Genomic DNA, 72,089 nt, shown 5'->3' on the forward strand with positions numbered 1-72,089 from the left:
CTGAACATGCCCACCAATAATCTTTTCTTTTCGTGTTTCTTTCGTTTTTCTCTCCCCCAGGATGAAAATGCTGCGGGACACTAGGCTTCGTCATTCTTAAGAAACCACACTGAGACAAGGAGCATGGATCCTTTGTACTTCTCCACCGCTTTCCTCAAAGAAGCCATTCCTCCAGATGATAACTTCTCCTTTTTGGCTAACACAACAAGCAACACGACTCTCGGAGGGTTTTCCATTCCTACCAGCATCCGGTCTGTCCTCATTCCAATCATTTACCTCATGGTTTGTGCCGTTGGGCTGAGCGGGAACACCTTGGTCATTTACGTGGTCCTGCGTTATGCCAAGATGAAGACCGTCACCAACATTTACATTTTAAACTTGGCAATCGCTGACGTACTCTTCATGCTCGGCTTGCCATTCCTGGCTACCCAGAATGCCATCTCCTACTGGCCATTTGGGACTTTCATGTGCAGGCTAGTGACAGCTTTTGATGGCATTAACCAATTCACCAGTATCTTCTGCTTGACAGTCATGAGTCTGGACCGCTACCTTGCTGTGGTTCACCCCATCAAGTCTACCAAGTGGCGTCACCCAAGGTTCGCCAGACTGATCAGCCTGGCAGTCTGGACTTTCTCCTTCCTAGTGGTGCTCCCAATGATCATATTCGCTGATGTCCAGGAAACCTTTGACACCTGCAACATGAGCTGGCCTGACCCGGTGCAGATCTGGTCTGCGGTGTTCATCATTTACACCTCTGTCTTGGGGTTCTTTGGACCTCTGCTGGTGATCTGCCTCTGCTACCTGCTGATCATCATCAAAGTCAAGTCCTCGGGAATCCGAGTGGGCTCTACAAGGCGCCGAAGGTCGGAGAGGAAAGTGACCAAGATGGTGGTCATCATTGTGGTTGTTTTTGTTTTCTGTTGGCTTCCCTTCTACATTGTCAACATCATCAACCTGATCTTCATCTTGCCGGAGGAGCCTGTCTTGGTTGGCATCTTCTGTTTCGTGGTGGTTCTCTCCTACGCCAACAGCTGTGCCAACCCCATCCTGTATGGATTTCTTTCCGAAAACTTCAAGCAGAGCTTTCAGAAGGTCCTGTGCCTCCGCAAAGGAAATGGCATTGAAGACGGTGACCCAACCGAACATCGGCAAGAGAAGAGCAGCCGCCTGCAGGAGGCAATGCTACTCCAGAGAAGTGTGGAGTCCAATGGGCACATGCAGACTAGCAAGCTGTAGAAGGGACCTCCATTGCCTTCAAGAGAACTGGAACTTGCTTGGAGCACATTGTGGTGGCAAATGCCATGGGCATGATAAGAATGGACTTTGCCAAATCCTGTTTCCAGGGTGTACAAATATTTGCTTTCTTTCTGCCTTGCACAGAAATGCTCTCTTCTTCAACATTACACCACACAAGCAAGACCAGGAAACAGGGGTGGGGCTATGCAGATCAAGGGGGTGGGGCATGCAGATAGCAGGAGGCTTGATTCTCAATGGGGAACACTGTTGCTCCACCTCAACCATTGGCTTCATAAATAGGTGGAAGGGTAAGAAGACCTGGATCTCTCTACCTCACCCCAGCCCATCCAACATGGTAGATATATCTCCATCATGCTTCATGGGCAAGGGAGACATATGCCAGTTCCCAATGTTCTACACTGTGGGCTGATGGGAGTTGTAGTCCAAGAAGCTGGAGGACACCAGGTTGACAATGGATACACTAGTGCAATCCATAAACGAAAACCATAACAGGATTGGACAGACTTGATTCTCCGTGGCTAAGTTAAGCTGGTATAAAAGGGATGGAAATTTGTAGTATTGATACATAGAATGCATTGTAAATCCTGCCAACCCTAACACACCATGCGACACTGTCCCCAGATATTTTTCCATCTCTGTTGAGCATGCTACAATCCACCTAGCCATTCCTGGTAAAGCAAAGCATTCTCACATCTTACTTACATGCTTCTAGTGGCCTGCTGTTTTGCAGATTGCTCCCACAGGGGCAGAAGCAACACCACCCACCTCAGCAGCAAACCTGAGCAAAGCCAATATGAAGAAAAATGTTCCATTTTGTGCCCTGCTTTCCCAAGGGTTTTTGTCCTGCCATTTCCCCTAAATCTAGCAACACCCTTTATCAGCACCACTAGAAAACCATTTGAATTAGGAAGCAGACTTTAAGTGTTGCACACCAATGCTAATTGGGATAATTTGGGTGGTGATTTGGGGAGAGGAGTAAATTAATTAAAGCCAAACCAGAAATATAGAGTTGGAAGGGACCCAAGGGTCATCTAGTCTAACCCCCTGCAATGCAGGAACCTCAGCTAAAACCTCTGTGATAGATGGCCACCCAACCTCTGCTTCAAAACCTCTAAGGAAGGAGAGTCCAAAACCTCCCGAGGAAGTCCGCTCCACTGTTAAACAGTTCTTACTGTCAGACAGTTTTTCTGAATGCTTAGTCAGAATCTCCTTTCTTGTAACTTGAAACCATTAGTTCAAGTCCTACCCTACCCTCCAGAGCAAGAGAAAACAAGCTTGCTCCCTTCTCTATGTGGCAGCCCTTAAGTTATTTGAAGATGGCTATCATAACTTCTCTCAAGTCTCCACTTCTCCAGGGTAAACATACCCAGCTCCTTCAAGGCTTAGTTTCCACAACCTTGATCATCTTGGTTGCCTCCTCTGCACACGTTCCAGCTTGTCAACATCTTTCTTAAACTGTGGTGCCCAGAATTGGACACAGTATTCCAGGTGGGGTGTGACCAAGTCTGCAGACCCATGAGTGACAGTGGGGTGCACGGAATCCGAATCAACAAGTATTGCACCAGCTCCTGCAAGTGGCAGTTAAAGCATGGACCAGCAGGGGTGCTGTCCAATAGCGTCAGCAAGCCAGTGTGGTGTAGTGGTTAAGGGCGGTAGATTCATAATCTGGGGAACTGGGTTCGTGTCTCCGCTCCTCCACATGCAGCTGCTAGGTGACCTTGGGTCAGTCACACTTCTCTGAAGTCTCTCGGCCCCACTCACCTCACAGAGTGTTTGTTGTGGGGGAGGAAGGGAAAGGAGAATGTTAGCCGCTTTGAGACTCCTTCGGATAGTGATAAAGCAGGATATCAAATCCAAACTGTTCTAATGAAGAGCCATAAACCCTACTTCTGAGCAAGAAGAAGCTGCCCTGCAGGCTGCTGGAACTGGGACCTGGTCCTTGGAGCAGGTTCCCCAGCAGCATCCTGGCCACAACTGCCTCACCTTTCCTAGCGCACGTATCAGGGACCTGATTCAGACCATAGTTGGGGTACCGATACTGAGTAAAGCTCTGACCATCGGACTGGTGTATCAATTCAAGCTTGCTGCTGCCTCTGCTTGTGAGGGCTGAGGGGTTAGCATGGTGAGTCCATCGCTGGAAAATGTGAGTCCCTTCAATTCTGCAGGGTGGCACAAATTCCTTGCAGTATAGCCTCCGGGCTTCTGTCAGGGTGCCCAGTTTCCCACGATCCTGACTCTGTGACAGAGTTCTCTAATGAGAATGTTTCATCTGAATCTCACTCTGGGAACTGGCAGATTCCCCTTCCCATCCTCAAAAGCACAAGAACAGGTGTAGGGAGAAGGTCTGGCAGTGGTCACATGTAAGCCATACACTTAAAATGCTATTATGCCATTTTAACAGTCTCAGCTTCCCCCAAATAATACTGGGAGCTGTCATTCATCAAAAGTGCTGAGAGTTGTTAGGAGACACTTGTATTCCCTTCCCAGAACTACAGTTCCCAGAGTTATCTGGGCAGGGGGATTGTTAAAACACTCTGGGAATTGTAGTTCTAGGAGGAGGAAAGGGGTCACCTAACAACTCTCTACACCCTGAACAAACAACAATTCTGGGGGTTCTTTGGGGAAAGGCACAGCTGCTTAAAGTAATATCAAAGCACTTTAAACGTAAGGTGTGGATGTAGTCAGTGTGGCAATTTGCTCTTTTTTTGCAGCTAATTCTGCATCTGCTAAGGTCTGTCCTTAACAACTTGGTACTCCGAAGCACCAAACTTTTTCTCACTCGTGCCCAGAGTGCACAGCTAGATGTGGTCCAATGCAATCTTGCCTTGTTGACAAGAGGATTTTTAAATGCACACACCTATAATGTGTTCCTTTGCAGTGTTATCTTTTTTTAAAAAGTCATGTCATCTCTCAGCACTTGTTTTCTTGCTTCTGAAAGTGTGTGTCGTCTGCTGCTGTTTTGAAATGCCAGGAACCAGATTTGCTGTAAATAAGGGTCAGGCTGTAGCATCCCGATGTCCTTCAAAATGCTTTAAGAATAAATATACAAGGTGGTTCCAAACAAGGTGTGATGGGGGCGGGCGGCGGTGTTGTGCCACCAACCTCCATCTCTGTTTTATGTCTCCCTGGTAACATCTAGCAAAAGAAGATGGGAGATGAGATCCTCATTGCATCGAACATTTCGCTGCTTCAACTTCTCTCACTGTCTGCTGCTCTTGGAGGGGGAAGAAATGTCAAGTGTGATGGAAGTGTGTCATGCATTATATTTTTATGGAGAGATGCGGGTAAGAGAAAGGTGACAACCACATCCCCCCCCCCCGGCATTTTTTTCTAGGGCTGCAGTTTATATTAGGGTAATCTAATTTTTCTTTAGACTTGATTGTGTTATATATAACCCATTAAAATGAATGCATCTAAATTAGTCGTGCCCATCAATTTCAAAAGGTCTGTGCTTAAGACAAACATTGAACACTACCTATCAAAATGTAAAAGCCTTGGATCTATTCCAAAGGCACTCCACAACTGGGAAGCGCTGTGTGTGTGTGTGTGTGTGTGTGTGTGTGTGTGTGTGTGTGTGTTTCTACTGTCACCCTGAGGGCCACATTAGTTCACAAGGAACCCTCCAGGGGCCATATACTAACCTAGGCAAATGAACCATCTCCAAATTTCCCACATCACACCTTATTTGTGAGGATCTGACTTTGCGCAGAAGTAGCCCAGGAAATCCTCTGGGCTCTTGGTTCACTCTGTACATTTCACCTTTCATACGAAGCTGTTTGTTGAATGTGACCTCACTGTTTTTACATCTGAGAATGATTGTGTTGTCCTGGCAAGGTTTTGTGAATTCATGTGCTGGTTTGCTGTCCAAAATATGGCTGAAAATTTAAATACTATTTTCAGATATTAAAATGTGAGCTAAATGATGTTCTTGCAAAGTGGTCGTGGAGTTATTTATTTTCTTTCTTCCCCCACCTTTGCATGCTTCCTTCGGTCACAGAAACCCTGCAAAATCAACATGGTATCTCTGGGCTTGTTATCCCAAAGGGAGCGGTGGGAGGACTAACAGGCATTAAGGTTGTAGCAGTGTGCAAGGGGGAAACAATGTCTAGTTACTCCATTCATTTTTGTTATTGAAACTTCCATTCATTTCCGGTGCAATTCCATGCAAACCTACTCAGAAATAAGTCCCCTTAAGTTCAATAGGACCTACACCCAGATAAGTGAGCATAGGATCACAGCCTTTGTGGTTTATTAGTTAGAACTGCATTAATCTCATTGCTGAATCAAAACTAGTTCATTCCTGAAAGCTAGTTCATTTCATCCCATCCATTTGTGTTTGCCGTCAATTTCAATGGGAGTACCTGACAGCCTTCTACTGCCCATAACTTTGGTGTTATCTATCCTATCATACAATTTTCAAGTGTCCTCCTCCTCCTCAAAGGTATCAGACCTGCAAAAAGCATGCAATGTTTATCTATCTATCTATCTATCTATCTATCATCTATCTATCTATCTATCTATCATCTATCTATCTATCTATCTATCTATCTATCTATCTATCTATCATCTATCTCCCTTCCTCCCTGTTGGACCAGTAACATACTGATGGGAAACAATCCTACATTTTTTATTGCAAAGAAAAGATTACCAGAGACTATCCTCACCCATATTTAAACAGTCTGCTTCATTACTTATACAAATATCACACTGACATTTACTTGTTGAATAAGGATTTAACCAATTTCCCCGAAAGGAAATACGGGAAAACCCAAGGTGGGGGAGGGAGAGTTGCAGAAGTCCTAGGCAACAAATGGTCAGAAAGAGAGAGTTATATGAGTTGTCTTCACCAAATGAGTCCGGAGGAAGTGGAGGGTGTTCTGTATCACATTTTAAGTAGAGGATGTCTTCAAATCCTGCCATACCAGAGGGGCAGGATTCGGAACTGGGGAGAGCAGGAATAGAACCTATATTTTCATATCGCTCAATTGACACTAGTTCCTTTCCCAGCATTTTGATCCTACTTATCCTCACTGAGGAGGAATCCCCCACTGACTTCATGCAGAATCCATTCACAATGAGCCTTGATTTGCAGAACGAAACCAGTTTTGCAAAAAGCACTTTTCAGGCACAAAAAATATGTAATAGTAGATCCAGCCTGTGTGTGTGGACTACATAGAAAAAAACAAGCACACGGTCTCCGTTAACGCTAGAATAAAATGTCCTGGGTAGACAGCCTTGATAATAATAATAATAATAATAAATAGCACTTCGAAAAACAAAACAAACAAATTCACCTCCTGAACTGTTTGTGGTAAGGAAAGTGATGGGAAATGTATGGAAAGTGTCAGATAATGGTTATTCCCTGGAACCTCTGCAGAAACAATCAGAATGAATGCTCAGTAAACATAACAACCATGGAAAGTCTGTGCAAACAAATCAGGAGGAATGCTCTGGAAACAGGTTGCCTGGAGGAGCCTGGAGTCATGGTTATGGCCTCATCCGTTGATGTTGGGCGGGTTTTTTGGTTTTGCAAAATTGCTCCTCCTAGTTGGTTCTGTTAAAGCAGGAGTGCGGAAGCTTTTTCAGCCCAGGGGCCACATTCCCTCCTGGAAAACCTTCTGAAAACCTTATGAAAAGCAGATTAGATAATTGATGGATGAAAATTCCATCCTTAGACCTGGCATGGTTCAGGAATTCTAAAAAACAAAAAAAACCCAGTGTGATTTAGAAATCAGTGGTTAAAATTAGAGCAGTTTTGAAGGGTTCAGTCTGCAATCTTGCTTCAAGATGATGTACCATGGCATCCAAACATAGGCAAAAACCTGATCTCAGGAACCATTATGCAAAATTTGGTGGTGATAGCTTAAGAGGTATCAAAATGCAGACTGAGCAAACAACTTTCTAAAATATATAGTGGAGTCTCCAGCTACAAAAACACCACCACTCCAAATAGTAGATATTGGAGACCAACAAAAAGGATTAAAAGCAGGAGGAGATTCATAGCTCAGTGGCAGAACATCTTCTTTGCATGCAGAAGGTCCATAGTTCATTCTCCTGCATCTCTAGGTAGGGCTGGTAGAGACTTCTGTCTGGAGCCCTGAAGAACCACTGCCAATCAGTGCAGAGAACACTAAGTCGGTTGGGCCAATGTTCTGCATGTTAGATATTCCCTGTAATGAGGAGCCAGAGATGCAAAGGTGGGATGGAGGTCTAATAAGCAAACAGCTCCTATAGGACTCAAAACATTTGGCACAAGCTCTCTATGGATTTCCCAAACAGCTTGTTAAATAGACCTAGAGCAAATCAGGTTGCAGCTCCAACAGCTGGGAGGTCTAAGACCTCAAAACAAACTGAGCCAGAAAGATCCCCAATAGACTATTCATCCTGTTATGAGAATTATAAGGCCTAAGATATAAAATAAATGTTCATAAATGTACCAGGCAAACACATACATAAATATATAAACCACATGTCTGAAACAATACAGGAAAACAGTCCTAAAGCCATTTTGACTCTTTCAGTGACCTCAAGTATTCCTCTGGAGTTTGGATGGAAATCGGAAAAACCTCCCCATTCTCTCTGTGCTCAAAAATGTGCCTTAAGGGCACGTTTGTGTATGAATAGGGTGAGCCTGTGAAATAGGGTAAGCCTGTAAACCCATTAACGGGTCTCCTGCTAGACAGGATTCTGCTGTAGACCACCCCTTCTGTGATGTATGTATGATGTATTGGGGGGTGGTCTTGAGCTACAGGGCTCTATGTAAGAGCTTGCACACCATTGTTCTGGGTTCCTCCTCCCTCCTGCATGTGGTGAGTGAGGACCCTGTTGCAACAGTTTAATGAAGATCATGCTTACTAGCTGCTTTGCTTCTCAATATTCTCTGGTTGGCCTCTGTTATTTTCTCCTACAGATGAAGAACCTACAGAAGGACTCCATGCGGGCTCTTGGGTACCCCTTAAGGGAAAAGGAGCAGTTTTTTCTTATAACAATTCTGACAAGTCCCTGCTCCTTCGGCCAAGCTCAGGCCCTGCTCCTTGTCCCTCTCAGCCCTCCCAGAGTTTCAAAACGGGAGCACATCGGACACTGCACATTTAGAGCACCCCGCTGCTACCATATGATTAGCAGGCATCCTCCCACCAGCTGTTTAATTAAGAATGAAAATGACACCAACAAATAAGCAGGGAAGGAACTGTGCAAATAATTAATTGCCTAATAAAAGAATGCCCTTTGGGTAAGCAAATGTTTGTGCACTGCATTGCAAATATACACTACCTGACCTTGCAATTCAATGTCATCTGTGCCACTGGGATGAAATACCAACTTCTCCTAGACCAAAGGTGAGGAACCTTTGGCCCTCCAGATGCTGTTGGACTGTTGGCCAAGCTGGATGGAGATGATGGGAGTTGGTTGGATACCATTTTGAATCAAGATGGAGGATTGCACCTTTCCAAAATTGCCCTGATTTTAACTACTGGTTTTAAAACCACACCAGTTTTGTTTGTTTGTTTCTTAGAATTCCTGAGCCACTCTGCATACAAGGATAATATTACATTAGTAAACCTGTGGAGGTAAATTACAGTTCTTTGGGATGGAGAATAATGTGCTTTAAAGGTATGGTTGCTAAACTGTTTTAATTATTTACTTATTTTTTATCCTGTATTTTATTCTGTAAACTGACCTGAGATCTTATAATGAAGGGCATATTATTATTATTATTATTATTATTATTATTATTATTATTATTATTATTTTACATGATCCAGCATCTTGATCATTTTGAAAATGGGCCTTGTATTTTCCCCCTATTGATGCTTCATCTTCCCTTTGCCCAATCCATTTTGTTGTCCAGAGACAACTCTCTGGCGCAACAGCTCTCACAATGCACAAAATCAATACACAAAATGCAGGTTGTGCGGGGTGGAGGCAGCTTATGAAAACAGCATCTGTTGTGGTTATCTTGATGGCTAAGCTTGGAGCCAAGAAGAGTCAAGTAACACAGACTCCATCAATGGCTTTTAGATAGTTGGTTTCTTATCAGATCCCATGGGCTGATTTTATTGGCTGCAGCCTGGTAATGATTAGCGAATAAATGACACAAAGAGGGAACTTTTAATGCAACAATCTGGTCTGTGAGACATAAAGATAGCCATTTTATAAAATTATGCAAGGAAAGAAGAATCATCTGAGACAGGCATTTATTCAATGCTGCTTGCAAAGATGTATGTGTGCAAACATATACAAACAGTTCATAGCATTAAAGAACCGGGAGAAATTAGGCAGCGTAGCTACAAAAGATGCATAAATTGGATCTGCTGATAGAGGCACTGACTCATGACTGAAACCATGACCTGGATCCTCATGGTACCTACCCATGTGGTGCTGACACAAAAGCTATGCTCATATATTACGGGGGGGAAATAAAAAAAAATGTTCCTCACCATGGCTGTTTCCTCCCCTCTGTCTACCCACTTCCCTTCCCCTCCACCCCCAAACTGCACATAACAAAAATGTCTCAAACTGAATGTAACTGACCTGCATGAAGGACTCTATGATTTCAAAACAGAGAAACTGAATGTACTAAACTGTTACTCATGAAAATCTTTTTTAAAAAAACATTTTTAAAAAAAAACTAGGAGAAGGGGTAAAACACAGCTGAAAAGAGGAAAACAGTAGGAGGGGACCAGATAATGTGCATAAATTAAATATATGAGGCGGAAATTAATGGAAGCCAATTGAAACAACTGCAGGCTTCTTGTTTTGCCTGGAGGCTGTTTATAGCTTCCTTTCTCCCAGACTGCTAAATGTTGGGGAAAGCTTCATTGGGTTCATCTAGGCTGATATTGTGTGTTCTGATTCACAACAGCTCCCCAGTGGTGCTGTGGCTTAGAAGCAGTGAAGAGCTTCTGTTTGACATCAACTTCAATTTGTCTCAGCCACAGGGCCGGCCTGCCCATGAGGAAGGCTGAGGCAGCTGCCTTGGGTGCAGAAGCCCAACAGGCAGCCCCCGGTGGATGAACTGAAGAAGGAGCAGGAAGGAAATAATATACGAAGAAGCACACTCTGCATGACAACAAGTATTTACTGAAGAAGGAATCTGCAAAGGAAGAACAGCTTGCCTTCCTGTTGCCCCTCGCACTGGTTCAAGTAACTTATTACAAGCATGGCTGCTTGACTCCCAATAATCCTTGCTAGGCCTTTAAGAAAATAAAGTTGGTCAAGAGGCTGTGCTTACACTTAAATGGGGGCAGTGGGTCATTGTAAGAGCTGGGTAACACAATCAGATGTTTATTAAAGACAATTGGCCATTACGCAAAATGCAGCCTGTAAAGTAGTATGTAACATTACAGCTTCAGTAGGAACCATTATTCAATGTGACAAGCTAGCATCTAATAATCCTAGCAGGTCTCAGAGATGTTACAGCATCCAGATATATCGCCACCTGTTCAGTAATAGATTTATTAGACTCCTCAAGGAAGATACTCAAAAGGAGCCTCTAAGGATAGACCAAGAAACCTTCTCATAAGAGGATAAATTATGTGTTCTCTAACCCCTTTGATGAAAAAGAGAAGAAAATTTGACAGACTCTTTCAAGCTCTAAGTGGTTGCAAGGGCAGCACATCTCCTTGAAGGGAACGATGTCAATTCTGCACCAAGGATCTCAGAGGGCAAACTGTTAAAAACTGCTCTTACGTACTGATACGGAAGGGGGGGGGCATGTCTTCTTCACCTTCTTCTTCGCTACAATATATCCATTTATTTCCAATTGTCAATGTCAAAAGGGACTAGAATCTATAAAATTCATAGAAAATCAACGTGCCAATTTGCTCAATTTCTCTAGGACTCCATGACACCTTCCCTGTCCTCCATAATCCCTCAAGCAAGGTGTCAAGACCATAATCCTGTCAAATCACTCTGCCAAGCCTTTCCTCCGGGCAATGCCAGGTGGCAGACTTTACATACTTGGACTATTGTCTTCTCATCACTGGTACTCAGGAAGTGCTTATCTGCGCATATCTCCAGCTCTGCATATTCCCCCTCCCTCCTCTGTATGTTAATCCGGTGTAACCCAACCTCTCTTTAATGTATTCATGATGTAACTGGGATGTATTTTGCACTGTATTCTGGGACATGGAGGGAAGTTTCAAAAGTTCATGTCACCCCTTTCTCGCTGTTCAATCTCGCCTTGAACCTGTTGCGCAATAAACTTGGATCTTCTGCAGCTTGCTCCTGTCTCCGGCTGAGCTCATTTTCCTCCGCAGGGACCCGCGGACTTAGTCCGACGAGCTGGGTGGCAGAGCAGCCTCGCACCCAGATTTTACCGTAACAGTACTTAGGGTAATGTTAGAAAATTTAGATATGACATATATTTGTCAGGCCCAGTGAGCTTGATAAACATGGCCCATTAGCTGAGGCATGTAACCCTTGTACATCGATATATTTTATTCTCTGTCTAACCACATATTCAGCTTGCATGAGGTAACAAAGTAGTTTTCCCCTTCTATCTCGTTTCCCCATTGCTCGGCAACATGGAGGTCTCTCTGCAAGTAGGGTGTCAGAGGGGGAGGAGAGCCAGCAGGACTGGGACTGTCCTGCTGTGTAGCAGGGGCAACCTCTGACTTCTCTCTGTCTGAGTCTGTGCTCACACTGTGACTCTCAGCCTCTAACCCTGTCCTGGAAGCTCTTCTTTCTCCTAACCCTTCTTGATCGCTCAACCCCCCTGCTTCTAGCACCTCCCAGCTCATCCCATCCCCAGACTGCTCTTCAGTGTCATCTTCTCTGTCCTCCCTGGGTGGGCTCTTAGGTGGGCGGCTCCCACCACTCCTCCTCATCCAGCCACTCCCTGACAAACAATATACAGCTGGTCCTTATGGGGATCGAACCTGCAACCTTGGCATTGTCAGCACCATGCTCTAACCAACTGAACTATCCTATGTGCAAGGAGGGAAGAACCCTTTCTTTTCTTTTGGGAGGGTGGGAGACCACTTAGAGATGCCACCACACCTTACACCTGAAATGAAAAGGAAAAGCATTACCAATGGATTCTGCCACTCATACAGAAAATTGCCTTGTACTGAGTCATCATCATCATCATTTATGATTCGTACCCCACCCACATGACTGGGTTTCCCCAGACCATTGGTCCATCTATGTCAGGTGTGCATGTATGTCAGGCCCTGTGACCAATAGGACTTTGCAGGACTGGGGCCTTCCTAAGTTTGTTCTGAAGAGGCAAGGTGTGGCCTCACAGGTGAGGCCGATTGGTAACTCACAGCACCTGGTGGCAAGAGCTGGGAAGGGCTATAAGGTCAGCATTTCCCTTTGGCTCTTTGCCACAGCAACACGCTTCCTGAACCTTGGCTTCTTGACTCCTTGCTTCTTGATCCTCAGACTCCTAGCTTCGTGACTCCTTGCTTCTTGATCCTTGGACCCTTGACTTTATGACTCCTTGCTTCCTGACCGTTGGACCCTTGGCTTCTTGACTCTTGGCTCTCTGACCCTCAGACTCTTGGCTTCCTGACTTCTGGCTTCTGGACCCCTGTTCCTGCTCCCACCCTGCCATCTTGCCCCCAGTCCTGGTGTCCCCTGCCGGGACTTCAATCGCCCGTGAACTGGACCATGACAATCTAGTCCAGTTTTGTCTACAAGGACTGGCAGTGTCTCTTCAGGGTTTCAGGCAGGGGATATTCCCAGCACTGCCTGGGAGTGTTGGGGATTGAACCTGGAGCCTTCTACATGCAAAGCAGGTGTCCTGCCACCAGCCTATGATCTTTGCCACCAAACTACAGGATTTCATCTTGCTGGGTCCTTCAAAGACTTCTTGGTCTGCTTGAGTACACACTTTGGATTCTCCTGCAGCTAATTGTCTGTCATCTTCAGCCCCGGCACTGAAGGTGAACTGATCTTCTTGGCTGATCCATTAGTGCTCATTCAGCAGCAGATGGATTGTACTGCGTAAAAAGCATCACATTGAGGGAGGGGAGGCGTGAACACAAAGATGACTTGCGTCAACGGCATCTCCAGTCCTGGATGGCAACGTGTGCAGCATCCCTCTGAAATAACCTCCCTTGAATGATTCCTTTAATGTTGCATGCTGTAATGCTATGATCTTTACTGGGTCTGTGCCGCATAATAAAATCCATATTGCATTGTATTGTAATTCTATGCTGCTATTGTATCAGTTCATCAGCATTTCTCCTCTCCGTGTGGCACTAGCGCATCCAGAGGGAGGAGACATCTTCCATCATGCCCAACACCTGCACATCTGGCAAAAAGACAGAGATGGCAAGTGATCCGTTATCGGGATGGCAGGAAGAAAAATAAAAGATTTGTCCGAAAAAGAGAGGATTAATCATATTCTTGGAGGAGAAGGTTATTAGGGACGACTAGCCACAATAGCTATGCTTTGCCTCATTGGTCAGAGGTAGCAATGCTTCTGAATACTAGTTATTGAATGCCACTTGGTGAGAGAGGGCTCTTGTGCTCAGGTGCTGCTTGCAAATTTCTCAGAGACAGCTGGTTGACCACTGTGAGGATGCAGAGCTAGATGGGCCACTGGCCTGATCAACAGCCTCTTTTTCTGTTTTTAAGTATATCTAATACTTTAAAGGTAAAGGGACCCCTGACCATTAGGTCCAGTCGTGGCCGACTCTGGGGTTGCGGCGCTCATCTCACTTTGTTGGCCGAGGGAGCCAGCTTACAGCTTCCGGGTTATGTGACCAGCATGACTAAGCCGCTTCTGGCAAACCAGAGCAGCGCACGGAAACGCCGTTTACCTTCCCGTCGGAGTGGTACCTATTTATCTACTTGCACTTGACGTGCTTTTGAACTGCTAGGTTGGCAGGAGCAGGGACCGAGCAACAGGAGCTCACCCCGTCACGGGGATTCAAACTGCCGATCTTCTGATCAGCAAGTCCTAGGCTCTGTGGTTTAACCCACAGTGCCACCCACGTCCCTATCCAATACTTTAGGTCCACCCTAAAGCCCCACATCAAACAAAACAAGGAATGTGGGAAAGAGAGACCGGTTGAAAAATATCTCCCTTTCTTAATCTATTTGCTCATTGCTAAACTGATTTTCTTAGCCATAAGGACTAGACACTTGGAGTTTGAAAGAAAGAAAGATGATGCTGAATTATGTGCTAACACTATGCCAGCAGTGGGGAACCTGTGGCCCTCCAGATGTTGCAGAACTCCAAGTCCCATCATCCCTAAGCATTGGTCATGCTGGCAGGGGCTGATGGAAGTTGGAGTCCAACAACATCTGAGAGCCACAGGTTCCCCATCTCTGTACTATGTGTTTTTGGGAAGAGGAAAAATAGAGCTGTGCCAAAAGGGATTTTAAATAAAAAATCATCCATTCAGTGGGTGGGTAGGTGCAAAACAAGCCCCTCCCTGGTAAAAAGAAGAATATACCCCCCCAAAGGATATAATTGTTGTGTTCCTATTCAGGTGGCCAAAGTTTTGCACATATGCTCCTTGATTTTAAAATTTTTAATTTCAGAGAAATATTTGCCCCTGCCCAAGATAACAACAGAAAATTGGTCCCCATTTTTGTTAGGGAGCTAATATTTTGGGGGAAACTGTGAAGTGGGAAGGCAATGAATTTTGGTCCATCCTTTTGGCAGAACCCTAAGAATGAAGTCTCCACTGGGTGGAAGAATCCTTGATGGGCTCCCACCTGGTCATTATTCCCATATTTACTCCTGGTGTTTATTTAGAGGTCTTTATACAGCAATAAACTCTTTACTGAGCCTACTGACTCTCTGACTTCTGCATATGATGCATTTCCTTAAGGGCTGAAATATTTACACAGATTACACCTTAATAGCTCCCTACAGATTAGATACCTCCCCACCTCACCCCTAATCGACACTAATTGGCCCAGCAAGAAAACATTTATGACCCTTTTCCATTTCTACCTTTTGCCAGAGGCAGATGTCTCTCATCCGCCTAGACAGTATGTTCCACATACATATTGGACATGATAATCTTTATTCCAGTGTGATCAGATTCTCCCTTTTACTCTACAGTGGAAACAGGCTGGTGCATTTTATCTCAAACACTGACGCCTCCTAGTCAATATTAAATTGCCCTCACATTGCCTGAGAAGCACTGGTGTGTTTATTATGATAAAGAGAACCCCACACTTCAGTTGAAAAACACTTCATGCTCCTTCTCAATTCTTCACCTGCAGACTCCTTTTTTATTCTTAAATATATATGAGGAATGGATAAGCAGACAAGGGACTGGCTTCAGGGTGATAACCAAAACAGCAGGAGAGAAAAATCGTGTGAAATGCAGCCACCACAATTTGAATGGAGAACTTGCTTTATACCAAGTCAGACCACTGGTGCTTCTAGCTCTGGCTGGGTACATGCCATACATTTAAAGCCCCCAACTTTCCCCAGAGAATCTTGAGAACTGCCATTTGTTAAGGGTATTGGGAACTGTAGCTCTGTGGTGGGTAAACTACAGTTCCCAGTATTCTTGTGGGGAGGCCATGTATGGTGTTTACATAGCCTCGGTATTATCTACATAATGTGGTGTAGTGGTTAAGACCAGTGGACTCGTAATCTGGTGAACCAGGTTTGATTCCCTGCTCCTCCACATGCAGCTGCTGGGTGACCTTGGGCTAGTCACACTTCTCTGAAGTCTCTGAGCCCCACTCACCTCACAGAGTGTTTGTTGTGGGGGAGGAAGGGAGATTGTTAGCCGCTTTGAGACTCCTTAGGGTAGTGATAAAGTCGGATATTGAATCCAAATTCTTCTTCTTCTACATCAGCTTCCACAACCTTGAGCCATCCTGATGTTACTGAACTACAGTTCCCATCACCCCCGGCTATTGGCTGTGCTGCCTAGGGCTGACGGGGCTTGGAGTTTGGCAAAATCTGGAAGGCCAAAAGCCCTGCATCCTGTGTCTTACTTCCTGTGCTTTGCACAAATGCACCAAAGTTGCTGGCAGACATTGCAAATGGACCATTTTTACTTCCAAGGCCTGCCTTGTTCACATTACCGTGGTGATTATTGTGACGCACCAAATTTAATTAGGAATTTACGGAAAGCTTTCGATGCCTCAATTATGACCATAGACAAGCAGCAACCTTTTGAGAGGTTTGCTGTCTGGAGTGTATATATAAATATCTTTTTCTAACAGAAATTAGTAGGGGAGGCTGTGGGAGCTGTGGGTGTCTGTGCATGCATTCATGTGTTTTGAAACCTGAATGTTTGAGTCATAGCTCGGTTATGTATTTTTAAAAAATCCCTCTTTTTATAAGACATTGGGGGGGCAACCCCAACTAGGCACAGAGGCCAGGATCCAGTTACTTAATCTGCCCACACAATTTTTCTCCTTTTCTTCCTTTGACCTGGAAGACCTAATGTTGGGAGACACAAACTGCCTTTGGAACTCTCTGAAGCATGGAAGAGGAACCTTTGTTCAGCCATGATCACAGGCCATGCTGTTTGGGGCCAGTGGGAGTTGGAGTGTGACCTATACCTAATAGTAGGACTGGCCCTGCTGGTATTCTGAAATGGTACGGTCCAGCATACCATGGCAAGACTCCAATATTTCTATCTATTGTATGTGTGGACCAGGGCAGGCAAATCTGACAATTTTTGTTTCTTTCTATTAATCGTTTTTCAACACTTGAGTTCGGTTCTCCATCAGTTTGCAAATTTTCATTTTAGAAAAACTGTGCGAAAATTCACCAACATTTTGCTACAATTTTCTCCTTAATATACACATTCCAACGTGCACATTTTTGCAAAGCAGTTTCCTCTAATGCAATACTTTTTGTATTCTTCCACCCCACAATATATTCATGCTAATGTACGCTTTGGCCGAGTATATGCATTTTTGTACACATTGCTTGTGCACAGCACTGCAAAATTCAGAGAAGTGCAAATTTTGAAGGGTGGCTGTGACGCAGGTGATGTACTGTTTTGGAAAGGGCAACTTAGACAGCATTGCCTTTACATGTGAACTGAACTGAATTTCTCCATTGTTCTGAGAACAGACGTGGACCTTGTGAAAGACCCTCTTCCTGTTCTAGGGGAGTCTGAATGACCAGGCACCATTAAGAGAGGCACAGGAGAAAGAAGAGTCACAGGCTCACATTCACCTCAACAGCCTTGGAAAGAGCTCTGCATATTAATTTGTTCTCCCTCCAGTTCTCGGTGTCATGACATCTGTGTAGTATATCCTGTTAGCATTTGCATCAAAAATCAGCCCTGTTGCTATGAGATGGGTCCTGCTTTGAACCATTCAGCCTTGTCTCCCACTCCTTCCCCCACCCTGCTTTCTCCACTCCATAAACTCAGAGCTTGATGCCACCGCCACCCACTCCCAAGCAAGCATTTAAGCCAGAAGTCCAACCTTTCGATCTAGATTTAGATAACACCCGTACTTTCTTCTGCTAAACACTGTTCGTCGTCCAGATATTTGCAAGGCCGAATAATACCATTTTGCTTAAATTTGAAATCTGGTTCAACCACTGTGCCTGGCAGCTGTTTGATGAGCAATGTATTCAGGGCAAAGCGAACTACTGGTACAAAACAAAACAACAGAACAGAACAAGTCAGTCCATCACATTTGTTTCAGTTTGTTATGAGATGCAAGGCTATTCCAGGACAAGGTTGCTCTTTCTTTCAAAAGAGTGCCTAGAAAACTAGGAGCTGGGGAGCAGAATCACAGTTTACATATAATAATGTGGTTTATGCGCAGTTCACCAATCCAGGTTGCATTTGAACATCACCACCTGCAGGAGAGGCAATTTATGCACAATTGAAGGAATTGCTCTACCCCCAAATTTCTATGGCGGGGTGGAGGGAACCTCAGCTCTGGGGAGGGGGGCATATATGGCTTCCAAGGCCTCTCTGTGTGACCCTCAGAACTCTCCCCAAGCCTGACCTTGTTTTACATAGTTAAACTATGGAACAAGATTTTTGCAATGCAGTTTCCCAAACAACCCATGTTTAGAAAAATGCATGTAGGAAGGGAAAGTGTGACGATAACCTACAAAAGAAGCATTAATTTAGGGAAAACATAAATATTAGGAGAAAATCACTTTGTCAATGTTTGTATATTAGGTGGGGGTGAAATCTGCATATTAGGAGAAATTTGCACTAAGAGGCTGATGAATTTTCACGAGGACTTAAAAAAATGGAAAGCTGTGTGCAAATGTGAAGAACAGAATTTATGATTGTGAAAATGAAACACTGAGAGAACTGAAATTGACAGATCCATCCCTACTGATGCCTTCCTAGGCCCATCACTTGACTAAGTCTGCTAAATAGTAAGGACATCAGAAGAGCCTGTTGGATGAAGCCAAAGGCCCGTCTAGTCCAGCCTCCTGTTGTCACAGGGGCCTGTGGAGGGAAGCCTGCAGGACCGAAGCACAAGAGCACTCTCTTCTCCCATAGTCTCCCACATTTGGTATTCAGAAGCATGACTGCCTCCAACCATGCACATAGTGCTGGATATTAATAGAGGTTCATGGTGCATGTTGGCACTAATGACGTGGAGGGATGGAACGATGCGGTCTGTGTTGTGCATAAAGCTTAGTGGCAAGTTTCCTTCCCCTCTCTCTCTCTCTCTCTCTCTCTCTCTCTCTCTCCGGGCATCTCTGCCCTTTTCCTGCATCCCACTCTGTGCCACCTCTCACACCACCAGCCTCCTTCTCACACATACAGCCAGAAATACCACCTGCCAATGCGTGGATGGCTCCTGATCAAAATTAGAGCCTGTGACTCATCCCGCCCTCCTGCCTTCGGCGTCACAAACCTGGGGGGAATTCTCCCTCCACCTGTCCTCCCTGCCCAGTCCCCCTCCAATGTCCTCCAGGGGCGTGGATGCCGAATTCCTTGGCATTGGATCCAGAGGCCACTGCCAACTGCCAAAGGGAGAAAGACCAGGGTTTGGCGTTAATCAAATTAACCGTCAGATTTATACCGCAGGGTTGTCTAGTCTTAAATAGGCACTTAGCAATTCAGCACAGCAGTGGATCCATAAGTGCCTGCCAGCAGGCAGAAAGCAGAATAGTAAGCGCAGGTTCTCTACAAACAACCCCAAAAAGATGGTGGCTACAGCCTGGGGAAATAAGGGATTTCCCCAAAGCTCCCCCCCCCCAAAGGGCATTGTAGAGTTAGAAAAAGTTCCGGGGGAAAACACAACAAAATAATCACAGGGACAGAGGGAAGAAAAATTGCAGAGCTTGGGACTTTTTAGTTTAGAGAACAGGAAGGTAAGAGGGGACATGAGAGAAGTGTATACATTTATTCATGGCATGGAGAAAATGGATAGAGAAAAGTTTTTCTCCCTCTCTCATAACACAAGAACTCATGGACAACCAGAGAAGCTGAATGTTGGAATGTTCAGGACAGACAAAAGAAAGTCCCTCCTCAGACACTGCGTAGTTGTGGAACTCGCCCCTGCAGGAGGCAGCTGACTTGGATGGTTTGGTGTGGTGGCCTGGGAATCTAATTCAGAGGCTGAACTGGAGGAGTCCCAGCCTGCACAGGCGTCCCCGCCTCCAGGGCCGGCTGAGCCGGGGCAGGGGCTTGAATCTGAAGGGCCCGCACCTGTGCCGGATCCTCAGGAGCAGACACCAGATGAATCCACTCTGGCTCCGGGGGTGATTGAGGACCCATTGCCTGCAGGTGTGCCTCTCCCAGCCCTGTCAGGGGAAGGTGAAGCTGCCCCTGGGTCCAGTAACCCTCCAGCCTCTCCTGAGCTGCAGAGGCTCAGGGCAGAGAGGCAGAGGGAACTAAGTTCTCTCAGGAGGAGTGCTCGCCTTAAGGCCAGGAGAGGCGAGTCACCTGTGGGCCGGGACCGCCCTAGGCCTCAGAGGAGATAAAGGCCAGTCAGCCCAGTCCCAGGTTGCGGGAACAACGTCGTTGGAAACCTGTTTCTGCCAGCACCCAGATCTGTTTTTCCGGAGTTCCCGACCACGCCCGGCTTCTTGCTTTGGACCCCGCTTTGCCCTTGGTGGACAGTCTCCAGACCCTCGACCCAGGACCGGACTCTGACCATGCCTCATGGTAACCCCTCCCGGGACCAGCACACTTTAAAAGAGTATTGGGCAAATTCATGGAGGAGATTAAGGTTGTCAGTGGTTACTCACCATGATGGCTCCACAGCAGCCTCTAGGCTGTAAAATTCTCTCCCATAGAGGTGTGTCATGGAATAACAGGGATGAGAAACTGCAGGTCCAGGGGCCACATGTAGTCCTCACAAGCCTCTCCACCTGGCCCTCAGGAATCTCCCCAGGTCACACACCCTTTCCAGGCCACACACTGGTTCTGCTTCATTCCCTCCTTGAATGCTTTGGTCCAGCTAGAAGGTATACCTGAACTCTGATAATGCATCCTGTTCACCTGGATGGAGGACTGAGAGGGGGTGGGTGAGGGGGTGTTGAAACCAGGAACTGGGCTCACTTCATTGCTCTGTACATTTTCTAGACAGACTCAAAGACCCCTCTATCCTCCTGACAGACAAGCAAGAGGCATTATGGGAGTTCAAGGACACATCCCAGCCGGGCAAAAACAATCAGGGTTTGAAGTAGGTCCAGTGAGGGATGTGACATGGGAGAAGAGGACTGGCCAGAGGTGAGTTCTGAGGGCCAGATAGAGAGGATTTGGCGACCAGGAATGAGGGTTCCCACCCCTGCTCTTGAAAATCTGGCAATTTGGCTATTTATCATTTGGAGCTGTGACCACTGGCAGAGGAAGAGGAGTGAGGGGGGAGCGCAGCGCCCCTGGCAGCACGATCCCAGTAGGGTGCCATTGCGGCTGCCCCCCACCAGCACTGGGTGCCACGCCCCTGCAGGCGGAGTGCCCTGCCCCAGGACATGCATCACACCCCTGCAGGCAGCACACCACGCCCGCAAGACATGTGCCACACCCCTGTGGGTGGCATGCCATGCCCCCGGGACATGTGCCAGCCCCGCCCCCACCTGCAGGGGTTAGGCGCTGCCCTGGGAACCATGTTGCAAGATTCAATCTGTTCAATTTTGCCTTGTTGACGAGATCCAAAGCAAGCCGACACAGCCTCGGCCTTACCTATGAACATAAAAGTGATGTTCCGCCATTCAGCCAAGTCTTAGGGAGATAAAAGACCCCGGCATGTGATCTTTTTCAAAAGCACACCTGCAAATTCTTCGGCAGATTCCATTTCCCAAATGCCACCTCTCAATAACAGCAACAGTAGCAGCAACAAAGAAGCCCTGAACAATCCTCCTGCTCCCCAGCTCCACTTCAGTCCAATCCCAGGAACCAGACACTTTGTAATATGACAATCCCTCAGCTGAAAGTGCCTTGTCAAAAGGGTTCTTGAGCACTGATTCAAAACAGGGAGAAATCAACCACAAAACCGAGAGCTGCTTCTGAAGTGATCCTGCTTTCTTTGCCCTGGTAATTGACAGAAGATGGAACAGGAGAAGAGGAACGTGTTAGAGGTTTCATATCTTAATAGGGAAACCTGCTGCAACAAAAAGAGCTTCTTCTCTTACTCTGGTGGAATAAAATGGCCAGCTGGGGGCAGAGAATAAAGCCAAACTCCTGGTGAAGGAGTTGAGGCAGCCCCGCACTGGAAACCAGGGTCCATAGCCTCCAGCATATTGAGGGCAAAAGCCAGGATGCCATCTTCTGCGACACCAGCTTCCTCTTTCTTTCTCATGAGAAGACAGCAGCCATTTTGGGTGCTGCGATCTCACACAATTTCATGTCACAAACCCTCCCCCGCAAAAAAACCACACTGTTGGGGGAACAGAAAACAAAAATGCACATTTGGGGGTGCCTTGTGAAATTGCAGCCCCAGAAAAGGCACTTAAGAGGGGGGAATTGCAGGGCAAAATCATGTGAGATAATGGCACCCAAAATGGTCACTGACCTCTTGTGAGGGGGGAAAACGATGTCCCTTTTTTATGGGACACTTGTGGGGTATATGGGTCAGAACCATGAGGTGCAGCCAAAGAACAATCCAAGAATGAGAACTGACATAGGGAGTTGCCGTATACTGAGTCAGACCACTAGTCCATCTAGCTCATCATTGTCAACATTATGCTGAGTCAGGCCGATGTTCTATCTAGCTCAGTATTGTCTACAATGACTGAGAGCAACTCTCCAGGGTTTTGGACAGGGAGTCTTTCCCAGCCCTCCCTAGAGATGCCAGGGGTTGAAGCTGGGATCTTGCAAAACAGATGTTGTACCCCTGAGCTACAGTTCTGCAAGGAACATGACCATTGTTTGAGCAATATCCCAGCCTTAGCAATACGTTTTCTGGCCGGGGAGAGACATTGGCCACCTGGCCTGGAAGGGTGGAGGAAACCTTTCATTATCCAGGAAGGCAAGCACATAAGAGCCTGCTGGATCAAGCCAATGGCCCATCTGGTCCAACATCCTGGTCTCACATTTGTCAAGCAGATGCCAATATGTGAAGCAAGGCTTGAGTGCAGTGGAGGTAGAACCTGGCCATTGTGATGAGCAGGGCTGTCTTCAGCAGATGTGGCACCAGGGTGCAAATATTTGCCCAGCGCCCCCAAATTACCACGGATAGAGTTGGGGTGGCCATAGCTGTGCACTGCCAGCCATGGGGGGTGCAACTCTCCCCCATGCGGCAGAGCAATCCCTGCAGAGGCTTGGGAGGGAAGCTGTGCTCCCACCAGCCTTATGGCATAAAGCGTTTAAAAACCATATTGTCAGAAAAGCACTGTTTAATGTTTGGATAAGATATAAGGATTTGCTTGAGAATAAAACCCCAAGGTGGCTGTCACCAATGGAAGCGAAGGCTCAGAAAAAGCTCAATATGGAGGCTAAATGGCCGAAACATTGGGAAATTTTGGAACAAGAGGGAGACAGATTAAAACTGCAGAGTTTTGAAAAATTAAAAAATAGAGTGTGAGATTGGCTTCACTATTATCAGATAATGGAGGCATATAATTTGGATAAAAAAATTGGCTTCCAGGTGGAAAAATCAAAATTGGAAACAGAACTGTTAAGACTCCAAAACTAAGAACTTGTCAAGAATGTATAACTTGCTGTTGAAATGGAATACTCAGGATGAAACGGTGAAATCTGTTATGGTTAAATGGGCACAAGATGTTGGACACAACATTATGATGGCTGACTGGGAACAGTTATGGACCACAGGTATGAAGTTCACGGCATGTAATGCCTTAAGAGAGAATATAATGAAAATGATATACAGGTGGTACATGACACCAGTCAAGCTTGCGAAAATTTATCACTTGCCCGATAATAAATGTTGGAAATGTAAAGAGACTGAAGGTACATTCTTTCACCTTTGGTGGACATGCCCAAGGATTAAGGCTTTCTGGGAGATGATCTATAACGAAACGAAAAAGGTATTTAAATATACCTTCCTGAAGAAACCAGAGGCCTTTCTCCTGGGCATGGTCAGCCAATTGGTGCCAAAGAAGGACAGAACTTTCTTTATGTATGCTACAACAGCAGCAAGAATACTTATTGCAAAGCATTGGAAGACACAAGATCTACCCACCCTGGAAGAATGGCAGATGAAGGTGATAGACTATATGGAACTGGCGGAAATGACGGGCAGAATCCGAGACCAGGGAGAAGAGTCGGTGGAGGAAGATTGGAAGAAATTTAAAGACTATTTACAGAAGTATTGTAAGATTAATGAATGTTAGAATGATGTTGGAATGAATTTATGTGATTTTAGCAAAAATGTAACAAAGATTTAAGAAAAATAGACTGTTAATTGGTGAAAGGAGGGAAAGTAAACTTATATTAATATCAAGATAAATTTTCAGGACAAAAATTTGAAGAGAGGGAAAGGATTTGCTGAAATGGATAATTGACTTAGAATACAAAAAAGGGAGGTGTGAGGAGGTCAGGGACACAAGCAAATGAAAGACAAGTTATGGGAAGGTTCGATTTGTTTTTGTTTTTAATTTTTTCTATTTTTCTGTTTTTTATTGTGATGTGTTGTCTTGTTTTTGTTTAATTTGGTGTTTTTTTCTTTTTGTAACCTTAAAACTTCAATAAATATTACTTTTAAAAAAATATATGGTTGGCGGGGCACAGCTGGCAGGTGTCCAGGGAAAAGGGAGGCCACCAGCAAAGCTGTGCAGATCCCCCACTTGCTGGGGCACCCCTAAGAGGCTGGTGCCCTGGCGCAACGCACCACTAAGCCCTATGGGAAAGACGGCTCTGGTGGTGAGTAGCCACTGACAGCCTCATTGTCAGTGAATTTATTTAACCACCGATCTACAATTTCCAGCATGGTATAACCACCAATTCCCTCTTCCCAGGGAACCCTGGAAATTGTAGATCTGTATGGGGTCTCCTAATAACTCTCAGGACCCTTAACAAACCACAGTTCCCCGGGGGGGGGGGGAGCCGTGACTATTAAAGTGGTACAGGAGTGCTTTAAATGCATGGCCCCATATGTGATCAAAGTGACAGCAATGGATTTAAGAGATTGTCTATATATCCATGAACTCTTAAGAATTTTTTATTGCAACAGTGGAGGGATATATATCTTTCCATAAACGGATAAAAAGCCATATATATTAACCCATGTGATTCAGCAGCAGAATATCTGTCAGGAACTCTTAAGATGTTTTATTGCAAGGGTTGTGGAATATAAATCTTTTACTAAATAAATAAATAAATACCTTAACCCAGTGATTTAGCAGCAGTAGATACATACCAAAAACTCTCAAGTCACGAAGACACTTGCCCTGAAAGGCGGGATATAAATCTTTTAATAAAGAAATAAAAGAAATACCTTAAGCCTTGTGATTCAGCAGCCAGCCAGTTGGGAATATATCAATGGTTCCCACACTTGACTAACAGTGATTGCTCAGGCGAATCACTCCCTAGCTTGATATTTAAAAGTTTACTCATTTCTGCTGGCAACCAGTTTTTTAATTACTCATGTTGTCTATAAAGGCAATGTGATAAATTTTTGGCAAGATTTAATACCGGCAGTAATTAATATCTTTCCCGGGAGATTATAAAAGTTTCTTGGAAATGTCCCTTCTGTGTATACAAACTAGGCTAGTAATGGGCATAGCTATTTCAGTGTCTCCTAACTGTTGACTTTATTACAATATTAACTTCTGTCCAGGTGGTTAGACAGGATCAACAGATTGAAATGACATCTCATCTCCCATCACTTCACAGTGGAGCCAATTCCCACTCTGAGTCATCGGGTGCTGAGAAATCAAGAGGAATTTTGTGGCAGGATGAGCAGTCCGTCAATGGAACCTGTTGTCAGAGGAGATGTCGATTCCCCCTTGCTAAGAACATAAGAAGAGCCTCCTTGACCAAGCCAAATGTCCATCTAGTCAAGCATTCAGTGGAAAACCAGATGCTCCAATGGGAAGGCCAAAGCTGGTGGCCATCACTATCTCCTATGGGAGAAAATTCCACAGTTTTGACAAAGTACTTCCCTTTATCTCTCCCAAATCTTAAGAACATAGGAAGAGTCTGGCTGTTGGAATAGGCCCAGCATAGTCCAGCATCCTGTTCTCACAGTGGCCAAGCAGATACCACCAGGAAGCCTACCAGTAGGGCTGGGGGATATCAGGTTTTCAATATAATGATATATCACCAGCTAAATATTGTGATATACTGATATATCACACTGTCTGAAATAAGGATGGAGCTATGTCGAGATACTGGCTGGCTTCACAGTTTTTCCTGCATCATGATTTTTGCATAGGGGACACACACACACACACACACACACACACACACACACACACACCATGATTCACAATATATTGCCAGGTCAAAAATTATGAAGCCGATATCACAGTATGGACTTCAAACCAATTTTGGACGATTTATCGCCCAGCCATACCTACCAGCAGGACCTGAGTGCAGCAGAACTTTCCCCTCTTGTAATTCTCAGTGTGTGGTCTTCAGAGGCATATCATCTCCAGTGTTGGAGGTAGAGCATATTCATCATGGCTAGTGGTCTTTGATGACCATCTTCTCCATAAACTATGGAATTAGCTCCCACAAGAGGCAGTGATGGCCACCAGCTTGGACATCTTTCAAAACATTGGACAAATTCATGGAGGATAGGACTATCAAGAGCTGCTCCCCATGGCTGTTATGGTCTGCCTCCATGGTCGGGCACATTATGCTTCTGAATACCAGTTTCTGGAAACCACAGGAGATGAGAGTGCTGTTGCACTTGAGTCCTGCTTGTTGACTTCCCACTGGGCCATCTAGTTGACCACTGTTAGGAGAGGGTGCTGGACTAGATAGGATATTGGCCTGATCCAGCAGGCTCTTCTTGTGTTTCTGTTACCAGGGCTCAAAGAGTCAACTATTCAACCTCTGCTCTTGAAGTCCCTTGAAAATGACATTGTTCCAGTTAAGATGAGTCAAGAACACAGCCGGCTCCATCTGCAGCCACTGCTTTCATTGTTCATGTTACAAAGCCAATTGAGAGAAAAAGAGACTCGGTGAGATGAAGTCACAATGGGAAATAATTGATATTTGCCACACTTCACTGGGAAAATGAGTGGGGGAAATCTTTGAAAAGAGATATCCTCTCCAAGCTGTTAAGAAACACTCTACCTTCATACATACTCAAGGCAAATTCCCATCTGAACAGTAAATGTGTGATTTTTGAGTCTACAAGTGAAGAGGACATTCTTCCAGCACTTTCAAAAGAATAGAACCACAAGACTGAGGGGGGCGAGAAAAAAGAGAATGGGAAACTGTGGCCCTCCCAGCAGACCCAACAAGAAGGTTATATAACACCAATCCTGTCCCAACTGCATTGGTTGACAATTTAGTTTCCAGGCCCAATTCAAAGTGCTGGTTTTGAGCCATAAAGCCTTAAACAGCTCAGGACCACAGTATCTCAAAGACCACCTCTCCTCTTATGAACCAACTTGGGCACTGCAATCATCATGTGAAGCCCTTCTTCATGTGGCAGCACAAGAACGGGCCTTTTCTGTGGTGGCTCACCGTTTGTGGAAAGCTCTCCTCAGGAAGGCTTGCCTGGCACCTTCATTACATATCTATAGGAGCCAGACCTAAACATTCCTCTTCTCCAAGGCCTTTGGCTGATTTAATAATCTATGAGCTTTGAAACTGGGGGATATTTTTCTGCTACTATGTTATGCATTTTTGTGTTTTTGTAAACCACCCTATGATCCTTGGATAAAGAGCTGTGTGTGTGTGTGTGTGTGTGTGTGTGTGTGTGGACAGTCCCTGTCTGCAGGCTTACAAGATAAAAGGCATGGCACAGAAGAAAATGGAATAGGGAGGGTAGAGGATGAATGCAGACTGAGGCAATAATGGAGATGGTCACAGGTCATCAACTCCCTGGGCCAGGCAGATTTGATTGCCAAAGAATTGATGCTTTTGAATTATGGTGCTGGAGGAGACTCTTGAGAGTCCCATGGACTGCAAGAAGATCAAACCTATCCATTCTGAAGGAAATCAGCCCTGAGTGCTCACTGGAAGGACAGATCCTGAAGCTGAGGCTCCAATACTTTGGCCACCTCATGAGAAGAGAAGACTCCCTGGAAAAGACCCTGATGTTGGGAAAGATTGAGGGGATGACAGAGGACAAGATGGTTGGACAGTGTTCTTGAAGCTACCCGCATGAGTTTGACCAAACTGCGGGAGGCAGTAGAAGACAGGAGTGCCTGGTGTGATCTGGTCCATAGGGTCATGAAGAGTCGGACACGACTAAACGACTAACAACAGCAACAACAAGCACACTCCCAGTAAGACACAGCAAGACACAGCAACAGCCCATGAGGCAGTGAGTCACTGCTATTCTTCACCACTGTCACCATGCATGGGGAGGAGGGGGAGTGCAGGAACATAAGCTTGGAGAAACACCCTATAGCAGGGGTCAGCAAACTTTTTCAGCAGGGGGCCGGTCCACTGTCCCTCAGACCTTGTGGGGGGCTGGACTATATTTTGGGGAGAGAGAGAAAATGAACAAATTCCTATGCCCCACAAATAACCCAGAGAGGCATTTTAAAATAAAAGGGCACATTCTACTCATGTAAAAACACACTGATTCCTGGACTGTCCACGGGCTGGATTTAGAAGGCGATTGGGCTGGATCCGGCCCCCGGGCCTTAGTTAGCCCACCCATGCCCTATAGAGCTGCAAAGCCAGTGAGAACATGAAGAGAAGCTTGGACGGAGGAGCAGAAAGAGTCATTGTTTCTAAAGTTACGTTGATACATATGAATTAACATATTTACATTTCATGCCTGTAATGGCTTTAGGGGTTGCTTGTGCGTAAGTTACCGCTGCTCTGGGCTAGGTTGGCTGGTTAAACCGTTTCTCGCTGGACAGCCATCCACTCCGTGGCTGTTCAGTCGCTGGCAGAATCCGTCAGTGGGCGTTTCTTAAACCTCTTCCAGCAAAGAAGCTCTTTGACGCCAAGTCGCCGCCTACTTTCCCTGCGCGGAAGTCTTCTGCGCAGGGTGGGTGTGGGCAGCGGAGGACCTGTGCTCTCCTCGCTGGTCTCCTGCGAAGAGTCCTGGAGCCCCCTCTCTGCTTCCCCCATCGGCCCCCCTCTATCCCTGGTGTTGCGCTGATTTTCTTCCCCAGCCGGAGACCTGCCTCTCTCCCTGCTTGGCCCCTCTCCAGCATCGCTGTGGAGCCTCACCTCCTCCGCTAGTTCCGATGGCAGTTCCCTGACAATGCCCATCTGCATCTCCCTTTCTCCATTTTCTGTGATGTGGAAGGAGCCACCTTAAAGGTTAATCTGCCCAGGCATAGCAACACTGAAACAAGCAGGCAGAGTTTTTCTATTGTTACTCATTCCGCAAATATTGTGGAGCGAGAGACCTCAGAGTGAGAAAGAGCCTCTTTTCATGCCCAGAGAGGACGGCATCTCACCAGGGGTGCATTTGTGACAATCTGTTCACGATAACATCAAAGATTAAGTGTGCCTTTTTACTTATCTCATGTTTCCCATGCTACTGGTTCATTAGTGTCTTGGCATCCAGCCACCTCCGCTAGGACATTTCCATGCTTCTACAGCGTACATGGAAAGGGAGAGAATTTGTGCGCAGTGAGACACCGAAACCTGGAAACAGGAGGCACAGCTAACGTTGACATTTCTCAATAAGCAATAGATTCACTTGTTCATTCGGAGAGTGGTCTTCAATATGAGCAAGGTAACTCGCAAATAATAGTCATAATAATCCAATTTATTATCTCATTATTTATTTACTGCATTTATATCTCACTTTCTCTCCAAGAAGAAGAAGAAGTTTGGATTTGATATCCCGCTTTATCACTACCGTAAGGAGTCTCAAAGCGGCTAACATTCTCCTTTCCCTTCCTCCCCCACAACAAACACTCTGTGAGGTGAGCGGGGCTGAGAGACTTCAGAGAAGCGTGACTAGCCCAAGGTCACCCAGCAGCTGCATGTGGAGGAGCGGAGACGCGAACCCAGGTCACCAGATTACAAGACTACCGCCAAGGAGCGTAAGGTGGCATATGTAGTTCTCCCCCCGCCACTTTGTCCTCACAACAACCCTGTGAGGTAGCTTAGGGTGAGAGTAAGCGACTGGCCCAAGGTCACCCGGTGAGCTACCTTTGTTATCTTGGAGAACAAAGAATGAGAATGGTCATTCAGATCAAAGACAGAAGGTGGGCTTAATCAAAGTAAGTCTCCGAAAGCCTAGGAATGAATGGAGGCAAGAGTTGCCAACTATTCCATTAGCCCTGCTCCTCTGCCTTTGGAAACAGCTGAGCCTATCTCAATGAGGAAGAGCTCTGACTTTTATCTACCTGCTGAGGGCAGCTTTGCCTGCCTTATTTTTGCGAATCAAGCACGCAGTACAAGGCATATCAAACTAGGCTGGCCACAGCCTCAAACTCAAGCCCAGAGTCCATGTCAGAAGCCAACGGTAGAAAGGATACACATTTTTTCCAACACTTAGTTGGACAGGTGTGGGCGGTTACAAAGGCTGCCAGGGAAAGTCTCCTGCTGACTTTCTAAAAGAGGTAAAGGCTGGCATCTGTCCATAGGGGAGGCGCTGGCCACTCTGCAGGCTCCCTGGCAAAAACGGACTGCCAATCTGGTAGATGCCAATAGGTAGCACGATTGTTCTCCCGCCATCCCTTCCCACTCGCTCATGGTGGGAAGAGCAGCCAAATGGTGCCAGGCAGGGCAGCTGCTCCAAAGTTGCAGATGACATTGACTCAAGATGCTGAAAGCATCTCATTCTGGCAGAATCAGTGGTGAGGATGTTGGAAGCTGCTTTCTACTGAGGTGAGATTTTCTGTCCATTTCGGACAGTTTTGTTTGCTCCAGGAGCAAACCAACATGGCACAACTTCAGATGTTGTTTGACCCTTGCCCAGGCTGGCTGGAGTTGATGTGAGTTGGGGAGTCCAACAACATCTGGAGGGCCCTATGCCCTCCCTGGGGGTGCCCAGGACTGAACAGTGGTGTTCCACCACAGAAGTATGGTTCTTCCCTTGGATCTAATGGAGCAAAGCGTCCACTTCAAGAGAATCTCTTCGGTCATGGCATCCCACAATTGCCATTCAAAATTCTCACCCAAATTTTGCAATGCAATTCTCTAGCCGTTTTTAAAAGGCATATACTGTGCACAGAAATGCTTTGTGAAAAACATACATTATATCAGGCTTTGCAAGCGTGTATATTAGGCAAAATGGCATACAAACTTTTTATATTAGGAGAAATTTGCACTAAAATGCTGATGAATTTTCATCAGGATTCTTTACCTAAAATCTGTAAATTCTGGACAGCTCATTTGCCTGGACCTGTTTGACTGGGTTAATTGATTTCATTTTGTTCACAGAGGCAGATCCTTTAGTTGTTATATTTTAATAAATATAAGCTATTACCCATAATTCTGTTTCTCTCCAGTCTTCTCCTGGTGTGATGGCTGTAAGTGACAGGTAATTACTAGGGTTCTTTCATATTAAGCTCACCGAAAGGACTGAGGTGTGAGTTCATTCCTCATTTTATTCCTGGCTATACTCCATGGGAAGGTTGACACTGGTCAGAATAAAATAAAAGCTGACCTGACTTAATGGCTTTTGCTCTGTTTGCTTTTTGGACAGATGCCAAAGAAGCAGAGAGGCTAATGGCTGTTCCCCTCCCCTCAACTCACTCACTCTGCTGGGCTTATTATTTAGCTGAATGCCTTACACCAGGAGTAGGCAGAAGAAGGTATATTGGGGTCTAATGATAAATGTCTGGCTGATTTGCAGCAGATTAGCAAGTGTCTCTGACTGCCAATGGATTTCCTCCCCCACCAAAGAAAAAAATATTTATCATCTTATCATCAACAGGCACACCACATTTCTCGTAGAATTTGCAATCAGCAGCTAATCTGACAAAGGGCAAAGTGGGAACAAATATGGGGATCTGTAATTAAGCTGTTAAAATCACAACGATAAATCATGATGCTGCTTTATAGTCAGTTTGCAGTCTCGGGAGAATCAAATTTATGATTTTTGAATGGAACTCCTTCCTTCAAGATGTAATGATGGCCGCCAACTTGGAGGGTTTTAAAAGAGGATTAGACAAATTCATGAAGGAGCATAAAGCTATTGATGACTGGTTATAGTCACTGGGAATCACAAGTGGGGAGAATATTGTTGCACTCAAGTCTTGCTGACTGGCTTCCCACTGGGGCACCTAGTTGACGCTTGTGAGAATAGGACGTATTACTTGATGGGCCTGAGTTTGGAAGACTCTTGGGAAACTGCAGCTGGCAATGGCCAACCAATTGTTGAGAGGCTTGAAGTGAGCTTATCATATGATGTCTCTTCCTAGCACAACTACCGTATTTTTTGCTCTATAAGACTCACTTTTTCCCTCCTAAAAAGTAAGGGGAAATGTGTGTGCGTCTTATGGAGTGAATGCAGGCTGCGCAGCTATCCTAGAAGCCAGAACAGCAAGAGGGATTGCTGCTTTCACTGCGCAGCAATCACTCTTACTGTTCTGGCTTCTGAGATTCAGAATATTTTTTTTCTTTTCCTCCTCCAAAAACTAGGTGCGTCTTGTGGTCTGGTGCGTCTTATAGAGTGAAAAACACAGTATTTGCATGCTTCTGAGCCATTTAAAAGGGCATGTTCCAAAACAATATGGCAGTCAAAACCACAAACACCATTCAAAACTTGCACATCTTCAAATTTATGACGTAGCTCCACAACCTTCCCCCCCAAAAAAAATGCATGTATCAAAGGGAAGTGTGTATACAAAAATGAAAATATTACAGAAAAGAACATACTTAAAGAATGCATTATATAGCATAAATGCTTGCAAAAAAATGTACAGTGGTCAAAACTGCATTAAAACTTTATTTATTAAGAGAAATCCACACTGCAGTGCTGAAGAATTTTCTTGAGGATTTGTTTGAAAACAACTTCGTGAATTGCTGAAGAAATATGGATAACTGAATTTAAGACAGGGGGGAAATGAGAAACTGAGAGAACAAAAATGGATAGATTATTCCCTATGGGAAGGGGAGAAAGCAGAAATAGACTCCTCTGTTTCTGTACGAAGTCCAGTGCTGTGCTTCTGCATGGTATAATTTCCACAGCCACATGACTCAAAGGTGCTTTCTATTTGTTTAACCACTAAGTTATTTCAATGCACTTTAAACCTTGGCGAATAAATGTATCCTGAACATCTTCATTAAGCCTCCATTCAGCTTGCCTTAAAGCCTCTCCATTAACGGGATTGGTTGCCAGGCATCCTTATCAACGGAAATTTTTATCCGGCTGTTCCTGCCCTCAGAAGAGTTTCCTTACTCGTTGAAAAAGGAAAGATAAGACTGAAGGGAAAGAGGGAGGGAGAAAGAATGGCAGAAAATTGCAATGAATTTGGAAATCCTCCCAGAAATCACGTCCAGTTCTTGTGTCCGTTTTCAGCCTAGAATGGAAATTTGCAAGCAAATATGAACGGTATTTGCTGTCGTATTTTTAAAGGCCACACCATATATTGAAAGCAGTATGATGCCACTTCAACTGTCATGGCTTCCCCACAAAGCATCCTGGGAACTGGAATTGGTTAAGGATGCTAAGAGTTGTGAAGAGACACCTATTCCCCTCACAGCGTTTCCTGGGAAGAGGGCTTGATGGTTTAAATCATTCTGGGAACTGGACTGGACTGGTTGTAGGTAAACATGGGCAGGTAGGTGGAAGCTGGCTGAAGACCAGAGGCCAGTTTCATTTTTCCTCCTTCTCACTGGTCCTCGTAACATCTCCACACAGCGCTCCAGAAAGCGTTGCCAAGAGGAAGGTGTCCAGGGATGGCCAGTCCGTCAGTGTTTAACATCTATTGAAAGAATTGGACGCACTTGGCAAACCCACTCAAGGGGTGGGAGGGGGAGGGCCTGGATACATACGTACTTTGGCTTGGCTTTTTTTGCTGGTGTGATTTATTGATTTGTCTTCTATAAGAAGTTAATCTCACAAAGTGTTCCCAGAGCGCTGAGATACGGCGAAGTGCGTGGGCTGCCCTCGATCACCTCCCAAATTCCTTTCATTTCACCCATGTCAGTTGAAATATGCGTCACCCCCCGGTAGGAAGGAGGGAGGGAGTTGCAGCGTGAGCTGTGCAAATGTGCAAATTGCACAAAAGAGGAAGCTCTTCCCCAGTTCAAATCTCACCTTAGCCCTAACACCACAAGACCTACACTCCTAAACCCCGGGAGTAAGTGCCATTGAGTTCAGTAGGGCTTACTTCTGAATAGACGAGGCTTCAATTCTAAACCCAGGGAGAAAATCCCAGGGACTATGCAGTGGATTGCCAAGGAAGTTGTCCTTAGCGAGGCACCATCATCGCAGCCCACTGCTACACTGAGCCAAATCAGCAAAACGTAATTGTGTCATATTGAATGCAAGAGCCCTGCTGAATGAGGCCAATGGCCCATCTAGTGCAACATCCTGCTCTCACTGTGGCCAACAGCCTATGGGAAGCCCACAAGAAGGACCTGAGCACAACAGGGCTCTGCCTACTTGTGATTCCTATCAAACTACTGCCACTACCAGTGGAGACAAAACATAGCCATCAAGGCTAGTAGCCGTTGATAACACTCTTTTTCATGAATCTGTCAAATCATCTTTTAAAGCCATCCAAGTTGGTGGACATCACTGCTTCCTATGGGACTACAACTCCCATCAGCTCCAGCCAGCATGGCCAATGGGACATCTGGTTGTCAGCAGGCAAAGGCTTAGCTAATCCTCTGCCTGATCCAACAGCACCATTTCTCATGTAGTTGCACCAGCCCCATAAGCTTGCATGGCGGTGGCCCAGGAGAGGGCATGTATCTCCCATAGCTGCTGAACTCACTCACAAGGTTGCATCTGGAGCCTTCATTATACAGCTTTGGAGAATGCTGAAGATGCACCTCTTTGGAGAATGTTAAAGGTGTACCTCTTTATCCTGGCCTTCAAAACATGAAAGGTATATTTTTAGGACCCACCCTAATGTTGTGACTTTACGTTGTTTTAAACTGTTTTTAATGTGTTTTACATTTTCATGAACCATCATAGGTCATCTTAGGGCAATAAACCAAATCATTATTCTAACTAGTACTAATAATATTTAAACAGCTTGATCCTTTTGCACGAAGGCCTCCTGCGCCCTGCTCATTGCCATGCCAACAGCAATGTGTCAATCAGAAACCTTTCCTCTAAAAGGCTTGCTAGCTCAGGTTTCTGAAAAGGAGGCATCTCAGCTGATGTGCATGTCGATAAAGGTCAGCTTTAGACCCACTTACATAGAACATTTGACTTTGGCCAAGTGCAAACAGCTCACGGAGCCTCTTCAGTTTTATCTGTGGACACTCTGGATTTACAAGGGCTGCTGGAAGCTCCCTGATAAAAGTAGCACATTGGCAGTGCTGGGTGGTTGCTAGCTAGCAAAGCGTGCCTGGGCTTGTGTAAAAAACATCTATTAACGGGGGCTAAATGAAGTTGTCTCCAGCCAGATGATGGGAAGATGTAGCTGAGTGAGAGGGCAACTGCCTGTCAGCCCCAAATGCCTCCGTCTTTCTGGATGGGTCCCTCCCCTCGTCCTCAGCCCCAGAGAATCCCTGCCAGTCAGTGCAGACTACAGTGGTACCTCGGGTTAAGTACTTAATTTGTTCCAGAGTTCCGTTCTTAACCTGAAACTGTTCTTAACCTAAAGCGCCACTAATGGGGCCTCCTGCTGCTGCTGTGCCATGGAGCACGATTTCTGTTCTCATCCTGAAGCAAAGTTCTTAACCTGAAGCACTATTTCTGGGTTAGCTGAGTCTGTAACCTGAAGCGTATGTAAACCAAGGTACTACTGTATACTAAGCTAGATGGCCCAAATAGGCTCTTCCAGATGTCCTTTTTATTGCACATTCATGCTGATTTGTGTTCATGATGCTATCAGGGCAGCCATATGCAATCCTGTTCTCAAAACCCTTTGCAGCTGAGAAAGGGTTTGGGTGGTCACACTGCTTCATTTCCACTTCGTATTTCATAACTTCCTGATAAAATCCTGCAACAAATGTTCTGGTTTTTGTTTCGTTCCACTTTTGTTGCACCGTAGCCCCTTCTGCACAGTAATTATGTGGAAGAATTGGGGAAGCACCAGAGAGCAAATTAAAGCAGAACAAACCCACTGCTAATGTGTCAAGAAAAGACCTGAAGTCCCCCACCTGATCCCTGTACCCTCAAGGAGTGTCTCAGTAGCTCTACTGTTCCCTAAACTTCAGTCCAGTTGTTCCTGTGGCTTCCTTCATTGCAATTCCAAAGGAGCACAGCAAATTTTGGATGTGGTAGAAGTTGGGGAATCTTTTTTCCAGCCCAAGTCACATATTCCTTTGTGGGCAACCTTCCAGGCATTGTGTGCCTGCGGCAGACAGGGCCAGAGGCAAAGTGAGAGGAACCATGGATGTGAATCTTACCTTTTATAAAGAAAAGGCTACCCTGCAGCCACACGACTGCCAGAGGTTTCTTCATACGCATCTCTCTCTGTCCTCCATGCGGGCAAGCGAGAGGGGCAAGGGTCATGGACATATCCCAGCCAGGATAAGGCCTACAAGAAGGGGGTGGGATAGGACCAGTGTGTGGTGCGGCCTGAGAAGGAGTGTGGGTTGGAGAGGGTGCCAAGGGCCAGGCAGAGAGGCCTGGAGGGCTGCATTCAGACCCCAGAACCTGAGGCTCTCCAGACCTGTCACAGAAAGACCAGTGCCAGCCTCTTACCTCACCCATCCTCTGACTTTTCCGAAACCTTTCCAAAACACTTCTCTCACCTGAGTCAGTGAAGAAGTTCAGTCAGATGCTCGCACATTGTTAATTTATTCTTAAGTGAACGTGCTTAAGCAAGCAGCCTAAACCCTAAAGTTCCCATCATAATCTCATTAAGCCCATCTTAAAGGGGGAGATCCTGCAAAACACAACCTCAAATGTCATTTCCCCCACCACCACTGCATTTAAGGCCCAGAGATCCTGCCCCGGGTCTGTTTATCACAGTACTACGCCCCATCCGCATTATACATTTAAAGCAGTATCAAAGCACTTTAAACAGCCGTGTCTTCCCCCAAAGAATCATGGGTAGTGTACTTTGTTAAAGTGGCTGAAAGGTGTTGGGAAACGCCTATTTTTTAAAAAAAAATTAAGTTTTTACATAAAGTTTAAGGTATATAAAACAAACAGAACAATAACAACAACAAACAAGTGTGGGACAATCAAATTGAAAAGTCTGGGTGCTGTAGCTAATGGAGGGGAATAGGGGTCTCTCAACAACCACAAACTGTACTTCCCAGGATTCCTTGGGAGAAGACATGGCTGTCTCAAGTGGTATGATACTGCTTTACGGTGCAAATGAGGGCCTGGTGGAAACAGCAAGCCTCAAAGCACTTGTTCATGGGTTACCCTTCCAAATTTATCTTGGACCCCATGTAGGTAAGCAGTTCATGGACATGCCCCCTTGAGAGAACAGGTGGGACCACTTATCCTATGTTAGACCTGGAGCCTGTTACTCGACGGCCGGCTTAATCAAATGGCCATTGAAGGTGATATAGATGTCCGACTCCTCGCTGTAGATGCCGTTCTCCCTCTCCCGCTTGAACATCCGCACCCAAACCTCATCCCCTTCGAGGAGGTCGAGCATGAGGCTCTGGCTCTGCATAATGCTCCGCTCGCTGGGCTGCGAGTAGAGAATGGCCACCTCGTTGTCGTTCTTCATGATGTGGAGGTAGGTTTCCTTGTAGTTCCAGGTGTGGACATTGAGGTTGAAGAAGTAGATCCCCGGCACATAGCAGAAGAACTTCCCCGTGAACATGTTGAAGTGTTTATAGAGGTTGACAAACTCGGTGTCGAAAGTGACGTGCTGGTAGTAGTCAGAACTGTGGAGGGGTTTCCGCCGGCCCACAGAAAAGGCTACGTAATGTTGCTTGCAGGAGTTGCCTGGTAGCCCAATGTGGCCCTTTTGCCCCTTCTGGCCGCTATGACCACGAAGGCCTCGTTCACCCGCTTTGCCTTCTGGGCCAGAAATTCCTCGCTCTCCCATTTCACCTTTTTCACCTGAGGGCACAAGGAGAGGACAGGTTGTGAAAGTGCTTATTTGCCATGTAGTTTGGGCTGGAGGGTAGGGGTATCTGGCCAGGACAAAAGTTTGATTGCATTCCTGAATTGCAGGGTGTTAAACTAAATGACCATTTGCATCCCTTCCAACTCTATGATTCTATGGAGGCCAGGCAAGAAGAGCCTGCTGGATCAGGCCAGTGGCCCATCTAGTCCAACTTCCTGTTCTCAGAGTGGACAACCAGATGCCTGTGGGAAACCCACAAGCAGAGCCTGAGCACAAGATCACGTTCCCCTCCTGCACTTCTCAGCTACTAATATTCAGAAGTGTTGAAGGCTTAGCCAAAGGAGGCAGAGTATAGCCATCATGGATAGGAGTCACTGATAACCTTCACCTCCATGAATTTGTCTAATCCTTTTTAAAAGCCATCCCAGATGGCGGCCACCACTGCCTCCTGCAGGAGTGAGTTCCATAGTTTAGCTATGCGCTGAGTGAAGAAGTACCGTATTTTTTGCTCTATAAGACTCACTTTTTCCCTCCTAAAAAGTAAGGGGAAATGTGTGTGCATCTTATGGAGCGAATGCAGGCTGCGCAGCTATCCCAGAAGCCAGAACAGTAAGAGGGATTGCTGTGCAGAGATCCCTCTTACTGTTCTGGCTTCTGAGATTCAGAATATTTTTTTTCTTGTTTTCCTCCTCCCAAAACTAGGTGCGTCTTATAGAGCAAAAAATACGGTACCTTCTGAATCTTTTAATATCCAGGAGCCAGTTTGCAAAGCTAGAATTCAGTTTTGGCACATGTGAAGTAAGGGGTGATGCCAATAACGAATGGATTTTGAACAAGTGGTATTAAACATATCTATAGTTTATTTGAAGGGCCACCTCTACCTGTATATGTGCCCTCATGCTGATATTTGCTTCTGGAGTCCTTCTGGGTGCCCACTGCTGAGATGGCTCAAGCTGGCATGCACACACAGTAGATCTCTGCAGGCCTCGTAGTTGAGCTCTGCATATATCCCTCTTCAATGCTATCTTTTACTGAGATTGGAATCAGCCTGAGTGCTACAGAAAAGCTCCTTAAAATATTCTGGATCCAAGCCAGCGTTACTACTATATCTTGATAATTTCCCTTGCTCTTGGCTGTGTATCGCTTTGTGAGGGCAAAGCCCTAAAAAGCAACTTAAGGAAAATACTTTCAGGTAAATGCATAAACGTTGTTCAGCTGGGAGACAGAATTAAGGGATGAAGGTAAAGGTAGCTAAGTCATGAGGATGGCCCCTAGAGGAACGTCCATCCATCACCAGATTAGTCAGCACCAAATTGTTTGTAGCTGAATGTGTGAATTTGTTCCACTGAAAAAAGGGTACATTTGAAATGATGGTGAGTGCTTTTCCTTTCCAACTGGTCATTATGAGAACTCTGTAACTAAGAAACAGAACCTGGGTTTGCTTTTTGCGCCTCCTCCCTCCAAAGCCTTTTACCTTTTGTGATGTCTTTTCAGTTATAAGATGGAGGGCAAGGACTGTCTTATCAGTGACATTCATAAGCCTTTGGTGGGGAGATGGGGGTGTTGAAAAGCAGGTTTTTTTAAAAAAAAAGTATGTTGCAAATCAATAAATAATCAATATCTATGGTTTCTGAATGCTATTCACACACGCTAGCTTCATTGCTGGATGCTGCAGACATTGAGTGATAAATGTGCCCACGTGAAGCGACTCTTGCAGGGAAGAAGGACTAACCTTGGATGGCTGCTTACCTTTCAAGATTGTGATGTTGATAGTGGGCTGGATCCTGGGCGTGGCATAGAGGGAGTCGCTGGTCATCCGAGTGTAGCGGGAAGCGGTGATGGAGCTGGGCTGCTCAGCCGGACCGCAGCATCGCACACATGATGAAACCCTCCGGGCCTCTCTCTTTGGGAAGGCCTTGTCACCCAGTGGTCTTGTGGCATGCAGAGAAGAAGCCAGGAGCAGGAGAAAGGGCACCCTCATCTTGGACTAGCCAAATGAGAAGGAAGAAATGTTTTCCAGGGAGAGGGAAGGGACTCGGGGACACCTAACTTACCCTTGCATTGCAGGCGTCTTGCTGAATCAGGGACCCCACCAACAACAACAACTGGTGGTGCTGGTTTCTTTCTGGCTGTCCTGAATTTATGGCTAATTTTCTTTTTTTTTATGTTGTGCTTCTCTGGCAGCCTTTTTGTATCTCCTTGTCTGCTGCTTAAAAACCGCGGGGTTATTTTGGTTGCGCTTTTCTGAAGCTTTTCCAACTCAACAAAAAACTCTTGCTTTAATTTAGTGCTTTTTTTCTTTAAAAAAAATGCTTAGGGGTACTCTCTTTTTGACTCAAGAAAATCACGATTTTATAGTTCAAATTGGGGGGAAATAAACACAGTAAATGGACAAAAGTACAAAGATTCACAAAATGTTTAGGGGTATGCATACCCCTGCGTACCCCCAGGAGAAAGCACTGCTTTAACTTATTTTCTTCCACAACACACCTGATCCTTTTTTAGCTCAGGACTTCTTTTTTTGGAAAAAAGGTTTTCTGACACCTTTGCTTCGCATGCAGCTGAAGAAGATCGGTAGGAAAAGAGAAAATGCATCAAATCTATTATTAACTATTTTGCCAGAGAAACATCCACCCCACAGTCTCATTTATCTGCTGTAGCTACCTGTATATAAAATGATGGATGAGTGCAGTGGGCCTGCGGTGTCTGAACATGGCAAAAACCGATCAAAGCCCTATTTGCTCACCATGACGGGTGCTTCAGCGATGTGGGGTAGTAAAAAGAGTGACGGGTGAAAGGAAACATCCTGGGGTCTGAGACACATATTTTGGCTTATTAGGTTGTTGTGGAAAATAAAGACACCTTCTATTAGTCCCGAAGTCACTGTGTTTAGTTTCCCCCACTTCCTCCTTAACAGCAAAGATTTGAAGGATCACCTGCTAAGGAGTCATGGGACATTAGCAGGAATACACTAGACATCTGTAGTCAAAGATTTGGCTTGTGAGTTCAAATCATTATGTGGAATTATGTGCGGAGACTGGTCCATGAGGCCAAATAGGGACACTGCCCCACCAGTCTCAGCCTGTCCTCAACCAGTCCCCATTTGCCTGTTTTCTTACCCTTTTGGGGAGGGTCAATTGATGTTTGATATTGTTTCTTTCCTTGAGAAAGCAGGCCTTGCATCTGCTGAGGTTTAATTTTTGAGCTTCTGGAGCTCAAGGACATCACACCATGCTCACACCATACCAAAACAAACATTGCTTAGTACAGATAACATCTCAGCTTACTGTGCTTCTCAGTGTCCCTGTTATATGCAGATACAAATCCTTCAGATGTGAAGTGATCGTCATTACTTGCCATGAACTCACCCAGTTTAAGCTCGTCGTTTTCACCTGTGGCATTACTAACGATCCAAAAGCTTGGCTGTCCTTGCAGTTTTATGAGAGGGTGTCCTAGAGAAACTGAGAAAACATCATCAATTCATATTGGGAGCCTGTTAAGTCCCCCTTTCAAATTTCACCTCCAGTAGAAAAAGAAGAAGAGTTTGAATTTGATATCCTGGTTTATCACTACCTGAAGGATTCTCAAAGCGGCTAACATTCTCCTTTCCCTTCCTCCCCCACAACAAACACTCTGTGAGGTGAGTGGGGCTGAGAGACTTCAAAGAAGTGTGACTAGCCCAAGGTTACCCAGCAGCTGCATGTGGAGGAGCGGGGAAGCGAACCCAGTTCACCAGATTACGAGTCTACCGCTCTTAACCACTACACCACACTGGCTCTCTAGGTGACCTTGAACCAAGAGTCACCAACATGGCACAAGTGGTCACACTGGCACCCCAATTTCTTTTCTGGCACCCATGTTTGAGCAAAACTCACACACGGACTTCCTGCTTGAGGGTGGCTACCTTTTTCTTTCTTGAAAAGTACATAGAGGAGGAAGTTGGGAAAGTGGCCGTCTTTCCCTCTCCCTCTTTCAGCTCTATGTGATTTTCATGTCTCAGATAAATTATAGTGGAAGTTATAAGAGCTGTGTGGCCCCCATGGCACTTGCTCAAAAATCCAAAAGGTTGGTACCCCTTCCCCCCAGCTATCTTTAAAAAATCACCCTTTTTTTGAGACTCTGCTTCCCGATCTGAAATAAGGAAATAAGAATACTGCACACATGCCCCACAATATTTCATAGCTGAATATAGGGACATAATTGCAACTTCATACTGTTAGGTACTTTTTTCCTATGGCAGTCGAAGCAAGGCATTGTGGCTGATGTGTTGCTACCATCTGATACGGAAAGGGGGGGGGTACCATCTTCGGCCCCTCCACCAGCTCCAGGGGACTCGAGGCGATGACCTCGACAGCTCCCTAAACCCCACACTGTCGCACAAGCACCACACTGCACCCTCTGCACCCTAGTCCTGTAAATAAAGGACTTCTCTTTCCCTCTCCCTATACGGGCGGAATAAGCCCACCATCTTTCCTTCGTTTCCCTCTCGCTCCATTCTTAACGTGAGTGGACCGTGTCAAAATGTATTCCCATTGACTATAATGGCCGCGCTTTGGCCAATCAGAACCGTGCATTCGCCTTGCAGAGGTAGCTCAGCTAGCTTTGCACGCCTCATTTAACCTCCTGACAGGTTGTTGACAGCTCCCCTGCTGGGAGAACAATGGAATCGAAACTCCTGGACTCCTGAATGTATCAAAGACTGCAACAATGTATCCATTCACTTCCGACTTTGATTAGCAATATGAGAGTGAACTTGAAATAAGCTGAAACTTCTAAAATTCATATAAAATCAACCCTAGCACCGATTTCCTTCGTTCTGGTGTCAATCAGCTCAGCTCCCTTCGGACTCTACGATACCCTATTTCCCTCCATAATCTCCTAAGCGACAGGTCACGTACTCAGGAAGACCCTAATCCTGTCAGATCGTTCTGCCAAGCCCTTCCTCCGGGCAATGCCAGGTGGCAGACGATGCATATCTGGACTATTGTTCTATCACCACCGGTGCTCAAGAAGTGCTTATCTATGCATATCTCTCACTCCGCACACTGCCCCCTCCCTTCCCTGAAATGCTAATGTGTGTAACCCCACCTTTCTGTAACATATTCATGATGTAAGCTGTGAAACCCAACCTTCCCATAATGTATTCATGACGTTTATTGCACTGTATTCTGGGACTTGGAGGGAACTTTTAAAAGTTCATGTCACCCATTTCTGGCTGTTCAATCTTGCCTTGAACCTGTTGCGCAATAAACCTTGGATCTCCGCATCTTGCTCCTGTGTCCGGCTGAGCTCATTTTTCCGCTAGGACCCGCGGACTTAGTCCGACGAGCCGGGAGGCTGAGCAGACTCGCACCCGGAATTTTACCGTAACATTTGGCGCCCAACGTGGGGCGGGCGGTTCTCCCGTGCTGCTGACCGGGGGCCCCGAAATCTTCAGCCGGCTCCGGGCCGCTTTGCCCGGGAAGACCTTTTGGACCCCCGGCCATCCTCCGGGCGGTAATCAAACGTCCCAGGGTTCAGCCGGGGAGCAAAGGACATCCAGCCGGCTTCTTCGATCCCGGGATCATCATAGAAGACACGTGAGTATAAGGAAAAGGAAAACCCAGTGCACTGGTGGGAAGGGGGTGGAATCTCCTGGCAACTGAATTCTCTGCCCTCCTCTCTATCGCTCTTTCTCGCCTGTCTCTTGGTCCAGTTGCTGAGAGAGACCGTGGACTGCCGCTCGACCCGAAAGGGGGGTTCTGAGCTCTATCTCTTTTCCTCTCAAACCCTCCAGTCAGCCGCACCAATTGAGAGTCCGAAAGTAAGACGGAGAGACCCGGCTTGGAAAGACAGCCGACTCTCTGCAACGGACATCTCAGTTGAAAGCAAGGGGCTGGAGTTCTTCTTCCGAACTTCCCGAGCGCCCTTACGGAGGGGGCAGGAAGGGGTCTTGCTTTCTATCAATAATCCCAGCCGCACCGGTCGGGCCACGTAACACGTGTATCGTGCGTGAGCCCGCTTCCGAAAGCAAGGGGGATTTTCCGTCAACAAACAAAAAACTCTATCAAGGGACTACCCGATCTGGCACCGCACGGCGCGGGCGTCCAGTAGGGCCCCTTTTCCTGAGATTGTAACGATAGGTAGGAGGTTGCCAGGAGGGATAGCTCAAGAGGAATTGGGCGGGATTTGGCAGAGTGGAAAGGAAAACCCCAGGAAATAGATAAGTAAGGAAGAAGGAATAAGTGAGAAAGGAAAGAATTTTAGGAAATAGGTAGAAGAGCTCTCTAAAAAGAAACCCTGTTAGGAAGTTGCCAAGCAACTGAGGATAGCATTCCCTGATAAACCCCAGCCCCCCCTTTCAATAAACCTCTCTTCTTTTACCCCAGACACGCGTGAATTTAAAATGGGTACCCAAGCTTCCAAATACGAGCGGACTCACTCCGGGAGGAAGGCTTCCAGAAAGCCATCCGAATCCCAGAGAGACCCCGACTCCCCTCTCGAGGTTGTCATCTCTTATTGGAAGGCTATTCCCGGGCATAAGGTACTATCGAGACAGAAGCTAGAAGACCTTTGCAAAGAAACCTGGCCTACAGGCACAGCCTCCGCGAGACCTGAGCTACGCTGGCCAAAAGGAGGCTCTTTTAATGAAGACCGCCTACGATACCTCAAAAAGTATCTGATGGAGGAGAAGCCCCGTCAGTTAGAATACCTAGCCGCCTTCGAGACGGTCAGAGGAATGTTCCAAGTTCCGAAGGAGGCTACGAACTATCAATTGCCAATCTTAAGTCCTGCAAGGCAATCTCTACCCCCCCCGTATGAAGGATATTCTACAGATGACCATACGGAACAGACACTCATCCCCTTCTATTATAGGGGAACTACTCGACCCGCTCTAGATGAGAATTCAGACAGCGATGAAGGGACAGGAGAACCAGGAGCACAAGGGGGCATAAAACAGAGATTGCGAGCTAGAGATAAAAGGAATGTTACCACAGGAGACTCTAATCATGCAGAGAAATCCAAAGAGACCCCGGGGACGTCTAGGGACACGGGTCCGGTAGTCACCCAGATGCCCTTAAGGGCCCTACCGATCCCACCCTTGCAGCCGGACGGACCCCCTCGGATGATATACACCCACCACCCATTCTACACGGCAGACCTGGTAACCTGGTCAAATCAAATGCCATCCTTAAGAGATGACCCGGACAAATGCCACCGCCAGGTCAGCGCCATTTTTTCAACCCATAACCCAACTTGGCCGGACGTCCATGTTCTCCTGAACGCCCTTTTTAACGAAGCCGAGAAGGCAGATATTTTAGCCAAGGCTGCAGAAGCAATTGAACTCCCGGATTATCAAACGGGACGCCCAGAAGGGGTAGAAGCACTCACGGCTCAATGCCTGCGCGTCGAACCGGCCTGGGATTATAATACTACAGATGGGATTTGGTGTTTAAAGTTATTCAAGAAAGCGATCCTAGACGGCATTAAGGCTGCTGGACAACGTACTGTTAACTGGACGAAGGTCCAGACCGTGTTACAAGGGACCAACGAACATCCGTCCGACTATTACACCAGGCTGGTATCAGCCATCAAGACCTGGGGGGGGATTGATCCAGATAACCCCCAGCACGAAGTTATAGTGAAGGGCTTCTTTAAAGACCAAGCGTGCCCTGACATTAGAAAGGCTCTGAATCTACAAATAGGGTATGATGGAAAAAGCGTCAGTGAAATCCTCTCTATTGCAAAATCTGTTTTTAACTCTCGAGATGAGAGGAAAAGAAAAGACCCCAAACCTGAAACTGAGCAGATTCTAGCCCTTAGTATGGAACCACACTCCACCAGAGGCAGAGGTTTCAGTCGAGGAAGGGGGGTCCGGGGAGGAGGACCTCCGAACCCTCATAGACCGTGGGGACCCACTACTGGGGGATGCTTTTACTGTCAAGAAGACGGGCACATAAAAAGGTTTTGCCCCTACCTCAATAATATGGCCTACGGCGTACCGCAACCTAATATGGCCCACGGGTATGGAAACCCCACACCCACCACCTATACCCCTCATACAAACCCCTCGGCCCCCTTTAACCAACCGACGCCTCCAAGTGTACCTGCTCAAACCCAAAGACCCCTACCAGGACCGAGGACTCAGATGCCCGCAATAATCCCACCTACTCACCCTTGGACAAACGCCACCGCACCACCCTTGCACCCACCTAACCAACCTCCCCCGGACGATATAGAAACCTACTGACAATTAAAAGGGGATCCCAACCAAACTCAAACTATCTGTCCGATCCTAACCTTATCTCCAGAAGACCCGTTTTGCACCATAGAGATTGACGGCCATCCTTATCAATGCCTCTTAGATACCGGAGCCACATATTCTACCCTAACGAATAGCCATTTGGAACCAGGCTCAGAGACCAGAAAAGTTATGGGACTGGATGGGATACCCCGTACTTGTCCACTTTCACGCCCATCTAAAGTTACCCTCGGACCCCTGCTCGCTGAACATACCTTCCTCTTAACCAGCAGCCCTGTAAACCTCCTCGGAAGAGACTTACTTTGTAAATTAAATGCGACAATTAAATGTTCCAAGGAGGGCATCTACCTACACATGCCCGAGGAATCTATCCCCGCATTCCAGGGAATAATAGCGGAAGAGAAAGCAGACAGGCAATCTCCAGAGCTCCCTCCAGAGTTGAAGGACTTACCCTCCTCCCTATGGGGCACCGAGTCAACATCAGTGGGCCTCCTACTCTCAGCAACTCCCGTAAAAATCACCTACAAAACTGACCTACCTTTCCCGTGCACAAAACAATATCCTTTGCCCAAGGAAGCCATCGAAGGACTAACACCCATGATAGAGGACTTCCTTGAAAAAGGGATCCTGGTTCCTTGTGCATCACCATGCAATACCCCAGTGCTCCCAGTTAAGAAACCGTCCGTAGAAGGAGCCCCAGTCCGATACCGCTTTGTCCAAGATCTCAGACTGGTGAACCAATTTGTGATACCCCGCCACCCAGTGGTGGGCAACCCAAATTCCCTCTTGAACGCCATACCGGCAGAGACTGAATGGTATACAGCTGCGGATCTATGCTCTGCCTTCTTTAGCATACCCCTAGACCCTGCCAGCCAATTCCTCTTCGCCTTCACATGGGGCCCTAGTCAGCTAACCTGGACTAGGTTACCCCAGGGGTATGTGGAGTCACCCGCGATCTTCTCAGCCATACTGCATCAAGATCTGCAGGATGTACACCTCCCGGCTGGCTCCTCCCTCTTGCTTTATGTAGACGATCTGCTCCTCTGTTCTACTAGTGAGGAAGCATGTAAAACCGACACCAAACATCTTCTTGCTGAACTAGCCCGGAAGGGACATAAGGTCTCACCAAAAAAACTACAATACTGCAGGCAAGAAGTAAAGTACCTCGGGCACATCCTAGGAGTGGGCACCCGAAGCTTAGCCACTGACAGAATAGAAGCAGTGACAAAAATTCCCCTTCCAAAAACTAAGCGGCAATTGCGGGGTTTTCTGGGCATGGCTGGCTTCTGTAGAGCCTGGATCCCAGGTTACAGTGAAATAACAAAACCCCTGTCCGCCATGACCCGCCAAGACCATCCGGACATCCTAATATGGGAGGAAAGAGCCTATAAATCTTTTGAGCGGCTAAAGCGGGAACTAAGGTCTGCCCCCGCTCTAGGTTTACCCGACTACAGAATCCCCTTCAACTTGTTCGTCCATGAACACATGGGGGTAGCCTCAGGGGTACTGACTCAGCCTTTCCGAGACCAAGAGAGACCGGTAGCATACTATAGTCTGCAATTAGACACCACCGCGAAAGGGGCAGTAAGTTGCCTAAGGGCCATAGCCGCCGCAGCAATCCTCCTTGAAAAAGCCCAAGAGACGGTCCTAGGACACGAAATCATCATTCATGTTCCCCACTCCGTCTCCACCCTCCTAACTTTGAGAGGCTGCCATCATTTTTCAAATTCCCGACTAAACAAGTATGAAGCCCTCCTATTAACACCATCAAACGTTACTATCAAACGAGTCAACTCCCTTAACCCAGCTACCCTTCTGCCTCTCCCTGAGGACGGAACCCCACACCACGACTGTGCCACCATAGTTCGACAGGCAGAAAGACCCAGGGAAGACTTAGATCATCTACCTTTGGAGAACCCGGACCTAATACTTTACACAGACGGTAGCTCAAAGGTTGTGGAGGGGGAGAGGAAAACAGGATACGCCGTGGTCACTGATTTTGAAATCTTAGAATCCAACCCAATTAACCCCCAATATAGTGCCCAAGCTGCAGAATTAATAGCACTCATACGTGCCTGTGAGATCAGCGAAGGCAAGCGGGCTACCATCTATACCGACAGTAAATACTGCTTTGGATTGGTACATACTACCGGTCAAATCTGGCTACAAAGGGGCTTCCTGACGGCAGCCGGCTCTAAAATTTCACACGCTGCCTTAGTAGAAAGGCTCCTGACTGCCATCCACCTACCGGCCGCGATCGCAGTTGTGCATTGCAAAGCACACACCCGGGGTAGGGACCCAGTATCAAAGGGTAACAGACGAGCTGACAAGGCAGCTCAATCAGCAGCACTCCGCCCCCCGAACAACGAGTCAGAATTTCAGGCCGTACAAATCCCAGCCAACATAGATCCCACACAAATTTACAAAGAAACCCCTGAAGAGGAAAAAAGCCTCTGGCGCTCTGTGGGTGCATTCGAGCAAGATGGCGTGTGGGTCCTCCCAGATGGCAGGACCGTCCTTCCAAAATCCTGGGTTCCAAAATTGGTGAGGGTCCTCCACCAACGAACACACTGGGGAAAGGGGAGGCTGGTAGAGCATGTTAAGAGGTCCTGGTACGCTCCGGGACTTGCAGTCGCAGCCACAACCGCATCAAAGAACTGTACCACTTGCAACTCCTTTAACCCCAAGCGACAACCCCGAAAGCCACCGGGAGCCAGGCCATGGGCATTCGTCCCCTTTGAAAGCCTACAATTGGACTTTATCGACCTACCACACTGCCAGGGCTTCAAACATGCCTTGATCATAGTAGATAAGCTCTCCTCCTGGGTAGAGGGATTCCCCTGTAGGAAACCCACCGCTTCTGTAGTAGCCAGAGCCCTCCTACAAGACATCATTCCTCGGTTTGGCATTCCCCGCCGCCTAGACAGTGACAGAGGAACCCATTTCACTGCTCAAATAGTGCAATCAGTGGCAAAAGCTCTACAAATAAAATGGGATCTCCACACACCCTATCACCCTCAGTCCTCTGGTCAAGTAGAGCGCATGAACCAGGAGATCAAAATACAACTGGGAAAACTCTGTAAGCTCACTGGACTGAAATGGGTAAATGCACTCCCACTAGTTCTCCATAATATAAGGAGTGCCCCTACTGGACCACTGAAACTATCTCCATACGAACTCTTATTCGGGAGACCTCCCCCTGTCTATAATACCATCTTTCCCCTCTCTGAACTTGAACTAGGGGAGGCAGAACTCACTAATTATGTCATTCAGCTTCAGACACAGCTACAACGTCTCCACCAGTACGCGGCTCTCGAAGGACAGAATCTGCCCATCGACGTCGAAGCCCACTCCTTCCATCCAGGTGATTGGATCCTCGTTAAGGTCTATCAAAAGGAACCCCTTCAACCTGCGTGGGAAGGTCCCTACCAAATCCTGCTGACTTCACCAACCGCCGTGAAAGTAGGTGAGAAAACCTCCTGGCTACATCACACGAGGTGCAAGTCGGCACCCCCCCCTCCGGAGGCGGAAGAAGACTGTGGTGACGACTTCACCTTTTCAACTCCGCCCGCTTTGCCAACTTCATACATCGACGACGAAGATCAACAGACCGGACCAGATCGGAGCCAAGATCGGGCTCAACAGACCGGACCAGATCGGAGCCAAGATCGGGCTCAACAGACCGGACCAGATCGGAGCCAAGATCGGGCTCAACAGACCGGACCAGATCGGGGCCAAGGTCGGGCTCAACAGACCGGACCAGACACCGCTACATCCAACTGGACTTCCGAGATCATCCCCGACACCAACGCCATCAAACTCCGCTTTAAACGGTTTTGACAGCTCACTTTGACAGCCTCTTTGACAGCTCCATAGACTTCCGCTAGTTTTGACAGCTCACTTTGACAGCCGCTCTGACAGCTCCATAGACTTCCGCTAGTTTTGACAGCTCACTTTGACAGCCGCTCTGACAGCTCCATAGACTTCCGCTGGTTTTGACAGCTCACTTTGACAGCCGCTTTGACAGCTCCATAGACTTCCGCTGGTTTTGACAGCTCACTTTGACAGCCGCTTTGACAGCTCCCTAGACTTCCGCTGGTTTTGACAGCTTACTTTGACAGCCGCTTTGACAGCTCCATAGACTTCCGCTGGTTTTGACAGCTCGCTTTGACGGCGATTTGACAGCTCACTTTGACAGCCACCCTGATACCTCGCTTTGACGATTGGCCTCGCAGCTTACCCTGACGACCCCGTGGATTGCCTCCTTCCTTTAACCCCGTGTGACTATGAACCTGGTCCTTTTCCTCCTTTTCCTCGTCACCCCGACCGGAGCATCGCCTCCCTCATCAGACCACTGCACCGGACTGCAAACGGACTATCATTTCCTCGACTACCACAAGGTCGAGACCGGAGGAAAGTCCAACCCTGACCGAATGGGGGACTTTGACTTCTGTCTCCCGGAATCCCGGACCCTTCTGCGCCATTCGCTTGTACCCCGGCTCACAAACAATGAATATTGGGAACTCTTCATCCGCGACAAAGACCTACACCGCATCGGGTCAGCTGCCCTCACGCTCGATCACTCGTTTTACCGATTGCAGTGCTATAACGGGACGTACCTTCTCTACCAAAATGGAGAGGTCACGCGGAGCCCTAATTGGACCGAAAGCAAGGTACGGAGAGCTTCGCCGGCATACACTGACTCGAACCATCCCTCCGAAAACCTGATCTTCGGATTCCAGTGCCTCCTCATGACCCCAGGACCCCGGAAGCCTCAACTCCAGGGACTTTGTCTGAGGCGGTTCTGTTGCTTGTGGGACCTTGGAGTCACCCATGACTGGAAGGGAGCCGAATACCTGGAAGGATGGCATCATCCCGTGCACCCTTCACGCCCCCCCACATGGGACAATGTCGGACCACTAAGGTGCGGAGGCATCGCCAAGGAGAGGCGACTCCTCAATACTACCGATCCTCTTCACCCAGTAGGCACTGCACCCCGACGACTCGGCACAGACCCCTCCATCCCCGGAGAAGACCTCCTCTCATCCTGGGAACAAAACTCTTACATCAAGCTTCTCAGTCAGGTGGCAAAGGAGGCACCCTACTCTGACTGCTGGATCTGCGCCCATGCACCCAGCCACCTCCAACAAAGCTTACCCCTGGTCCCAATACCAGTAACCTTGGAGCAGTTCCGCTCCGGAGACGTCACCTCCTGGAACCTAACTGCACTGAACTTAACACATCAATACCTCTACCTCACCGGACCCACGAAGGGACCCCTCTGTCGTGCCTTCACCGGAGACGGGACCTTCATCGGATCTAGCACATGTAGTTCCAATTTGGAAATCCTGTCCACCGGCGAGGTCACCGTTACCGACACCACTGGCTCCCACACCTACCCCAACCTCACCAGTGCTTGGGCCACTGTGGTAGGGCACCAACCCCATTGGAAACCCCAGCCAACGGACTCTATACTGCTGCAAGCTCTTGCCTCCGGGAGGATGGAATCTTACCTTAGCGGCTTATTCTGGGTATGTGGACACCGCGCATACACCTGGGTAAGCCCCCACATGTCGGGATCCTGCTTTGTTGGGTACATTGTTCCCGGAATCAGAGTGGTTCCGCACCTACCCCCCGGGAGGCAGAGGAACAGGAGAGAACAGAAGGGGCTGTCAGACCTGTCAGATGTCGCTGCCAATGGGGAGACGGTAGGCAGAGCCCTCTTCCCCGCTTATGGAGCAGGATCCAACCATGTGGACATCCTCCGGCTCACTGACATCCTACTTAAATTCATGCAGGAAGCCACACAAATTACCGATTCCCTCATGTCGGAACTGTCCGAGGTAAGGCAATTAAGTTTACAAACCCGAATTGCGACAGATTTCCTGCTGTCCAGTCAGGGAGGAACGTGTGCCTTAATAGGTACCGAATGCTGCACCTATGTGACTGACCAATCTCTAAATATCACCGGACATTTAAATAATATCCATGAACTAGCAGGAAAACTAAGCGACATACAGCATGAGGGACTATCCGATCTAGACCTGTGGGGATGGCTACCGAAGCTCGGATGGCTTCGACAATTACTTAAGGTTATGCTTGTTACTGTCCTTGCTGTTGTCCTTTGCGTCTCAATGTTCTGCTGTACTATCCACTGTGTGACTCCTTGCTGTTCTCTCTTTCGCTGTCCTAAACAATCTGCCCCTCTTTCCTTCCGAGCCTATTCCCGTTCACACAGTGCCCCTGTCTTCCCTGAATATGTGCAGATGAGACATCTAGGAGAAGGGGAGTATGAGATCACAGAAATATAGGGTGCGGAGAAAGGATTTGCAAGTTCTTACAGAACTTTAATGCAAATCTATCTCCGAATGGGGGACTGATACGGAAAGGGGGGGGGGTACCATCTTCGGCCCCTCCACCAGCTCCAGGGGACTCGAGGCGATGACCTCGACAGCTCCCTAAACCCCACACTGTCGCACAAGCACCACACTGCACCCTCTGCACCCTAGTCCTGTAAATAAAGGACTTCTCTTTCCCTCTCCCTATACGGGCGGAATAAGCCCACCATCTTTCCTTCGTTTCCCTCTCGCTCCATTCTTAACGTGAGTGGACCGTGTCAAAATGTATTCCCATTGACTATAATGGCCGCGCTTTGGCCAATCAGAACCGTGCATTCGCCTTGCAGAGGTAGCTCAGCTAGCTTTGCACGCCTCATTTAACCTCCTGACAGGTTGTTGACAGCTCCCCTGCTGGGAGAACAATGGAATCGAAACTCCTGGACTCCTGAATGTATCAAAGACTGCAACAATGTATCCATTCACTTCCGACTTTGATTAGCAATATGAGAGTGAACTTGAAATAAGCTGAAACTTCTAAAATTCATATAAAATCAACCCTAGCACCGATTTCCTTCGTTCTGGTGTCAATCAGCTCAGCTCCCTTCGGACTCTACGATACCCTATTTCCCTCCATAATCTCCTAAGCGACAGGTCACGTACTCAGGAAGACCCTAATCCTGTCAGATCGTTCTGCCAAGCCCTTCCTCCGGGCAATGCCAGGTGGCAGACGATGCATATCTGGACTATTGTTCTATCACCACCGGTGCTCAAGAAGTGCTTATCTATGCATATCTCTCACTCCGCACACTGCCCCCTCCCTTCCCTGAAATGCTAATGTGTGTAACCCCACCTTTCTGTAACATATTCATGATGTAAGCTGTGAAACCCAACCTTCCCATAATGTATTCATGACGTTTATTGCACTGTATTCTGGGACTTGGAGGGAACTTTTAAAAGTTCATGTCACCCATTTCTGGCTGTTCAATCTTGCCTTGAACCTGTTGCGCAATAAACCTTGGATCTCCGCATCTTGCTCCTGTGTCCGGCTGAGCTCATTTTTCCGCTAGGACCCGCGGACTTAGTCCGACGAGCCGGGAGGCTGAGCAGACTCGCACCCGGAATTTTACCGTAACACATCGGAAAGAGAAGCCCCGAATGTCCTCTTCTCTGTAGTATTTAGTAACAGAGTACATGACAGGATGTCTTTCCATTATGAGTTTTCTCACCTCCATCTCTTTTCATTGGTCTGCTACTTTCAGGGGTGGGGAAACTCAGAGTGCAATGGCATCACATCCAAGAGCTCAGTGGTATTATTATTATTATTATTATTATTATTATTATTATTATTATTATTAAAATTTGTATACTGCCCTTCATCCACAGATCTCAGGGTGGTTCACAACAGAAAAATATAATACAAAAGCACAACATACATGAAAAAAGCAAGAGCAAAAAACCCATAATATTGAGAAAGAGCGAGGGTCTGACTCAGTATAAGGCAACTTCCTATGGCAAAAACTGAGTCACCTTTAGGCCTGATCCAGCAAATGAATCCTAAGGTCTCTCTCCCCTTGGCACAAGAAAGAGTCAAAGAAAGGCTTGGAGAGGGAGTTAAAGAGCTAAGCTGATGGCCAGGGGCCATTTCTGCCTACCAAAAGGCAAGACCAAGATTACATTTCTCTGGGAGTATTCAAAGCTGATCATGTTATTGAGAAGAAATCCTTATCTTTGAAGTGGAGGAAAAGGGAACCAGACCAATTGCTGGCTAGAAGATTATGGGAGCTTTTTCATTGCAAAGTCAGGAAACACAGCGGGGTTGTTCTAAAATCGATAGTGGTGTTAATTTGAAACTGGCAACTACTTCTCTTTTGTCATAGTGACTCCTGTTCTTAGGAACAAAGTAATCCACTTTATGCCAAGTAAGGCCATTGGTCCAACTTGCTCAGGATTTCCTACACTGACTGGCAACACCTCTCCAGGGTTTCTGGCAAGGGAATACGCTTCAACGGCCCCAATTTTCCCAGGAAAGCTCCAGAATGTCTAAAGCCATCATGGCTTCTGTTTTGACCCCAAGGGCGCCCAATTTCTCCCGGCCAGTGGACAGGGGCAGAAGTGGCATTGGGAAGGAGACATGAGGGCTCCCCCCCTTTCCCCCCAACATGGTGCTCTTCCAGGACCTTCTGAACTACAACACCCATCAGCCACCCAGGTTACCTTGCTGTGGAATGGGAGATCTGAAGTTTCTTCCTTAGGACTGATGGGGAGGAAGTGACATCACCGCCACCCCTCCGGAGGAAACAGAGCTGTCTCCTTCACTCCGTCTTCCTCTTGGCTTCAGAGCTTCCCATGGACTGGGGTCGCTTTCCTCTGTGTGTTTGGGCAGACTGGCGTTGGTTCTCTAGCACCGTGTTGCTGTAGCCACAAAAAGGGATGGAGATTTCCGCAAGGAAGCTTTGACTTCAGAAAAGAAGTGCAGATACAACAATGGTCAAAGTGTTTACAGTGTTTTCTGCTGCTTCTGGGAACATCCTGCTGATATAACTCCCTCTGCCACCAAATGTTTTGGAGACATTTTGATAGTGTTGGTAGCCAAAACAAGTGGTGGTTCAAGGATTTTTGGGAAGAGAGAGAGAGAGAGAGAGAGAGAGAGAGAGAGAGACCGTACGCTGTGTTTTTCTGTGTATAAGACTGGGTTGTTGTTTTTTTATACCAAAAAATAGGTTTAAAATTGGGGCTCATCTTATACACGGGTAGTGCTGAGGGGTGTTTTCTTATTTTGGAGTCCCCCAAAATAGGGGGTGTCTTATACATGGGGGCGTCTTATAGACGAAAAAATATGTACGTGTGTGTGTGTGTGTGTGTGTGTGTGTGTATCTCCCATGCAACTATTAAGCTCACTTTTCACCTTCCCAACTGTATTTCTTCATGCTAAGCTAGGGTCGTAATGAGGCACTAGAAATCCTCCCAAAGGGGCTGCATAGCGACAGCCTTGCATTTTTTGGTATATATAGGAAGGCATGGAAAAAGAGGGTATAGAAATGGAAAAGGCACAGATTTCCTGCATTATTGTGACATACATTGTAATGTATAATTATCTTTATTTATTAGTCGCATTTTTGCACTCAGATGTCTCAAAGTGATTTACACAATAAAAACAGAAACGGCAGTTCTACACATGCAATGAATGGCCAGGTTTTGCCTGAGGGCCAAATTAAGATGTGGCATTAAGCATGCAAAATACTAATAATTAATAATAATAATTAGTCACCATAGTAGTATGTATTATGATTATTTTCTTATTAATCGCCTTCCACAATGCATCTCAAGGTGATGTACAATAAAAATGATAAAAAGAACACAAAAAACAACAGAAATGTGTGTGTGTGCTGCCCTTATATTCCTGCTCTTTCTCCATGGGGCTCAAGGTATAAGACATGATTTCCTCCTCCTTATTTAATCCCCACAACACCTCTGTGAGGTAGGTTTGGCTGAGAGGCAGCAACTGGCCAAAGGTCAGCCAGTGAGCTTCATGGCCGAGTAGGGATTTGAACCCTGGTCTCTCAAATCCTAGTCTGACACTCTAATGCTAACCAATACACCACACTGACTTATATAGACAGACAGACAGATAGACAGACAGATACCAAAGGATGCCCATGGCAGAGACCCATTCGTCCAGCTAGGAAAGCTTGTCAGAACAGAATTAGTAGTAGTACCCTGCCCCAGCCACTCTTCAGTTGTTTCCAGAAAGCGCAGACAGTGGGTGCCTGTTGTATCCCCACAGAACGGGGCAGCCATACTGGAAGCCCTGTTTGTGCAGACCCATTTTGCCATGTGAACAGACCCCCTTCATAACTATGATTGGCAGCTGACCAGAAATCAGCCGGTGAATCTTAGCATGGCAAGAAAATGAGCATTGTCCCCTGCTAAATGTTTGTTATACGTATCTGTTCTATTCTCTGCTGGGGCAACAGTGTGAACACCCAGAAAGGAAATAGTTCCCCTTCTCAAGATAATGTAAACTTTCTCCCCTCATCATCAGGCAAGGGATCCTGCACTGTCAACAGTCATAGCACAAGCAGATATCTTCTCCTTGGGGAAAGCTTTGCCTGTTGAATGTCTGCCTGTCGTGCAGCTGTTAATAGCACAGGAGCCCTACCAGAAGGCAGGGTGGTAACCCTAGTGGGCTGTCTTGGGCTGTAACGGAGAGCTGAATCATCATCTCAACACATTAAGGTTTTTTTTTAAATTCCTGTTGAGTCAGAAGCAGAGCTCTTTCCATTACAGTTATGTTCCTGGCAAAGGGGAAACCTGGGTTTCATACCATTTCCAGCCAAAAATATTGGCTAGCAATGATCCCTCACTCTTTCTTCTTTTCCTAGTAAGGGAAAGTGGATGCAAAGTCAGATTTAATAATTTGATGCAAAGTCAGATTTGCTTTAATTTTCCTCGAATGTGTGCAAAGTTGCATATATTAGAGGAACGTGTGCATAAGAATGCATACATTAGTGAAAATAGTATATTGTTACAGAAGTTGGGTGCCACCCCCATTCTCTACCGAGCAGAAGCAGGGTTCCAGGGGGTTCCATCCAGGCGCTCACCCAGAGGCGGCTATCATAGCTTTAAGAAATATGGTTTATTCACCTATTTACACCTTCAGTCTGCATGGAGGGAGTCCAGATCTTACAGCATGGTCATTTCCAGCAGACCTTGTCCCCCACAGCAGTGCAGCACTGGAGGCAAAGGCATCTCTCCCAGCCAGCCTTCAGCCTGCCCACCCAAGATGGATCTCTGTCTGTTGTCTCCCTTCTTCTTCCCAGCACCCTTTGCTCTAATGCATCTCTTTTCCTGACACCTCAAACACACACCACATCACCATGGCAACCTTTGTCCGCCCAGGCCCAAGAATTCCTTTCCGGTGGACCATCAACACCTTTTGTCATGTTAATGCCTCTATCCCAAGTGAGGCCTTGGCTTGGAAAGGAAGCTTAGCCTGTATTTTTCCACTGGCTTCCAATCTTCCCTTCTATACTTCAAATAATCAAAATCCTATCATTTATTAATTTCTAGAGTTTAAGCGGGGTCCCACCCAAATCTATAACAATATTTTTTTAAAAAATGCATTGTGTTTGGACAAATGTCCTGCAAAAATTGTATCTATTAGGCACAGTAAGATGCAAATTTCCCCCTACAATCAGACAATGCTTAAGGAACACACACACAAATGCAGAGAACTGAACTGGAAAAGGGAGGTTGGAAAAAAATTGGAAAAAGGAGAACGTGAGAAACTGAAATTGACAGATTCCTCCACCTCTCCCCATTGGCAAAGACAAGGTACTCTGCATGTCCTCAGAGTGTTTTTCATATTTGCTTCATTATACTCCTTCTCTTGGCCCTATAGCATAAAGTAGGGTTGCCATATATCTGGAATTTCCCAAACATATCTGGAATAATGCAATCAGCAGCAGTGCCCTGGCAGAAACTGGCAAAATGTCCAGGAAAATCTGAACAGTGCCGTTTTTCCCGAATTTCCATTTTAAAAAATAGCTCAAAAAGCTCAGCAACTTTTCCCTCTGGATTTTCACAGCTTGGAATCAGGCAACCCTATAGCAAAAAGCCATGCATCTAGGACTAGAGGGGACAGGATATTATGACCCTTGGGTAGAAGAACTTTCCCTCCTTCTACCAGAGCGCTATACTACTCTGATATCTGCAACAACAGGTCATTGCTCCTGGCTCGGAGGGTGAGGGTGGCACCTGTGGAATCCTTGCCAACAGCAGTTCAGAAGAATTCAGCAGAGAGCCTCCCCTCCCCTCCCTGCCCAGGGCTGCTCTTTTCGTGTGACTGCATTAGCATGGCATTGATCATGAAAGTCGATATCACCACCCGGTGCAAGGGAGGCTTGCTGTGACGAGAGCCGCAGACAGACGCAACAGGAACCCAGCACCAGTCTATGCAGCTTTGATGTAATGAGGCAGGAAACCAATTCCATCAATGGTTGCTCAGCTGATCCAGACAGGCTTTCTGCTGCACGGTAGAGGGTGGGGGAAACCCGGCAGACTTCCCCCTACCTATCTAGGATGCAACCGTCCCAAATCCTTCTTGATCCAATCTTGTCTTTGGCAAAGTGGCTGATGTAGTCTATAGGGATCAGCAAGAAGAGGCCCCGGGATGGAATCTGTCTTCTTCCTTCACCTCCCACCCCCATTCATGTCAGGAGTAGGGATAGGGGAAGACATTCAGTACAGTTCACATTTAAAGGCAAACCTACATAATCTGCACTCTCCAAAACTAAATGTGAAATGAAACTCAGCCACCCTTCAGAAGTCACACTTCTCTCAATTTTGCAGTGCAGTTCTTCAGCCAGGCAATGTGGGCAAAAATACATATATCAGGGGAAATTGAAAAGAAAAATTGTGATATTAGGGGATTTCATTTCATGTCTTGAAAACAGGCTTAACTATTCCATATAGAAAGGAAAATATCATACCAATGTAATCTTCCATGAATAAATCACCTGGATGATATGCCCATTTTTGCACCTCTGTCCAGATCAATCCAGGAAAGACATCACCACTGCCACAATTACTCCACTGACAGGTCACAGGGATGAACAAATCTGTTCATTTCAGCTTCTCTTGGTTTCTCGTTTTTCCAATCTTAAATTCAGCCTCCCCCCCCCCTTTCCACAGCAGTTTGAAAAACCTCTCGTGAAAACTCATCAGCATTTGAGTGCATATTTCTCCTAAAAATACATATTTTTTTCTATCCAGTTTTGACTAAGGCACACTTTGTTGCAGGCAACATCCCCTACTATAATGCGGTTTTGTATGTTATTTTCACCAATATATGCATTTTTATGCATACTTTCCTCTACTATATGCATGGTTTGATTGGACCACTACATCACAAAATTTGGATAAAAGTGCATTTCAAAGAATTATATCTTGGTTCGCATATTGGTTCAAGAAGTATGAATTAGCTAGTTTCTCATTAAACTGGGAACAGAGTCAAATTTCTCCCCTGATCTTAGTAACAGATCAATTTGTCCCCCAATCCACTGCAACACTTCAAACTCAAAAACTTGAGCAACCAAACTGGTGACCTTCTCAGTTTGCCACCCCTATGAATTCCTTGGCATAAGCTTTCATTCTGTTGCATATCACTACTTCGGGTGTCACACAACTTACCTTTGTGACTCAAAAACTCCTTTCTCCTCAGCTTCCTAGCTGCCCTTCCTAGCCTGGAGATCTGAGTGCTCTCTTGTTCATTCAGGGATCAGACTTGTGGTTTCTCCCGCCGTTAGAAGCGCCCTTCCTGGTATCCAAATGAAACACTGGGTAGCAAGCCAACTTCTTATGAAACTCTGTGGCCTCACATGGCCAGCGGCTCTCAGGACGATTTTCTTGGAGTTGCTTGCACACACGTCCAATACGATGTTGTGGGTTCAGCTTCTGCTTCTTCAGGTTAAAAGAGGAGGCTGAAAACTTAAGCAGACCAACGTCTTCTGCATCCAAATGGACAAGGGGGAGACACGTGGAATACATTTTCCTTTGAGAACTAGCATCACTTAGAAAGCCACTTTTCCTCCCAAAAGAATTTATTAATGTGATCGACAGATGTTCTTGGCTTTGGCAAGGGAGTGAACTTTCCAACCATGCAACATGCTTTGGAGTCTCGGATCAGCACTGAGCTGAGAATATACATTCTATGAACTTTAAGTGTAGGATTCAGGTCAGCTGTAGACTTTTGCCCCATGAAGACATCGCTTGCTTTCTCTTGCTCTTCCTTCAGAGCTCCTCCTGCAAACCATCTATTCCATGAAACCTATAGCTTTACCTCTGTGCCTTACCCAGAATGCTTCTGAATGTCTGTGGCTGGAAACCACAGAAAGGGAGAGTGCTGTTGGGCTCAGGTCTTGCTTGCAGATTTCCCATCGGCCTCTAACTGGCCAAGGTGCAACAGGATGCTGGACTAGACGGGCCATTGGACTTTTCCAATAGGCTCTTCTTATGTCCTTATGTTGTAGAACAGTGGTTCCAAACTGGTTGTCCATGCACACACGTAACCCACCCAGGGGGTCTGCAGCACCATTCACATAACAAAAACTACCATAGGGATATTAGAATTTTCAAAAGTAAAGGTGGGTCCATGACTTCACTTTTGAAAACTACGGGCCCCGCAGTACTTATGTTATTGGGAACCACTGCTGTAGAGCATATGCTTTGAATGCAGAAGGTCCCATCTCAATCCTTAACACTTCCAATTTAAAAACAAGGATCTCAAGCATCAGGATTCCTTGAGGAACATCTGCCAGTTACATAGGATACTGGTGTAGGTCACTTCCAGTTGACCTGTTTACTGCACATTCAACCTGATTTGTCTGCAAGGAGGTTGTGTGTTGTCAAATCAGATTATTGTTACCCTACACTGGCTAATGCATTTTGCTGTCACTTTCCTTACAGCAATAAGTTGGAGGGGAGGGGGGAGGTTCAGGAGGGTTCTTGTGCAAAAGCACCAAATATGCTTTAGTGGCACAACCTGAATTTTCTGGGAGGTGATTGAATCCCACGCACAAAATAGCAAGAACCTGGAACCAGCCCACGATGAACCAATCAATGGTCTAAGGCATGGGTAGGTAAACTAAGGCCCAGGGGCCGGATCTGGCCCAATCACCTTCTAAATCCGGCCCGCGGAGGGTCCAGGAATCAGCATGTTTTTACATGAGTAGAATGTGTCCTTTTATTTAAAATGCATCTCTGGGTTATTTGTGGGGCATAGGAATTCATTCATTCCCCACCCCCCCCCAAAAAAATATAGTCTGGGCCCCCACAAGGTCTGCGGGAAGTGGACCGGCCCTCTGCTGAAAAAGTTTGCTGACCCCTGGGTCTAAGGATATTAAAAAGAGCCCGCTGCATCAGACCCCAAACTCGTATGGCCTAGGATTCTGTTCTCAAAGTGGATAACCTCTGGGGAACAACAGCCCATGTATGATTCCCGGCAACTGATATTCAGAGACTTACTGCTTCTGACTGTGGAGAGAGAGCATAGCAATCATGATTAGTAGTCATTAGTAGCCGCCTCCTGCATGAATTTGTCCAATTCTCTTTTGAAGCCATCCAAGCTGGTGGCAATGACTGCTTCCTGAGGGAGTGAGTTTAACTATGTTTAACTATGCACTGCATGAATAAGTCCTTTCTTTTGTCTGTCCCAAATCTTTCAGCATTCAGCTTCATTCGATGCTCATGAGTTCCATTGTTATGAAAGAAGAAGAACTTTCCTTTCTCCACTTATGTTGTGCATAATTTTTAAACACTTTTATCATTTCTCGTCTAATTTGCCCTTTCTCAATAAAAAGAAATAGATTTATATCTTCACACAAAGACTAAGAATACATAACTGCATTTGCTCACATTTATAATGTCTGCGTCTTCCTCTGCTCTCCTTCCTCTGTTGTCCCCTCCCCTGGCAAAATTTTGTGTGAATTATTTTTTTAATGGGTAGTACAATTTATGAGTTTGCACCCATCAGGCCAAAAATCAGCAAAGTCATAACAAAGTCATGTTTTGGTATGCCAGCTCGATTCAAAATGATGCCCAGCATCCAAATATCAATGAAGATGTCCATCCCCACCTTAGAAACCCTTTGTGATATCTCCAAAGGTGGAGATGCCAAAGTCATGCCAAAGTCACTTTTCAGTCTGCCATCTTGATTCAAAATGGTGGTCGGCTTCCAAGCATCAACAATCACTGCTCCCTGCAGCTTGGGAACCATCGTACTGAACTTGGCAATGACATATAAAGAGGTGGCCAAACCTATGGAGAACAGATGGATAGACAGACCACTTTTCAACATATATAGCAGATGAAGAACATCCAGGTCTGTTTCATACAGAGCAGCTCAAAATCCAAAACAGAACTTGAAATGGAGAGAACACAGAGTGACTCAGAAGCACACTGAAAAGGGCAAATCTTGGGGTCTGGGTGAAACTGGATTCTAATAATGCCATATTTCAAACAGTGAAAATCTGGACAGAAAAGTTGTTGAGGTTTGTTGTTGTTGTTTTTTGCAAAATTGCTAGTTTTGGGGAAAATTCAGCAAAAATGGCACTGCCAACATGGGTTGCCATACGTCTGGATTTTCCAGTACATTTTCCCAATTTCCGCCCAAACATTGCTGCCAGCTGCAGTGTTCCAGATATGCCCAGGAAAATCTGGATGTATGGCAACCCTATTCTAACTGCCAGAATATTCAGGTCTCACCTCCTCCCTCTCAACTGTTCCCATTCCTTTTCAACTTGGGAAGTCTAGTTCTGCTATCTGGAGCTTTTCATAGCACTTTTGAATAGAAACGGCAGGCGGGATTGCACAGTATCAAGGCTACAGTGACAATTACAAGATGAGCACAATGAAGTTGAAATAGAGAGAGGCTATTTTGGGGGAGATCGTGGAGCTTTGCCATCTATTTTTTAGAGAGCGGAAAACGGAGCACTCTCTGACAGGAGAGAAATTGAAGAGGATTTGCAACGTCCAGTCTCCAGCAGCAAGAGAACAACCGTAATTTGGTGCATGCCTCCTCCATTCTTCTTCTGATTCATCTCCTCCTGCTGCCGCTAAGATGTACAAGCAAATTGATCCATGCACTACATTGAGAAGTTTGCTGTGAACTTTGGAACAAAGAAATGCAGGCAGCAGAGCAAATGAAAGGCCATCCACAGGAAGTGATCTACAACACCTTCTTGGTACAGGGCACTTTGCAAACAGGTTCCACAGGCAACCAGGACCATCAAGGGGATGGAGCAATTCCCCTATGAGAAAAGGCTGCAGCCTTTGGGGCCTCTTCACTTTGAAAAAAGGTGAGAAGTAGCAGCCACTAGGCCCTTTACCACCTTTGAAAACCTTCTCCTGACAGCAGAGGTACACAGTAAAGGGATGGTATCCACAATATACAAAACACTGCTTCAAAATCCCACAAACACCCTTGACATGATCAAAGAACAATGGGAGCACAACATAGGCTATGAAATTAACCCCACCCAATGAACTAGAATGTGGTCTAAACCTCCCTTTAAGTCCATATCAGCCAAAAGAAGGGACCTCACTCTGAAACTCACCTACATCTGGCACTTAGCACCACAGAAACTAGCACTTATACACCCAGGAACCTCACCAAGATGTTGGAGAGGCTGCACCTGCAGAGGCACATACCTCCACATGTGGTGGGAATGCCCTAAAACCCAATCCTTCTGGACAGCAGTCCTACAAGATATATGCAGAATAACTAAACAGGTATTAGAACTCACTCCAGAATTGACCCTATTGAACATCTTCCAAGATCTTAATGACCACTGACATTATAGAAAGTTTATAACCCACCTCCTCTAAGCAGCCAGACACTGGAGAGACCTGCCAGGAGTAAACATGAACCAATGGTATCAAATTATAAACACTAGAACTCGTGGACATCAAATGAAGTCAATGCAATGTTGGGAGATTTTCATCTAGTCCAACATCCTGTTCTCTCAATAGCCAACCAGATGCTTAGGGGAGCCCTTCAAGCAGGACCTGAGCTCATGAGCACTCTCCCCTCTTGCGGTTCCCAGCAGCTGGTATGCAGAGTCATTACTGCCTCCACCTAATCATCAAGGCCATAGTCATTGATTGCCTTCTCCATTCATTTGTCCAGGCATCTTTCAAAGCCATCCAGCTTGGTGGCCATCCCTGCTTCCTATGGGAGAAAGTTCCATAGTTTAAATCTGTACGGTGTGAAGAAGTCATTTCTTTTATCTGTCCTGAATCTTCCAACATGCAGCTTCACTGGATGCCTATCAGTTCTGGAAATGTTTTTCCACCCACTTTCTGCTCCCCATGCACAGCTTTATAATCTTATCTCACCTCCATTTTCTCTAAACTAAAAAGTCTGAAATGCTGCAACCTCTCTTCCTAGTGGAGTCACTGCAACATGGTGCTTTTAGGGTGTTTTGCAGGACAGCCCTGCTCAGCACAAGTCAGAAGGGATCAGCGGATATTCAATTCAGTTCATATTTAAAGCCAAGTCTATCAAATTTGCACTTTCTGAAACAATCTGCAAACTGACGTTATCCTTTGAAACTTTCCCTGATCCTAATTTTGCTGTGCATTTCACCAACCAAACATTTATAAAAAAATAATAATGTATATATTAAGGGAAATTGTGCATAAAAAGAATACATTGGTGAAAATGGCAGACAAAAATGCATTGTATTAGAGGAAATTGCAAAAATGTGTACGTGAATCAAAACTGCATAGTTAAATGTGGCTATTAGGAGAAATTCACACTACAATGCTGATGAATTTTTATAAGGATTTACACACACACACACCTTGCAAATTGTTGCAAAAAGTGGAGAATGGAAGTTAAAGACTGGGAAAATAAGAACCCGAGAGAACCAAAACTGACAGATCTTTCCATTCCTAGCAGTCTGTTCCCCATCTGAGCACTACTTAGACCAGCTTCCTTAACCCATTACCTTCCACTTTGAACCACTGCTCTCATCATCCCCAGCCAGAACAGCCATGTCAGCCACGGCTAATGGGAATTGCAGTCCTAAACATCTGGAGGACTGTGTTACAAAAGGCTGGTCTAGACAAAACTCTTCATTTTTCTACCTTTCGAAACCTCTTCCTTTTACTTTTTTTAAAATAATATTTTTTTCAAAAAATCTCTTGGGAGGGGGAAGTCTGTTCTAGCCACTTTTGCCATCAAGCCTTCACCTTCCAAATTAAACAGCCATGGCAGAGCCTCAGGCGTCTCAGCAAAAAAACCTGCAATCATAATCGCCGCATTCAAGGAAGGGAAATGTTTTGGCCTGCGCAGTAGATTTACGAGGCTTGGCTTTCCCCCTTGTTGGAAGCCTCTTGGAGGAGGGAGGCCTCAGCAAACACATACATGCTGTCTTTTTCAGCACACAGCAAATTACAAAAAAAAATCACTTGTTTGCTTTTTAAAAAAGAACCCAAAAGGTACACAGGACTGGAACATTTGCTTTGCCAGCCTAGCCATCTTCCTCTGGAGCCAGGAGGCAAAAGAGCCTCCAAATAGGAATAATAGACTCATCAAATTGTAGAGTTCGAAGAGACCCCGACGCTCATCTACTCCAATCCCCTGCAATGGAGTCCCGTTGCTGCAGGGATAGCCAGAGTGTAGTCCAGAGCCCTCCAAATGCTGTTGGACTACAACTTCTAGCACTGCAGACAGCATGGTCAATGGTCAGGGATGATGGGAGATGTGGTTTGACAGCATCAGGATGGCCCCCAAGCCCTATTGCATAAACCAGTCTTTGCCAACCTGGCACCCTCCAGCTATTTTGAACTACCCCCAACTGCTGTTGGTCTGGGGCTTTGTCCTGCTGTCAGGGGCTGGTGGGGGTAGAGTCCAAGAACATTTGGAGGGCCAAAGCTTCCTCACCCTGCCCTAACCAAGCGTGTACACACAAGCACAAAGACAGACATCGCCCAAGAGCATTCAAAACGGCTTTCTTCAAGGGCACAATCATTGTTGGGGTGGAAGTTTCCAACTCTCTGCCAAGGCACCAGCATCCTGCCTTGTCTTCCAAAACAGCTGACTAAGCCATCGCTGGAGGATAAATATAGACGCCAACCACAGGACCAGCTGAAATGTCTGCTTTGTGAGCTGTCAGCACCTGATCAGAGCCACACCCTAGCAGAGTGAAGGAGCGGGAAATGGAAAAACTTTGGGCAAAGTCAGCAGAGGCTCCCTGTTGACCAAACACAGTTCCCTATTTCCTGTAGCTGCCTGTCTGCTAAATGTTGGCCCTCTTTATGCCTTTGGGGGACACCTTCATCCCTGTTAAAATTTGGTTATTGTGAGTTGCTACAATGATCAAGCTTCAGGGTTCATCTCCCTTCCCAGGCTCTGAAGAGGGGAGAGTGGTTGTGGCTGATGTATTTTGTGTGTGTTATAGGTAAATCCATGCACATGGACCCTAAGACATCATTTAGGATTGTTTCATGTAGTATTCTCAATAATTCAATACAAAACCATGATGTTCTTCTAAGAAATCTTTACACAGAGACCTCCAACTGTTTGAAGCAACAACACTTCTGAATACTAGCTGATGGAAACCCAAAAGAATCGTAGAATTGCAGAGTTGGAAGGGACCCGTGAGGGTCTTCTAGTCCAGTCCCCTCAAATGCAGAAATCTTTTTGCTCAACGTGGAGCTCAAACCCACAACCCTATGATTAAGAGTCTCATGCTCCACCAGTTGGAAGAGTGCTCTAGTAATACTTTGTGATGTCGCCCAAAAAAGCTCAGCAACGTTTCTGTCCAGATTTTCACTGCTTGAAATATGGCAACCCTAGTTGATGATGGTAATTCAACAGCTCATCATGACAGCTCCCTCTATCTATGCCAAAAGGCAATCAGCTTTATTGATCCATGATTGCACACACGCCAAGGAGCAATGTTTGATTAAAGCTCCCCCTGTTTTAAAGACTAACAAGCTATTTATGTGCCTGGGTACTAAGGACAGATCTGTGTGAAATGGCCTCTTGAAACACTCCGGCTAACTCCGGCTAACTCCGGGATAGTACTAAGAAACAGAGGAAGCGCCTTTATATCGAGTCAGAGCAATGGTCCATGCAGCTCAGTATTGGCTCCACTTATTGGCAACAACTCTCCAAAATAACAAGTGTCTCCCAGCCATATCTTGAGATGCTGGGTTTGAACCTGAGACCTTTTGCAGGCAAAGCAGGTGCGCCAACACTGAGCTATGGAACACAAGAAGGAACACAGGAAGTCATACCATCTAGCTCAGTATTGACAACACTGACTGGCAATGGCTCTCAGGGGTTGAGGCAGTGTAGCCTTATTGGAGTCCACCGATTGGCTCCCGGACAGGAGGAAGGAAGTCAAATGACACCGAGGGTTGGTTCAGAGAAAGAGTTCTTTATTTCTGCTCTCCGGAACAGCAGAAAGGCACCTGCGTGGTATGTCCACAGCAAGTCCAAAGAAATGAGAAATTTCATGCAGTATATATATCCTCCAGGCACCCTCTCCCTCCTTCCCCAGGAATCCAACCACGTCAGCCTATACACTCAGGTTGACATCACATATGTTCCTGCTCCGGTATTCTTAACCATAAAAGGGTATTCCTTCCTGTACTTCTGACCATAAAAGGGTATTCCTTCCTTTACTTCTGTCCATAAAAGGGTATTCCTGTTCCTACTCTTATCTTGGAGCAAGAGGTCACCAACTCCAAGAACACACTCTGGCGCTGTTCCCGGACTAGGTCTGTGCGTCAGGACGTAAGATAAGACCTAGACATGTCATCCCTACTCCACTGAAACAGCCAAGGTCATCCTTGCTGTCATGAACTGATAAAGGAGAGGGCTCTGAGCACTTGTTTATACAGCCGGGTTTTTGTTTATACATTGACTCAGAGCTCAAGTTAATGGATTTTAGCTAAGGAAAAATAGGGATTTTGGTGCCCGTTTCAAACTGCCAGCACTGTCAGTTTTGGGTTTGGGAAACCCATTCCTTCAGCAGGAGGTTTCTCCCAGCCCTACCTCAAGATGTTGGGGATTGAACCTGGCACCTTCTGCAGGCAAAGCAGATGCTCAGCCACTGAGCTGCCTTTACAGCCTGAGGAAACAAAAAGCGCATTAGGAGGATTTTTGTGGGAGAATTCAGATGCAAGCAAGGTCCTTGGCAATGAGGACGGACTTTAAATTGGCATGTATTTTGAAAAGGTTATCTGTACCTATTAGGGCTTTGTCTGAATACTAAGTGCTAGCCACTATGCCTGTTGCCTTTACCCTTTTCCGTTAAATTGAGCAGGATCAAAACGTCTGTGCACCTTGCTTTCTTCTTTTATTTTTATTTTTGCATTAGAAGTCTCATTTCGGTTATTTGCACTGACCTTCTGCACACCTCTCTTGATGGGTTTGTTGTTGAGCAGCTGCTTGGTGATTCTCTAATCGCATCAAGAGCTCCTTGCCATGAAGCAGTCAAGAAGCAGAACAGTTGGGAAATGAGCAGCGCCAGGAGAGGGAGGCAATTAATAGATCCGACGACGGTTCACTTTTCAGGTAATGCTTTCTCCCAAAAAGAGGGCCAGCCATCCAAACCAGAATGAAGCACACCGTGACTGGCAATTGCTTCATCCGCATTTGCTGGTGGCTCTCTGACAAATCCATTTGCCATGTTCAAGCAGAAAACATGAGCACTGTTTATTGGTAGCAGTAGGAGGGCATCAAGGGCCACATTCCCTTCCAGGGGCCACATGCCAGTGTTGGGTGGGGCCAGAGGCAAAAGTGGGCGGAGCAACAAATGCAATTTTCACCCCTGTCAAGTAGACTGGTTTCTGCACACACTAACACATCTCTTCGCCTTGCAGGGAAGCAAGAGGCATCATCAGAATTTAAACACACATTACAGCCAAGGGGAAATGCTCAGGGTGCGAAACATAGCCAGTGAGGAGCGTGGCCTGAGAAGAGTTCTGAGAGCTAAATATCCAGAGGGTCACACACCCCACTGCTAATCTATAAGAGGAACACGAGAAAAGGGTTTCCTGTTCCACTTTTGAATGTGAAGCTCATTAAAAGGAATGGTGTGCAGGCAGTGACCCTACCCTGCTTCCAAAAAGAGAAGTCTCCCAGAGGTACCTAAGATGTACAGTCTAAAAAGACACGTCACGAAAGGAAAAGGTGTTAGGAGGGAAGAAGAATTAAGCAAGCTCTTTGTTACAAGTTCAGCCGGGTGGGAAAGTTCAAGCAGATGAAGAGCCAAAAGTTGCTGATCTTTTAGTGGTGCTGGCCTGTCTACCTTCTCAGACCTCTTTCTACAGCCTAATGTAAGCTAATGATTGGCAGATGAGTTAAGGATGCTCATTTAATGGACAGCTATGTCAAAGAAGCTCATTATTTACTATTATGATGATGACTAGAGTAAGAAGGAAGGGAGCCTAAATGCTATGTGAAGCCATTGCCAATGATAGGGTGAACCAAATCATTCTAGTTTTCTTCCCATCTTCCTCCTCCCTGATGAGGTCTACAAGGAGCAACACTGAAATGGAGGGGGAGGAAGCTTCAGTGACACCCCTCGGAGTGGCTGTAAGTAAGAAGGCAAGCAGGCCAGCAGGGGGGCTGCCTGAGGGCAGACTGAGGTGGTGGGGCAGCACCCCATACTCCCTACTAGACCAGCCTCCACTACCATTTCCAAGGAGCCGGTTGTTCTGGCAACACAAACAATAATCCCAAGTCATCCAGAAGAGAGAGTTCATCTTTCCAGCCGACAACACTGAGTGAGTCACTGCTGGCTGGTAATTAATTACATACTTGACAAGGCAACCTCTTGACTGACAAAAATCACAGCACCCTCTAGAAGGGAGCCCCTGCCATGCACAGCTTGCTGCTTTCCCCTGTCTGGATGGCGGCATAGGAAAGGATGCTCTTTCTCTGTGGCACCGTCAACAGCAAATCCCAGTGGAGAGCATCATTCATGTATTATTATACAAATTATACACACACACAGTAGAGACTGCTGCCCTGGCTCACTCTGCCCGCCAGCCCCCTTTCCCAACCCCCTTTCCTCTACAGCTGATCAACCTCTCCTCACTTCATTGCTGCGTCCATGTTTGATGGAAGAGGGAGGGAGGCCTTAAAAAAGAGAAGTTTGGTAGACTGCTCTCTGAAGCAGCTCCCCACTTCATTAAACAGCTCACCTGGGCCACCTGCCACACATACTACTTGCCTGCCTTTGTGTCATCAGCCAGGTGGCTGGTGTGCTCATCAACAGCCAGCCACATGAACTGCAGCATGACGATAGCCATAGATGATGATAGATAGATAGATAGATAGATGATAGATAGATGATAGATAGATAGATAGATAGATAGATAGATAGATAGATAGATGATAGATAGATGATAGATAGATGATAGATAGATAGATAGATAGATAGATAGATAGATAGATGATAGATAGATAGATGATAGATAGATAGATGATAGATATAGATAGATAGATAGATAGATAGATAGATAGATAGATAGATAGATGATAGATAGATGATAGATAGATAGATAGATAGATAGATAGATAGATAGATGACCTCCCACCTAGAGCTCCCCCCACTTCCCACCCCATGCAACTTGCTTTTCACCTTTCCCAATCCCATTTCTGAAGCCACTTCTCTCTTCTCTTCTGCAGCCCTGCTTTGCACATTCACACCTGTGTCCATGTCTACTCGCTCCTTTTGTGCCCAGAAACCACTCCCCATGATACCCTCCTGCATCTTCCTCCTCCCACGCATTGCAACGACTAAGCATCCTTCTCACTTTCTGCCCAGCTAAGAAGCCACCATCCCTTCCTCTTCCTCAGACCCTTTCATGCCTCAGCTTTCATCTTCAACCCCATTCCCATGCTTCCTGTTCCCTCCCTTTTCGGAACCTCCTTTGCACCCCTTTTCATATTCACTCCCCTTTTCTCCCCACCCTCCTCCTTACTTTTCCTCAACTCTCCCTTGCACCCAGATCACACCCCGTTCCCATGCCTCCTCCTCTTTCCTGCAAGGCCCTTTGCATGCACATACCCCACGAGGATATCCATTCCTGTATCTTTAAGGTGAGTGGACTTTTAAGAGCAAGCCTGTCCATAAGCTTGCTCATTTAGAGAAGGTTAAGTCCATTTGATGGATAGTGTACATATTATCACTACTGAATTACTACACTTGATCTGGAACTTCAGATTGAAGACAGCACATGGTACCAGAAGCAAAATGCATGATTATGGGTAGGTATTATGGAATAGTTGAAACCAACACAACAGAGCCTTTCCCACCTCTTTTCTTGCTGTATTCAAACCTTGTTTTAGACTGTGACGTCCCCTGCTCAGTGACTCTTCCTGCTCATTCTACTCACACCTGTGCCATTCCTTAAATCATACTTTTTATCTCTATTTCCTTTATTTAAACCTCTGCTATTTTTTTAAAAAACACCATTTAAAATCCTGCATCCTCTCTTTTGCTCCATTGCCTTGCCCCAAAATCATGACAATCCAGGATTGTGATGAGACCCTACGAATCTTCCAACGGGGGCTGTGCAATGACAACCTTACATTTATAAATATATAGGAAGATAGCTGTGGGATTAATAGAACATTGTCCCATGACCCAGTTTGTCATCCTGTATGGAACACCCTGCAAATGTGGACCCAAACCAAGCCTTTCCTAAACCCGCACCCACACCCCTTCCTCCAACAAGACCCCTCTCCTTTCATCAATTCATAAGCCAAGATGGGCACCCATTATAGCAAATTGCGACGAAAAGGTGGGGTAGAGAAGCTAGCAGCCTAAGCGACAAAGAAAATATATGCCATTATGTGCACTGAAATAGCTCCTTGGCTCACCCTCATCATGGCTTAGTGGCTGCAATTCATCTCTAGAGCACTTTCCCTGTGTTATCCTATGCAAAAACAGCTGCATTTCTGACCTCTGTGGATGAGAGCTCATTACATCTTGTTTTGACAGGAGCCATTTCAGTCTCCTGTAAAGAACATCCATGCATCAAAATAAGGGAATATGTATAGTAGCTATTAATATATTTCTACGGCATTTGTTAGTGCAAAGATGGGGAACCTCAGACTTTGGGGGCCAAATGTGGCCCTCGGGGATCTCTCGATCTAGCCCCTGAGACTTTCTGTGGATCATGTCTCTCT

General features: G+C 46.3%; 2 protein-coding genes across 3 annotated transcripts in view; one reads left to right on the forward strand and one right to left on the reverse strand.

The window, feature by feature from the left end:
• LOC310749075 (somatostatin receptor type 5-like) overlaps positions 1-2,877 on the forward strand; it is an 11,852-nt gene extending 8,975 nt beyond the window's left edge. Inside the window, exon 3 of the mRNA XM_083585477.1 lies at positions 61-2,877. Coding sequence (XP_083441603.1) covers positions 124-1,236 — 1,113 coding nt within the window. The 5' untranslated portion in view covers positions 61-123 and the 3' untranslated portion in view covers positions 1,237-2,877. The remainder of the gene's footprint in view (positions 1-60) is intronic.
• A 33,662-nt stretch (positions 2,878-36,539) lies between these two features.
• C1QTNF8 (C1q and TNF related 8) lies at positions 36,540-59,904 on the reverse strand. Of its 2 annotated transcripts, XM_083584827.1 has the most exons (5): positions 59,564-59,904; positions 54,587-54,919; positions 41,161-41,253; positions 39,542-39,779; positions 36,540-37,785 (listed from the first exon to the last, which is right to left on the reverse strand). In XM_083584827.1, the coding sequence occupies exons 3-5, from the start codon at positions 41,191-41,193 to the stop codon at positions 37,238-37,240; spliced, it is 819 nt and encodes a 272-aa protein (XP_083440953.1). In that variant the 5' UTR covers positions 41,194-41,253; positions 54,587-54,919; positions 59,564-59,904; the 3' UTR covers positions 36,540-37,237. The 2 variants fall into 2 exon arrangements, with proteins under 2 accessions (XP_083440953.1, XP_083440954.1); XM_083584828.1 differs by lacking the exon at positions 54,587-54,919.
• Between the last annotated feature and the right edge of the window lie 12,185 nt (positions 59,905-72,089).

This window comes from Podarcis filfolensis (assembly GCF_964270895.1).
Source record: "Podarcis filfolensis genome assembly, chromosome: 14".
In the NCBI taxonomy this organism is placed as follows: Eukaryota; Metazoa; Chordata; class Lepidosauria; order Squamata; family Lacertidae; genus Podarcis; species Podarcis filfolensis.

What these genes read in the sequence shown, in the direction of transcription:
- C1QTNF8 (XM_083584828.1), bottom strand. Translation starts at nt 41,193, where the DNA reads ATGCCACAGGTGAAAACGACGAGCTTAAACTGG. An exon ending in AAACGACGAGCTTAAACTGG is followed by an intron (nt 39,780 to 41,160) that starts GTGAGTTCATGG and finishes TCATTTGGCTAG; the next exon opens with TCCAAGATGAGGGTGCCCTT. An exon ending in CAACATCACAATCTTGAAAG is followed by an intron (nt 37,786 to 39,541) that starts GTAAGCAGCCAT and finishes TTGTGCCCTCAG; the next exon opens with GTGAAAAAGGTGAAATGGGA.